The following is a 72,089-nucleotide window of genomic DNA, read 5'->3' as shown; positions in this document are numbered from 1 at the left end:
GCTCGCAAATACGTGACGGCTCATGAAAGTAAACCGTTTGTTTTGCTTAATTTTAATAAAATGATAACCTGAAGAAAGCCTGCAGTATTTTTATTGACATATAAAAAATAATCTTAACATTGACAAAGCATAACAGCCAAAGGGTACTCATTTTCATAAATGCACGCGGTGAAATAAAAAGATAATTATATGAAAACAATGTCTATAGTTATATGAAATATATTTTTTGAACAGGTTATGACATTTGTTTGTGATGTTATGTTGTATTTACTGTGCATTAGCCACTTATAATATGCTGGGACGGTCAGTTGAGCAACAAGATCGCAGCACATCTCAATTCTCAAATGATGCGTTCTCTGTCCTCGCGTCCTTCCGAGATCGTTCTTTCAAGGTCGCCTGGCAAGACCGGACTCCACAAGAACGCATGTCCGTTCTCTGCGTTCTTGGAACAGCAACAACCTCATCATAACTGCGTCTTTAACGGACGTTCTGTTGCTTAGTTACTCAACCTGTAACTGTTTAAACTACCCTGTCAATCATCTTCTCACAGTTAAAATCCTCCACATTGAATTAAATTTATTTTCCTACCGTTTCGGAGAGAAATGTAGTCGCACGTTGATCTGCCAGTCATGGGTCTTTCATGCAGAGAACTCTCCGCATCTTTGCATTATGATGCATTTAAAAGTTAATGACCAAACACATCGTTATAAAAGTTCACAATGCTGTTGCAGATTAAATATAATATGGATAACATATAATAAATATCTTTTTGTCAGGTTAGACACTGCTTATTAATCCTTCAAGCCCCTTTATCTAAACCGTCGTACCTCGCACGTCCGTCATGTTTGTAGTTTTATTCGTATTTGTAGTTCTAATCGAATCCTCGTCCACAGCGCAATGCGTTACGGTCAATATTAGCCGTTAGAAGTGTGCACGGATCTGCACTTCGAATTCTAACCGGAAAAAGTACACCATCCGGGTATCTTTGGAATACTCATTTCAACATACTACGATTTGGGACATACTAATTCTTTTTTCGAAATACTATTTAGGACGCATAGTATGCGAATTGGGACGCAGCAAAAGATTATTGCGATTTATTGGATGGGAGGCGCGGTACATGTTCTGTTCACTCCTCAACTGTAAACAAACTAGACTAATCGATTCTTGGGATTTAAGATTCGATATCGGTTCATAAAAATGAGAAAATCGAGAAATCTATATTTTTTTACCCAGCCCTAGTTGTTTACTAACTTTTAATTCGTCTTCTCATTAACGGCATCATTGTCTTCATTCAGGTCGGTTAGAGAATGCGCAAAAACAAGAGGCATAAACCAATCACAGATCATACCCAATCCTGCCTCCTCTTGTGTAATTTCCCCCCATTCATTATCAGTTTACCCCCACTAAACCCAGCACATGCTTTTTAGGAGGTCTGTTATAAGTCAATAGGCTCAGGGGATGCAAGTCAAGTCAAGTCAAATTTATTTATATAGTGCTTTTACAATTGGTAATTGTTTCAAAGCAGCTTTACATATTAGAAGCACAGAAAAAAGGGAAGTGGTTAAAAATAAGCTGTACAAACAAGCGTGGTAATATGTAACATATACAAGATGGTGCTACATTAAGCCAGTGTCGGCTGACTCCCAGGGGTGGAAAAAAACCCCCTAGGAGAAAAACCCAGCGTGCTAGCACTGGGAAAAAAGTCCTAGGAGGGAAAAAACCCCTTGGAAGATATATATAATATATGTAAATGGATATGGAGATCAAAATCTGAATTATACATTTTTATTATAGAGATTAAAAATAGATTATATATAAATATATGTAAGCGGATACGGGGATTAAAAATCTGAATTATAGATGCAGCCAGAACTGGATCTGTAGGACCATTGTCTCCTGGGCTACGTTGTAGTCAGGTCCAGACACAGGTTCTCCATCTGATCTGGATACGGCCTGGATCCAGTACCCGGCAAACCTCAGGATAAGCAGAGAGACAGATAATAGCGGAGATGCCATTCTTATTCTGATGTACAGGTATATCTAGTGTTATAGGAAATGTTCTCGGCTCCGGCCGACCTAATTATTGCAGCGTAACAATCCTTTAACGGATTTGAAAAAATGTTAATGTATTGATAATGTGTTATGTGTGTGCAAGAGCAAAGAGATGTGTTTTTAGTCTAGATTTAAACTGACAGAGTGTGTCTGCTTCCCGAACAATGCTAGGAAGATTGTTCCAGAGTTTAGGTGCTAAATAGGAAAAGAATCTGCCGCCTTCAGTTGATTTTGATATTCTGGGTATTATCAACTGGCCTGAATTCTGAGATCGCAATAAACGTGAAGGACTAATAAACGTGCAAGAGAGACACTGTAACCTTACCTGCATCAGGTGTCGCTGTTGTACAGTGTTACTTTCTAAAAACAACTTTTACACATTTTGTAATATTTGTGTTGTTTTATTTATGTAATATCGATTATTTTGAAATTTGCGCCTGCTCATCCCTGACATGGAATGGATGCACAGATGCCACATTAAAATGATGGCTCATCTTTTGCGGCCCACGTGTTCTTTAGCCCATCTTTGGCAACGCAGGCCCCCGTCATAATACGAAGAGTGTCTAGACCCTTGAAGACCGAGGACGAGGGGTCAGATGGCCAAATCGATTTCGCTTCAATGAGGTGCGCGCACACATGTCATAAGAGCGATACTCAAATTATTTTTGAAGTGCTTCACTCTCAGAGAAAGCTCTTTAGCCAGCAGCTCATTCATTCGTTCACTCGTGAGTGTGGAGAAAAAAAAAAAAGGTCTGTGACTATGCACAATCTCTTTGATTTCAGCTTGGAGGATTCTGGGAATTCACTAAGACCAGATGAATGATTTGTGATGGTTTCTCTCTCGCACGATCGAAATTGCGTTCAGATCAATTATAAAAAGAGGCCTTGAAGTGATAAGCACTTTTTTACTGCTAAGTTTGGCCCGGTTATGAAACGTACACACCATCAAACGTGTGAGCGTGTGAGTGGGACTGACCTTGGCTAGCGCACATGAAAGGGAAAATGACAGTGGCAGCTGTATGATATGCAGTGGTGCTGTCTTCTGCAGTCTCTTATTTAGGCCTAGTCCCCGAAGTCATTTGCAAGGATAATTAGAGAGGTACATGAATTGTATCTGCAGCGCTTCTCTCCCCGTCCTTAATAAAATATGAAGTTTTTAATGACAGTGTGGTGTTATGCACCATTCATTATTCATCACTTTACGTAACCTTTATGTAAGTCCTAAATTAATCGGAATTTCAATAAGTTTGAGGGCCGGAATTTGGAAGGTTTCATGGTAGATTGCAGGTTCTGAAATCGGAATGGGACGGCCCTACGGAAATCCAGTTTAGAGGATGAGCAAACATGAAAGGGAGTCCTGTCATAGATGAAAACGATGAGATGAATCATTCAGTGGTATTTGTTCATGTGCTGGATACATAATCTGTTCCATACAGATTAAAAGAGATTATAGTTGTAGTTCAGTCGCGCCGTACCTGGTTAACGGATTTCATGGCTTCGCAGAGATAGAGAGAGCGTGAATTTGCATTTCCCTGAAAACAACACAGGGAGAGCGTGTTGTTTTAAGGGAATTAACCTTTGATGTTAATGAGGCACGTTTCCAAAGCACATTTCAGCAGCCATATCTGAACTCTCCACTGCATGCTATCAGCTAGCATCAGTTGCCGCAAAGCAAACTGTTCTCTCGATCTCCCTCTCTCTTGCTCTCTCTCCACGAGGCCACTAGCCAGGTTTTGTATCCCATGAGACCAAGAGGGAAGAGTTCACTGAATTATGGATGTTTTACAGTGCCAGGAATTCTGTTGAAATCTTCTGCAAAAAAGCTTTAAATCACTGCGGTGTCAACGCAGATTACCTTGCAACCGCTGAAATGCTTAAAATGCGGCCAAAAACTCGGCAAACCCAACAAGTACAACAGGGCGATTTTGCAGACAATGCAGCAATGGAGGCAGAAAGAAAAAGAGCGTGTTCAGACTTGTCTTTATATTATGATAATGCTAATTTGTTTGTTTTTCAAGGAACTTGAGGGGGCGTTCACACTGACAGTGATTAAAATGTTGGAGGTCGCTGAGCTGTTGGTTTCGAGTTGGCGGAACCGTCTGCATTCCCATTGGTCCTGTCTCTGCTCATTTGCATAAAGTTGAGCTCGTGAGAATATATGATGTATGTTTGCTTTGTCACTGTGAATCACTGTCAGTGTGTGGCTGGTTAGTTAGCATGGCCCTGTTGACCCTTGCTGGTAGATGTCGTAACTTCATCTTTCTCCATTAATGGCCATTTAAAAGTAGCCATGATTTAGGCCAAATATAAACATATAATATTTTATTATAGATGAGTTATTAGTGCATTTTTAGACATTTTTAATTGGATGTGAAATATTTATATATTTATAACTGCTTGCAAGTCCTCAAAAAAAAAAAAAAGAAAAAAAGTTGTACCTTTTGCACACAGTGTCATTTTGAGCTCCCTGTATTCTAACTCTAAGCCTGCCTCCATGTGGTTGTTTGCTAAGGGGAGCGAACCCAACAGCTAAACTTCAACCTGAGCTTAGATGTGCTGTCTCCACAGACCTCTGTCACCCATTGTTAGACAGACTGCTACAATCTGTTCCTGCAAAAGGCCAGTTTTTATTCTTCTTATTGGGTTTGGTCTGAGCTCTCTGGGTTATTTCTCTGCATCACTCTTCCTTTCTCAACACACTGAGGTTCCAGTTAAATCCTAAGAGATGTTTTAAAGGCACATTTCACCTTCCTACAGAAACAAAGACCAGAACTCAGACCTGTATATGGGATTATTTTTGCCATCATTAATGATGCCATCCTAATTTGAGATGTTTTCATCTTTATAAAATTATACCTTTCTAAGTGGGGCTGCATCTATTAAATTTTTTTTCATGTTATGGCTGATATCTGATAAATGGTTGATATATTGTCAAAATAAATGAAAAAATAAAGAAATCAAAATGCTACAAGTAAATTTAGTCATAACAATTAAATGAAATGAAATTGAGCTGAATTATATTAAATTAAAAATTGTGCATCCATATTTCTTAGACCGATCCAAGACAGCATAGAACATTTCTTTAGTCATATCTCTGGCATCTGAAATAGTACAACATAATATGTGCAATAAAGCATTCTGCCGTCAGAGCAGAAAGGAACATACTTGTGAAAGAAACTTTTTTTCTCCTTTTTTTTTCTTCTTCACTGCTGCAATGCAGAGAAAGATCCATCAAGACTGTACTTGATATGTCTGTTTGGTATATTGTTTATGCCTATTTCATCATCATGGCCACCACCACAGTGATTGCATCATCTCTTGCACTGAAACATTTGAACCCCTAGAATCCAGTAGAATTTCCCGTAGGTATTCTGTGTGAGTTTGACTGCAGTCCTTATTTCAGTATTTATATTTTTCGATTTCATTTCAACACTCAAACAGATTAGTGAGAGAGCGAGAGCGAGCGTGTGTGAGCATCTCATAGCATTTGGCTTAATAAATGCAATTCTCTTCCAAAGTTTCAGCACAGCCGACTGTCAGAGAGAGTGTGCTATTAGGCATTGTGAAGTTCAGAGAATTCCATGAGTTGCTTCACACAATGGCTTTCGTCTAGATTAATTGAAAATGACTTCGGCTGAGTACAGCCTTTGCAGACACAATGTCTGCACGCCGCTGTAATTATTATCCGTTGATTTGGACCATGCTGTACAATTTACTCTTTCTCCTCTCTTTTTTTTTCCCTCCTATCCATTATTGTTGTTTGGTAAAGTAGAAATACAATTTCACAGCTCAGAGGCTGGGTCAGGACTGGAATTATGATTAATAATATTCCAGTGAAAATGATTCAGTTCTCTGTGCTGGTGAAAAATAATTACTCTTCTTAATTGTACAAAATATTGCCTCACGAGACATGGAATATTAGAGGAAAAACAAAAGACATGCACAAAGCTTGCATATTAAACCGAAGTTTCACCCTGCGCTTTGTAATGACCTCTCAAAGGCGTATCGGCGGTGTGCAATTATTGATAATTCAAGAGAAATTCCTGTTGAATTATTCAGAAACAGACTCACAGCTTTCATTTAACATCTCAAGCTGTCTGCTTTATGGTCCCCGTTCCCCGTTCAGATAATTGAGCCAATCCATTTGGCTTGGTATGGTGATAAAGTCCTCTGTGCTGTGAGTTCAGTTATGACACTTGAGTTATTAATTACGCATCTTAAATGTGGTCATTGACTGTAATGCAAGGCAGTTAAATTGCCACCAGAACCCAGTTGCACATTGTGTCAATTTACATGAAGTTAAAAGACTTTTGTAAATGCATTATCTTTCCAACTTCTGCCCTGTAGCTCATCCCTAGTTATTCTTCCCCTTCCACAATACACTGAGAGAGAATAATCTGATCCTTTACAGAAGGAAGCACCGTTTATTTATCACATGACCGCTGTTGCTTGGCAACCCAAAGCCTTCGGTTTATCCACCAGCACAAGTAATAAATCCATTATACAGAAAAGCAAAGTAGCCTCCAACAACAGACTTACAACTCATTCCTTCCTCCATTTCCTATCGCAACAGAGCTTCTTTGTTTATTATGTGATATTGATTTAGTTATTAACATAATGAATCCCATCTACCTTTGTATCTACAAAACTGATCTATCTATCTATCTATCTATCTATCTATCTATCTATCTATCTATCTATCTATCTATCTATCTATCTATCTATCTATCTATCTATCTATCTGTATGTATGCATGTATGTATGTATGTATGTGTATATACACAATTTTTTCATGATGCAACATTATGCTAAAATGTTTTACATTTTTTATATCAATTTGCACTCTGTATTCCAAAAATGAGAAAGCAAAAAAACAAGATTTGTGATTACTAGATTACTAGTAACAATTTACAGTAATAATATTACTAATGATTTTCTGTAATATTATTACAGTTACCATCCATAAAACAGCTCCTTACTTAGTTACTTTTGATGCCTCAACCCCTACTGATTTAAAATCCAATAATCCAATAATTACTAGATTTATTTTCATAATTTTCATGACTCACACAGGCACATGAAGTCACCAGTGCAGCAGGAAAGCTTGGAATATGGGAAAGCTTAAATTCAGCAGATGGAATTATTGCCATTACATAGATTCTCTGATGATCTGAACACCACGCATTACTTTACTCTGGCATTACATGGCTTGCTCTCCCACATCCCTCTGATCCAGATATAAATTATATTACTATAATTAAAAATCTTTTTGAAAAAAACAACAAAAAAAAACATTTTATTATGAACTTGTGTGGTTTCTTTTGATAAAATACATCATGAAATATTATCATATATAGGCAACGCATGACAATTTATGAGATTAATATAACACTTTTACATAAAAGTTACTCTCAATCACCAGTGAGTGTTTGTAATAACTTCTGACTGCGATCCAATGTAGATTTTGGTCAAATGATGAGGCAGAAATGTGTTGTTAATAACATTTTAGAAGAATTTATGGGGACTATGGAAGCCCGTTTCCGCCACTAAATAAAAAAAATAAAAACCGTAATTTTGAGTTTATATCTAAGAATTCTGACTTTATTTCTCGCAGTTCTGACTTTATAACTTGCAATTGTGAGAAAAAAAGTTGCAATTATCTCAGAATTGTTACTTTATATCACGCAATTGCGAGTTTAAATCTCAGAATAGTGACTTTGTATCACACAATTGACTTTATATCACGCAATTGTGAGTTTAAATCTCAGAATTGTTACTTTGTATCACGAAATTGCAAATTTATATCTCAGAATTGTTACTTTATATCACACAATTGCGAGTTTAAATCTCAGAATAGTGACTTTGTATCACACAATTGACTTTATATCACGCAATTGTGAGTTTAAATCTCAGAATTGTTACTTTATATCACGCAATTGCGAGTTTAAATCTCAGAATTGTGACTTTATATCACGCAATTGCGAGTTTATATCTCAGAATTGTTACTTTATATCACACAATTGCGAGTTTATATCTCAGAATTGTGACTTTATATCACGCAATTGCGAGTTTATATCTCAGAATTGTTACTTTATATCACACAATTGCGAGTTTATATCTCAGAATTGTTACTTTATATCACGCAATTGCGAGTTTATATCTCAGAATTGTGACTTTATATCACGCAATTACGAGTTTATATCTCAGAATTGTGACTTTATATCACGCAATTACGAGTTTATATCTCGGAATTGTGACTTTATATCACGCAATTGCGAGTTTAAATCTCGGAATTGTGACTTTATATCACGCAATTGCGAGTTTAAATCTCGGAATTGTTACTTTATATCACGCAATTGTGAGTTTAAATCTCAGAATTGTGACTTTATATCACGCAATTGTGAGTTTATATCTCGGAATTGTGACTTTATATCACGCAATTGCGAGTTTAAATCTCGGAATTGTTACTTTATATCACGCAATTGCGAGTTTATATCTCAGAATAGTGACTTTGTATCACACAATTGACTTTATATCACGCAATTGTGAGTTTAAATCTCAGAATTGTTACTTTGTATCACGAAATTGCAAATTTATATCTCAGAATTGTTACTTTATATCACACAATTGCGAGTTTAAATCTCAGAATAGTGACTTTGTATCACACAATTGACTTTATATCACGCAATTGTGAGTTTAAATCTCAGAATTGTTACTTTATATCACACAATTGCGAGTTTATATCTCAGAATTGTGACTTTATATCACGCAATTGCGAGTTTATATCTCAGAATTGTTACTTTATATCACACAATTGCGAGTTTATATCTCAGAATTGTTACTTTATATCACGCAATTGCGAGTTTATATCTCAGAATTGTGACTTTATATCACGCAATTACGAGTTTATATCTCAGAATTGTGACTTTATATCACGCAATTACGAGTTTATATCTCGGAATTGTGACTTTATATCACGCAATTGCGAGTTTAAATCTCGGAATTGTGACTTTATATCACGCAATTGCGAGTTTAAATCTCGGAATTGTTACTTTATATCACGCAATTGTGAGTTTAAATCTCAGAATTGTGACTTTATATCACGCAATTGTGAGTTTATATCTCGGAATTGTGACTTTATATCACGCAATTGCGAGTTTAAATCTCGGAATTGTTACTTTATATCACGCAATTGTGAGTTTAAATCTCAGAATTGTGACTTTATATCACGCAATTGTGAGTTTATATCTCGGAATTGTGACTTTATATCACGCAATTGCGAGTTTAAATCTCGGAATTGTTACTTTATATCACGCAATTGTGAGTTTATATCTCGGAATTGTGACTTTATATCACGCAATTGCGAGTTTATATCTCAGAATTGTTACTTTATATCACGCAATTGTGAGTTTATATCTCGGAATTGTGACTTTATATCACGCAATTGCGAGTTTAAATCTCGGAATTGTTACTTTATATCACGCAATTGTGAGTTTATATCTCGGAATTGTGACTTTATATCATGCAATTGCGAGTTTAAATCTCAGAATTGTGACTTTATATCACGCATTTGTGAGTTTAAATCTCAGAATAGTGACTTTGTATCACGCATTTGTGAGTTTAAATCTCAGAATTGTTACTTTATATCACGCAATTGCGAGTTTAAATCTCAGAATTGTTACTTTATATCACGCAATTGTGAGTTTATATCTCAGAATTGTTACTTTATATCACGCAATTGTGAGTTTAAATCTCAGAATTGTGACTTTATATCACGCATTTGTGAGTTTAAATCTCAGAATTGTTACTTTGTATCACGCAATTGCGAGTTTAAATCTCAGAATTGTTACTTTATATCACGCAATTGCGAGTTTAAATCTCAGAATTGTTACTTTATATCACGCAATTGTGAGTTTATATCTCAGAATTGTTACTTTATATCACGCAATTGTGAGTTTAAATCTCAGAATTGTGACTTTATATCACGCATTTGTGAGTTTAAATCTCAGAATTGTTACTTTGTATCACGCAATTGCGAGTTTAAATCTCAGAATTGTTACTTTATATCACGCATTTGTGAGTTTAAATCTCAGAATAGTGACTTTGTATCACACAATTGCGAATTTAAATCTCAGAATTGTTACTTTATATCACACAACTGCGAGTTTAAATCTCAGAATTGTGACTTTATATCACGCAATTGTGAGTTTATATCTCGGAATTGTGACTTTATATCACGCAATTGCGAGTTTAAATCTCGGAATTGTGACTTTATATCACGCAATTGTGAGTTTATATCTCGGAATTGTGACTTTATATCACGCAATTGCGAGTTTAAATCTCGGAATTGTTACTTTATATCACGCAATTGTGAGTTTATATCTCGGAATTGTGACTTTATATCACGCAATTGCGAGTTTATATCTCAGAATTGTTACTTTATATCACGCAATTGTGAGTTTATATCTCGGAATTGTGACTTTATATCACGCAATTGCGAGTTTAAATCTCGGAATTGTTACTTTATATCACGCAATTGTGAGTTTATATCTCGGAATTGTGACTTTATATCATGCAATTGCGAGTTTAAATCTCAGAATTGTGACTTTATATCACGCATTTGTGAGTTTAAATCTCAGAATAGTGACTTTGTATCACGCATTTGTGAGTTTAAATCTCAGAATTGTTACTTTATATCACGCAATTGCGAGTTTAAATCTCAGAATTGTTACTTTATATCACGCAATTGTGAGTTTATATCTCAGAATTGTTACTTTATATCACGCAATTGTGAGTTTAAATCTCAGAATTGTGACTTTATATCACGCATTTGTGAGTTTAAATCTCAGAATTGTTACTTTGTATCACGCAATTGCGAGTTTAAATCTCAGAATTGTTACTTTATATCACGCAATTGCGAGTTTAAATCTCAGAATTGTTACTTTATATCACGCAATTGTGAGTTTATATCTCAGAATTGTTACTTTATATCACGCAATTGTGAGTTTAAATCTCAGAATTGTGACTTTATATCACGCATTTGTGAGTTTAAATCTCAGAATTGTTACTTTGTATCACGCAATTGCGAGTTTAAATCTCAGAATTGTTACTTTATATCACGCATTTGTGAGTTTAAATCTCAGAATAGTGACTTTGTATCACACAATTGCGAATTTAAATCTCAGAATTGTTACTTTATATCACACAACTGCGAGTTTAAATCTCAGAATTGTTACTTTATATCACGCATTTGTGAGTTTAAATCTCAGAATAGTGACTTTGTATCACACAATTGCGAGTTTAAATCTCAGAATTATGACTTTATATCACGCATTTGTGAGTTTAAATCTCAGAATAGTGACTTTGTATAATACAATTGCGAGTTTAAATCTCAGAATAGTGACTTTATATCACGCAATTGCGAATTTATATCTCAGAAATGTGACTTTATATCACGCAATTACAAGTTTAAATCTCAGAATTGTTACTTTATATCACGCAATTGCAAAATTATACCTCAGAATTGTGACTTTATATCATGCAATTGCGAATTTATATCTCAGAATTGTTACTTTATATCATGCAATTGTGAGTTTATATCTCAGAATTGTGACTTTATATCACGCAATTGCGAATTTATATCTCAGAATTGTGACTTTATATCATGCAATTGCGAATTTATATCTCAGAATTGTTATTTTATATCACGCAATTACAAGTTTATATCTCAGAATTGGGACTTTATAACTCGCAATTGCGAATTTATATCTCAGAATTGTGACTTTATATCATGCAATTGCGAATTTATATCTCAGAATTGTTATTTTATATCACGCAATTACGAGTTTATATCTCAGAATTGGGACTTTATAACTCGCAATTGCGAATTTATATCTCAGAATTTACTTTATATCACGCAATTACAAGTTTATATCTCAGAATTGTGACTTTATATCACGCAATTACAAGTTTATATCTCAGAATTGTGACTTTATATCACGCAATTACGAGTTTATATCTCAGAATTGGGACTTTATAACTCGCAATTGTGAGAAAAATGTCAGAATTGTGAGAAAAAAAGTCAGAATTGTGAGATAAAAAGGCGCAATTACTGTTTTTATTTTTTATTTATTGGCAGAAACGGACTTCTAGAGGGGACAACTACTCTGGGGTGTGAAGGAAAAGTAATATAACTAGTAGTGTAACTAATTACTGTTGCCAGAAAGTAATAAGTAAAGTAATACTATTGCTTTTGAAAGGAGTAACAACTAACAAGTAATAAATTACATTTTTTTGAGTAATGAGCCCAACACTGGTGTTGATGTATCCCATTTTACCCATATCCCTGTTGAAAGCCTATAGATAGATAAATAGATAAAATAGATATCAATTTTGTGTTTGACAATTATTTTTGTTGTATGAAAGTACTATGTAAGATCTCTCAATGTCAATGCAGTTCATCTTATCAAATCAACAAAATGAGTTTTCTGTATAAGAACCTCATAGACACCTGTGAACCTGAGACTCTTCCAATATCTGATAAGTGAGAAACAATAGCTTTCTCTAGATACAATCTCTCTAAAGTGTCCACTTGATTTTTTAGATTGCCCTGGTGCTGTCTGCTGGACTATCTTGAGATCCTGTCACCAATGTAGGTGCACCAGTTTGAAAAGAAAAAGAAAAAAACAGAGGCTATCTAGGTGCTAATCTGTAAAAAATACCTCTGAATGTGGGGTGTATATCGAGTTATGCCACTTCAACCACAGAGACGGAGAGAGTGAGCTAGCTTTTAATGTTTTTAGACTTCCAGCACATTCTCTTTTACTCGGCTGCACACATTCAGAAATGCGATCGAATGTGACCTTTTTTCCTACACAGAAGTGGGAGTATGTTTTTGAAGAGTTCATCTCAAAGCCTTTGACTTGATTACTCAAGCTGTGTTGTTTGTGCTTGCAGGCATCATAAAAGACAGAGAAACCCACAAAATAGCAGTTTGAGAGCAGCTATTCATGTTGCAGAAACACAGGTCAATGACAGACTTAAATGCTCATTATAACCGCAGAAAAAAATAGTAATTAAAAAATGTGTTTTATTTGAAACGAAAACCATTAAATGAGCTTCCTATGACATTATTAAAGTGTTTTATATTTCTAGCTAGGGATCTTTCAAAATGTGTCTGTAAGCAAACTAAGATACTGCCCAGACGACCTTGGCACCGAGAGAGCAGACTCATCTTTGTGGGTGGTCACTGGCTGTGAATGTATTTAAGGTTGGAGGACCAGAACGTCAAGTGTGGTGCTTAGAGAACGGTGCGGGAAGCCCTTAACTGTGAGCGAGAATCCACAAAGACGCTAATTCGAAATAATGCCTCCTACCTGTGTTTCATTTATTGTTTTTCTCCTCCGTAATGATGTGGTGGGTTGACGTCTTCCCCGTGACCGTCTGCCGGCAGTGATTAAAATAATGATCAATCACAGTGCGCTGGATGGGCCCTCATCACGCTCACATTCCCACTGGGGCTCGAACACATTGATGAGAGCGGTTGATCCATTCACTAATGATTCAGAGCTGAGTTAGAGTCAAAACTCATTACAATAACAGATGATGTGCTCTTTGATGACATGGAATTGCTCCAAGGAGTAGTTATTGAAGAAGCCCTCACTGAAATTAACGGTGAGAAGCTGTGTTTGTGCAGGCATAATAGTGCAACCTTGAGATGCAAAGAAAGCAAATACAATATAAAAGCTGTGTGCATTCCTGACTCTTATTCTCCATCATGCGTTCAGCCATGAAACTTCATTGACTGTAGTTTCTTATTTGTCAAAGGAATAACCTGTCTCCAATGTTTAGGGATAGGAATAGCAAGTAATTTAACACATTTTGTTTTGATTTTGAATGATTTCTCTTAATGATTCTGATTCCTTAACATCCCTGTTACAGTTTTTTTTTTAAGTCAAGTCAAGTCACCTTTATTTATATAGTGCTTTTTACAATGCAGATTGTGTCAAAGCAGCTTTACATTGATAACTGGTACATAATTTTTGCTGCACAGCAGCTCTTCAAGAATAGTGTCAATGCAGGCAGATCAAAGCACTGTTGAATAAATGTCAAGAAAATGTCAAGTCAAATGTCAAGTGTCCCCAACTAAGCAAGCCAAAGGCGACAGCGGCAAGGAACCCAAACTCCATCAGGTGACATCAGGTGGCAAACAAGTGTTAAAATGGAGAAAAAAACAGGCTTAGTCGGGGGGCCAGTTCTCCTCTGGCGAACAGTGCTGTTACGAATCAGGTTGCTATCATAAGTCTGATAGGATCGCAACAATCAAAGTATTTATTTCAGTTCCATCCAGTTGAGGATCGTATGGACGGTTTGTTGAGGAACTGTGGCACTGGCTGTCGTGTTGATGATGTCTTCACAATGGATGATCTAGTCGACTCGATCTCTGCTGATTCTTCAGGGCTGCGTTGTGGTCGTGTCAAGGCGCAGGTCCTTGGTCTCACCTGGATATGGCCCGGATACGGTAAACCTCGGGATAAACAGAAAGACTAGTATTAGCGTAGATGCCATTCTTTTTCTGATGTAACGAGTACATCTGGTGTTATAGGAAGTGTTCCTGGTTCCGGCTGACCTAATTTATGCAGCCTAATAATCCTTTAACGGATTTGGAAATATAAATTGATAATGTGTTATGTGTATGCCAGGTTAAAGAGATGTGTTTTTAGTCTAGATTTAAACTGACAGAGTGTGTCTGCATCCCGAACAATGCTAGGAAGTGTTCCAGAGTTTGGGTGCCAAATAGGAGAAGGATTTACCGCCTTCAGTTGATTTTGATATTCTGGGTATTATCAGCTGGCCTGAATTCTGAGATCGCAATAAACGTGAAGGACTATAATGCATTAAGAGCTCGCTTAGGTACTGGGGAGCTAAACCATTTAGTGCTTTGTAAGTAATTAGCAAGATTTTAAAATCTATACGATGTTTAACAGGAAGCCAATGCAGTGACGACAGAACTGGGCTAATATGGTCATACTTCCCAGTTCTAGTAAGAACTCTAGCTGCTGCATTTTGTACGAGCTGTAGTTTATTTATCAAGCGGGAGGAACAACCACCCCGTAGAGCGTTACAGTAATCTAGCCTTGAGGTCATGAACGCATGAACTAACTGTTCTGCATTTGTCATTGAGAGCATATGTCATAGTTTAGATATATTTTTAAGATGGAAGAATGCAGTTTTGCAGATGCTAGTAACATGGCCTTCAAATGATAGATTGGTATCAAAGAGCACACCCAGGTTCCTAGCTGACGACGAAGACTTAACAGAGCAGCCATCAAGTGTTAGACAATATTCTAGGTTACTGCGTGAAGTAGTTTTCAGTCAAAAAATTAGAATCTCCATTTTTTCTGAATTTAGTAGTAGGAAATTACTGGTCATCCAGTTTTTTTATATCAGCTATGCATTCTGTTAATTTAACGAATTGGTGATTTTCATCAGGGCGTGAAGAAATATAGAGCTGAGTATCATCAGCGTAACAATGAAAACTAATGCCATGCTTCCTAATGATATCTCCCAACGGTAGCATGTACGGAGTGAAAAGCAATGGTCCTAGTACTGAGTCTTGCGGTACTCCATATTTAACTTATGATCGATATGATATCTCATCGTTTACTACTACAAACTGATAACAGTCAGATAAGTATGATTTGAACCATGCCAATGCAATTCCACTAATGCCAACATAGTATCATTTTTAATTCGCTTTGATACTATTTTCACAAGTAATGTGTTCATTTTCAAAACTCTTAGTACAAAAATGTAATCATTAATCATTTAATAGCAAACAATGCAATATACATGCTTCAAATCACCCTTGTTGATATATATATATATATATACACTATATCTATAGAATCTGTATCTATAGGTGTACCAAATGATTCATTGATTAGCCATTAAGATCAGTTGGATTAAATAATAGACAAATGTATTAAACTGAATGAAAAGAGATGCAAATGAAACGTTTGATAGTAATAGCATTATGAATTGAAAACATACCGAAATGTTTGAAAAAAGTGCACTTTTGATGATCTGTTGTGATATTAGAATTAAAATATAACAGTTGCTTGTGAAAATTGCACCAAAGAAATAAAAAATAAAAAAAATAATATATATATATATATATATATATATATATATATATATATATATATATATATATATATATATATATATATATATATATAGAATAAGAAATATTTGGAAAACAGAAATGCAATTTTGTTGCCAAATGCTGGGATCGATAATATATGTAAAACAACAAAGAACAAAAAATAAGTGGTTATATATTTTCTTCATTCCTTTATTTTTTTATTATTATAAAATATCACTGATTTATATCTTAAGCCTTAAGTACAGCATACTTTAACACAGTATCAGATTTTTTTATTTTTTTAGTATTATTCATATGCTATTATAGCATTTATTAATGTTTTAAATGAGATTTTATTTGATAATTTCATTTTTCATTTTTTTTATATTTAGATTTATTTTAATTTCAGTTTTAGTTTCAGTAATTTTAGTTTTAATACTTTAATACTTTGATAATTTTAATACTTCAACTTAAAGGCCCACTGAAGTGTCTGGACTCAATGTGTTGACGTAATTTCCACTGAAACAGGAAGACAGGGTGGGACATATTGAACAGCCCTGCCCCTTTTTTTAAAAAAATAGCCAATAGTGTTTTGTTAATATCACAGCTCAGCCAGAGCTGTTGACCTCAGTAAAGCTTTGGTTTCTTTCTAATCTCTAACAGTTTCTCCTCCTAATCTCCTCTATATCACTTTAAAATACAGCATTCTGTGCAGAATTCAAATGGGTCCAATACGTTTTGTGGTCTGCGCCGACTCGCGCATCATATGATCCGCTCTGTGCTCGTGTCTCTGGACCGGAGCAGACTGCTCGCTGCATTCTTGTCAAAGGAAAGCATATTTACACTGTCTGTATCGTTCCCTATTCTCTATACAGTGCACTATGTGCCATTCACCATATATAAACTAGTAAATGTGTGAACAAATGACTGATTTCAGATTCTAGAGAGCATTTGATTGGACAGGAGATCTGATGAGAAGCTGAAGTGCGATGTGATGTCATGAAAATCTGTGATCCATTTTATCTGAAGTGAGAGACTGTAAATTTTGAATGCTTATATCTCCTAAATGTCATTGTTTTGGAACACACCATCTTATTCATAACATAACATCTTCATACTAAAAGCTAAAAAACTTAAATTTTGATTTCAGGGGGACTTTAAACGAAAATTAGAAAGGTAGTTATAAGTTTTTCACAAAAGTTTTTTCACATAATATTTAATTTTAGATTTATTTAAATGAATGAAAATGATTTTTAATAGTTTTCACTGTTTGGACGTCGAGTCACACACAAGGGCGTAGATTTGGTTTCAACATTGGGGGGGTTGAGCGTTGGTATGCTTCCTGTTATTTATTTTATTTATTTATTTTTTTAAAATCTGTTTTATGTGTAGCGTTATTGGATAATTTATTTCTTATCTATCTATCTATCTATCTATCTATCTATCTATCTATCTATCTATCTATCTATCTATCTATCTATCTATCTATCTATCTATCTATCTATCTATCTATCTATCTATCATAACTTTATGGAATTTATGTATAACCATTCATCAAATTCTAACATAATGGAGTGATTCTAAAAAGAAATAAATTATGTTATATATTGAAATCGCCAGTAGGTGGCAGCGATTCGACGTTTTAATGAGTGAGCTACTTAAATCGTTCATTCAGCCAATTCGTTCAAAAGTCAGATTAATTAAGGAAGAAAACAAACACCGATGTGAATACTTTTGTTATTGATAAGACACTATTGAAAAATGAAGTAACAAAATAGATGGCTGTTTTAGTAATTGGTTACAGTTACACTGATAGTTATGGCTAAATTGCAATGGATTAGCTAGCTAAAATATATGTGGAGTGTACTTAGCTATTACAATGTTTTCATACCTCCTTCTCAGTACATGCTTTATTCTTTTCAACGTCCCTCTTTGAACAGAAGTTTAATATAGTCGGCTGGGCAGCGGTTCTCTTCATTTTGGTGCTACCCGCTCTCTTTCATTCAAACAGTACAGCTCCACTCGCGTTGTGTTGGTGAAAGTACGATGCGCATTGGTTGGGCGTTACCAATCGGTTCAATGGAGGGGGGGGGGGTATTTTTTTGACTAATTAAATTGACTGATTAATTTGTTATGGCAAACACAAATTTGATTAGAAACAAAATTATTGTTACAAAATAAATGAAATGTACATATTTTAGCATAGATCTACTGTGATTTTCATGTTGAAATATTGGGGGGGATGTAACTGATGGATTTGAATATTGGGGGGGTTACCTCCCCCCATCCCCCCCACAAACTACGCCCCTGGTCACACATGACTGAACTAGTTGCGATTCATGTGCTTGATTCAAAATAACCTGCTCATAGATTCTGGTCACGCTGTAGGTTTTTGATTCACTAACATAAGAGTCGTTTGCTCAAGAATTGGACTGGTCTGTGCTGTATGTCTCACGCTAAATATTAATGCATGGAACGCTATCAGAATATTTTAGTAAAATGTCCATCTGCATTAAAAGAGGTTCACGTGTGAGAACTGTTAACGGATCTGAATGTCATGAAAATTCAGTTCACTGTATTGTTTTTCTATCTTGGACTGGCCATCCATCCATCCATTTTTTTAATGGAACATAAGATTCAGCTCCAAAACATGTTCATGTTTAAAACAAGTGATGTTGTTCGATAAATTGCCAGTTCATGTACAAATCCGGCCAAAGTGGCAAAAAAACTATTAACAGATGTTAATGCATGCTAATGGTAGGCTGAAAGTATGCCTCGCCCTCGTTCATGCACTTTCTACATCAGCACTTCCTTCCATATTCACTATCACTAGCTCTCCCTTAAGTACTTTATTTATTTTTTATTTTTTGGAGGCAAAATGTGCGGAGCACTAAGCTCCTCATGGCTGCAGCATATGCAGAACGATAACAAACAAATCTGCCATAAATTCTACAAACCATTTATGAATCACTTTGGAACTTCATGTATTACATAAAACATTTCCCATAAACGTATATCAGAGCATTAAATAGATAAACCCAGAAATTTACAAACCAACTCACTGCCTCATTGCCCTGAAAATCAGCTCAACTGCACACAATCTGTCTCTCTCTCTCTCTCTCTCTCTCTCTATATATATATATACATACACACTGTAACAAATGCTTGGTTAAAAACCAACCCAAGTTGGGTTGAAAATGGACAAACTTAGCAATTGGGTTGTTTTAACCCATGTTTGGTTAAATGTTTGCCCAACGTGCTGGGCAGTTTTATTTACCCCATATTGTTTAAAAATTACTTTATGTTTAAAATGAACCCAAAATAGGTTGGAAATTAAAAATCAGACACATAATTACTAGAGGCAACAATAATAATCAAACGGTGAACATTTATTAACAAACAATTCAATAAATGTTTATTGTTTAATAACTATTCATTAAACTTATTAGTAAATGTTCATTTATTAAACATATTAATAAAATGTTCATTTCCAAAACACTTTGGGTTCATTTTAAGTGAGCAATATAGTCATTTTTAAACAATAATTGAGTTAAATAAAACACATTTAACAAAACAACCCAATTGCTGGGTTTGTCCATTTTCAACCCAACTTGGGTTGTATATATTAACAGATTGTGTTGATTTTCATATATGTGTGCATGTATACTGTATACAACCATAAGCGTACAATAAAATTGCTAGATGTTTTAGGATGGGCTAAAAAATAAGCACTTTTTGTATAGGATACTTTGTTGTCATCCACCCTGCTATCTCTTGCTGTGAAGGGGCGGAGCGCGTTTCTGTGTGTGTACAGCTGTGCAGCTTCTGTTTAGACTCGACTCCAGGGACGTCGCTTGACAGTAATCCTACTCCAGCCCTGATCTTTCAAACACACTTACAGCTACAGTGTGCGGTACGAAAACAAAGAAATGCTTTAAACTCAACATCGATTGTGACTATAAATAACGCTAACTAGCCATTTGTTAGGCACGTATAAGTGGAAGACATCACTCACCTAACCCGTTCAATCAATAGGCTCTCATTAACGTTATCCATCGTCATTATCATCTTGGTGTCAAGTGCAAGGCTTAACCTTACAGAAGCGTGAAGTTCCCCATTATGATTTCAGTTGCATTTCTGCCATTAGTAATTCATGAGCTTCTCCTTTTTGAATTGAGCTGGGAAAATGGAGGAAATAAAACCATTTCTCTGCATTTTTCATTGACACTGATATTCACTGTGTCAAAGTAATTAAGACCATTGTATTTAAAGCAAAATCTTTTTATCACTTCCTCCAGGGAATGAGAACAAACAGGAAGCATTTTTTCGTGTGTGTGTATTCAAGGCGAAACTAGAGCATTCCTCTTATCACTGCAATCTTGCAACTTCCATATTTATCTCCTTAATGTCAAAGCGTTTATGCATTTAAAATAATTAAAATATTTTAATTAAGCTCAGCATGCAATAACAGTCTTGGAGTGTTTAATTATTTTAATAGTTTCGATTCAGCTCTAATACTTCACAGCGTTCATCAATGCTGAATTATATGTTCCATTTATTACATGCCGTAATAGCTCATTTTGCAGAATCATAGCTATAAATAAAGGTCTTATGTTGTTTTTGAGGATTGTAGCGTGCTTTAAAGACTGATGCCTATGGGCTTTAAAAAGAAAATCAATTAGATTTTGTCAAATAAAGCATCTGCATGCATCCTTTCAAAGATGAAAGCCTTGTTTACCTTGGTTCATTAAATCGAAGACATTATTGCGATTTCATTCGCAGTATCATACAGGTGGTGAAGTAAATACTAGGCATAATTCGGTCACATATTTAATTATGCATAATGTAAATTCATGACATAATTATAATGAAAATTTATCCTTAAAGCTGGCAGTCGCTTAGTGGGAAGAGATTTACACCATGACTACAGCTTAGAGAAATGGGCTTTAACTATTTTATGACAATTGTATTACTTTTTGACATAATAATGTGGGCTGTGAGTCATCACAGTTAATTAATGCTTGACAATAGCCGACGCTGTATTGCACTGCAGGACGTCAGAGCACTCTCCAAAATACTCACTTTTAAATAAGCATTCATTTGAAACTGTGAGCCCAAAATGAGGTTCTGAGAGAGAGAAAGAGTGAGCCACAGCTCCAGTATTGAGCACACGGCCTGTTTTGTATGTACAGACACAGAGCTCATTACAGAAGAGGCAGAAGCCAAATCCTTCAGTGCCCGTAGGCAGGGATTTACCGAGGAGGAGATAAAAGCTGGTTCATGATCGCAATAGAAGTACATGCTTGGTCACTGCACTTAAACACTTCATTGTTTTGGCATTCAGTTGAAATAGTGCTTTGACGGGGCTGTGTGAATACAATTGTTTCTGTCAAATTACATCTTTGTTCTCATTATAGAAAGGAGTTTTGCTGTTGCTGCGAAGAAAGTAAAACACTAAGTTGGGAAGCTGTAAGTGGGAATTTTGCACGCTTCGAAACCGTCGTTGTCAACACCTTCTGTGTGGTTGGCAATTGCTTCTAAAATGTGTGACCTCTTGTTGCATGAATACAATTCATTAACACGACGCAGTGAAGGCTATAGCTTCTGCTTAAAATAGCAGCAAAAATCATTTTCTTGAGTATGTAGCTGTGCGTTCATGTGGGCAAAGCGTTTTTGCGGTACTAACAAAATCAGTCTCCGCAGCACTTCCTTTTCTACTGAAGGCATTGACATCGATTCCTAGATGCATTTGATTTGCTCCCCTTCGTTTACTTTAATTGTGCAAGCTGTTTGACATTCCCCGAAGAGTCAAGAATTGTGAGGAATGCGGCGAGAAATATATCAAGGCTAAGACTGCGTACATGACAGATATTCTTGTTTGACTGCGCTGACTTTGTAATCCCATGAAAGTATAACTACCTGGAGGCTGCACTTGTGTAGGCTGGTACGCATTTTATTTATTTTTTTTGGATGTCTGATTACAGAATTAACAATATGCTAAAAATCAAACCTCAAGGGTGAGGATGGGATATGAACAACAAATAAACAAATACTTCTATCCTCTTAATAACTTTCTGGGGTTCTGTTGTTTCCCAAATTACGTTTAATATCAAGAAGATTGAGTGTGCAGATAGTAAACTGTACTGCAGAGAGGTGTCCCCGAATATGGAGTAGTACTCATTACGTATCCCTCACCGGTCTAGCGTTTAATATTTGTAGAACATTGTAAAATGATGAAAATTAAACTGCTCGGATTCATTAGCTCTATGTGTTGCAGCAATAAGAAAGTAATTAAACCACTGCAGGCATTATGATGCTCCAGTTAAGAAAGAGGCCAAGTTCTTTGAATTTGTTTGTGCTGTAATGAAAAATGGATCAGCAGATTTTTGATAATGTTGTTTTAGATTAGCAAGAAGACAAGAGCTGTAATGTCGCTTTTAAACTCTCATATTTTACAACATTCTCAATGTTTGTTAAAATAACTTGTTGATCTCTGGAATGCTTTATTCTGATATATATCAGATATATACATTTTCAATGGAGGGACAGAAAGCTCTTGGACTAAATCTAAAATATCTTAAACTGTGTTCCGAAGATGAACGAAGGTCTTACTGGTGTGGAACGACATGAGGGTGAGTCATTAATGACATGATTTTCATTTTTGGGTGAACTAACCCTTTAGGACATAACCTACTGTTTGCTAGGATACTTGCCAAGACAGGCATGTTGACATACTTTTTGTGTGAATTTGTCCATTCAAGCGCAAGACTTAAAAGAGTGTCTAAGTGTTTTTTACAGGTGTTGATTATTCGTGTGCTATCAACACCCATAAACGACTGCTCATATTAGAGAATACAGCCCTCCTGTTGAAGAAAGTGACTGTTTTGTCCACGATTTTTTGATCATCGCTGTTTTAACGTATTGGGAAGCCAGAATGCGTATTCATTGACTGAAGCATACCCGAACTCTGTAGCCTATATCTGTTTTCCATCTTGTTTTTTAACAACGAATCATATTGTAGTGAGTGAACCGCAGTGTAAGTGCATGCCGAACTGTGGGTGGAGAACCATTGCACCCCTAATATATATATAGCCTTTCTAATTTCAATTTAAATCAATACATTTTATATAGGCTACAGAAGAATTGAGATAAGTTCGGTTTAGGGTTAAGCATATTCCCTGATCACACTGTCCTGGTTGATTTTGCAATAATAACAGGCTAACTCTTGATTTTCTCTTATTTATTCAATTTGTAAAGAACGATTCTTCATCAAAAATTTACAAAGTAATGAGAAAGGCAGCAGCACTCTTAGAGAGCAGAAAGAAAGAAAGAAATGAGGACATGAATTTGTGCTCTACGAGAACAGTGTATCATATTTCCAAGCAAAGTCTTATTGGTTTGTTTATTGAAGATGGTGGAAAAACTCATTTTATGGATAGTAATAAACCTCTCTCTTTATTGAATACACAGATCAATTATAGACTGGGGAATCAAAACTGTAATCTTTCTTTCCCTCCTGTGAGCACAGACCCACAATTCTGCTTCGGCTGATGACAAACAAAGGAACCTCTGTCTAGGAGTTTTATTTCAGAGTCCCGATATAAAAGAACACTCTTATAACAAAGGTTGAATTGAATCCTTTTTGTCTGTGTTTTTGTAAAGAAACACTTTTTTTTTTCATATTGTGTCACAACTGTTTCATGTTTTTCATCCATCTGTAGCCAGAAAGCTCTGGCATGCAGCTTTCATCTCTACTCTACTTCACTCTCATCTACATTTGTTTTGACCCCAGCGAGGACAAACGTGATTGAACATACATTGTTCAGAGAAACATAAACATCTTGTTACAATCAGACTTGGAGAGCAGGTCAAATTAAAACTGCAGTAGCAATAATAGAAGCCTGAAAAGGAAACAAGCATTATACTAGTTGGACAGAGATATATGGTAATGGCATGACAAGGTCGGCAAGGTCACCTGACATTCTGTAGCTCAAAAAAAAAAAAAAAAGGGCCACATAAAACAGTGTACGCGCAGATTCGGCAGCTTCCAGAATCAGCTTTGATTAGCTATGATGGCAAATTAGCATTGTTCAACCGTATGTGCTCTAAATCATGTAAACCCCCTGCTGACGCCTTCCCTGTGAACTCGTAAACACAGACGGCTGGCTGAATTTTCAAATCTGCCGATTTGATTAACGTCAAAAAACAATAACCATCAATTACTTTCACAGCGACTTCCTGACAGCCAGTTGCCCATGCGCTGCGATATTTGATTTCACATTAACCAACTGCTTACATGAATTGTGGCACATTTCATGGTAGCTGGCAGCTCGCTATCTCTTGGTAAATCTGTTTCTTATTAATGTAAATAAGTGGCAATCCTCTGGAGAGAATTAAAACACACTTATATAGATATTTATGCTCTTTGAACTGACTTAGCTTGTTTAAACATTTCTTCAATAAAATATGTTAATGGATAAGTATGTGTTGATTTATTTACATTTTATTCATTTAGCAGCTTTTTATCCAAAGTGACTTATGAGTGATTCATCAGTGATTAACTATTGTCATTTATTTATTTTTTAAAAGTGTCATATAATTAATTTTGAAGTATTATTTAGTGTTAACAATGAGATTGTGTTTTTTATAATCAGTTAACACTGTCATTTATTACAAGGTGGACAAAATTTGTCACCAAAATTTTGGTTTTACCAAATGACATTTTTGGTTATACCGAATGATGATATTTTTAAACACTGCTAACAGGATGATCTCTAGTTAGCAAATGGACAATAAAACATTTTATATTTAGTACAAGTTTTTAAAATATTAAAACATTTTCCATGTTTTATAGCGGTTGTACCGAATGACATGATGTTTCGGGACATGTGTATGAGAAAGAGAAAACATGAATTTAAATAGTTAAAAGAGAGTTAGTTACTTTGCTTCATGACCATGCACTGTGTCTGAATGATGTAACATCCTGTCACATGATATTGACCGCATGACTTGATCCAAAATGGTCCCTTTATATTGGTTACTCCAAATGACATCAATGAAATTCATTTTTACGGACATTCTTTCTCATAACAAAGCAATGACTTCTACAAATTATTTTAAATATCATTTTGCACTATGTTGATATATGATGTTAGAAAAACATGCAAGAATAAAAAATATATATGTTTATTACATTTTAAGGTATTTTAATCACAAATTTAATGGCTGTATTGGCCTTTGGACGGTTAAACCGAATGACCTTCAAAATCAAAATCTTTAAAATAGCTTTATATGTAACAAAATATAATTAAAACCTTTTGGATTCAATAAAAGAAATCAAGTTGAACTATCGTACATAGTTTGGATTACATACTTTCAGATTTATTTAGTTTTTTATAAATCTTTCTCTCTTGGAAAAAAACATACAAAGAGTTTGTTGTAGCTGTTTGTTACGGTGCAGTTGCACAGTGCTTAATAATGTTTCTCCATTTTGATTTATTGTTTTTGTATTGTAACGAAGTTGACCATGAGGAATGAATAAGAGGTATGAATATCGACAGTATCAACTATTCACAAGCAGGTCTTAGACTAGAAAGCCCATTAGCACCTGTCATGCGGTACTGTACAGGATTGAGGACGTCAATGAGGAAGGAAAAAAGTTAGAGAAAGGCAGCAAGAGAAAAGAAAGGAGAAAAAGAGAAAGATTAAGAGAAGGTGGGGAGGATGAGAAACCACATGAGAATCGACTCCTCTGTAAATCAATTCTCAGCCAGGTTTCACAACAGTCTGAAATCTTCTATCATCATGATGAAGTATGAAAACACAAAGGAGGAGAAAAAACAAGACTTTTGTTAAGTTTTAAACATCAATATAATGTCTGTGCTTAAACAAAATCACAGCACTGATTACACAGCAGTTCTATAGGAAAGAACTTCAGGAACTTCAGACAAAATTTTTTTTAGACAAATCAACCTGGTAGTATGTACATTTGTTTTCTCCATCAAAAGAAATTGTTCTAAATGAAGCCAAACCATCAGTCTTGCACAGCTCCAAGCACCACACGAACTGAAATAGCATACTGTCCAGCCAAGTGTTCTGAAATTACTCCATTCCAGGTTGTTTGTTCCTCATTTGCTGATTCAACTGTTCCTGTGGGAGAAAACAGACGCTCCAGTCCGCACCACTCACGTAGTCTGGTCTGAAATGTGAGGAACACAGGTGAAACAAACAGTGAAAAGTCCCAGTGCTGTTTCACTAACTTTTACCATTTTTGGAACACAGATTGTCCAATCTGAACCGATGGATAAAAGAAAGTTTGTCACGCCTCATAAAAAGTGTCATTATTTGTATTTCATGCAGTGTCATCTGCTATTCTTTGCACCTGTGAATGACTTTATGTTAAGGAAACATTCAGGGAACATATGCCATAATCTCGAAACACAACATTTTAAAGGTGTCCTCGAATGAAAAATTGAATTTACCTTGGCATAGTTACGTAACATGAGTTCATTACATGGAAATGACATACAGTGACATACTCCATACTCCATCAGACTAGGTAAGCAAGCAAGAACAATATCGAAAAATGGCAGATGGAGCAATAATAACTGACATGATCCATGATATCATGATATTTTTAGTGATATTTGTAAATTGTCTTTCTAAATGTTTTGTTAGCATGTTGCTAATGTACTGTTAAATGTGGTTAAAGTTACCATCGTTTCTTACTGTATTCACGGAGATGAGAGCCGTCGCTATTTTCATTATTAAACACTTGCAGTCTGTATAATTCATAAACACAACTTCATTCTTTATAAATCTCTCCAACAGTGTGTAATGTTAGCTTTAGCCACGGACTATCAAACTCATTCAGAATCAAATGTAAACATCCAAATAAATACTATACTCACATAATCCGACGCATGCATGCAGTATGCATGACGAACACTTTGTAAAGATCCATTTGAGGGTTATATTAGCTGTGTGAACTTTGTTTAGGCACTGTTTAAGGCAAGCACAAGCTCCGGGGGTGGAGAGCATGAGCATTTAAAGGGGCCGCAGCATGAATCGGCGCATTTCTAATTATGCCCCAAAATAGGTAGTTAAAAAAATTAATTAAAACAAATCTATGGGGTATTTTGAGCTGAAACTTCACAGACACATTCAGGGGACACCTTACACCTTTATTACATCTTTTTTTAAAAAGTTCTAGGGCACCTTTAAAGTGCCCCTATTATGCTTTTTTGAATATTAACTTGGTAATATAGCTGTTTGTGAATGCAAAAGGTCTACAAAGTTTTTAGGTTCAAAGTGGACAACAAAGTTATGGCCTCCCAAAAGAAAGAGCTGATTCTGAACTGCTTGAAACAAGCTGTCAGCAATTCCAATCTCACTTCCTGTTACATACCTATGTAACAATGTAACAAAAGCTGTATTTCCGCTGCAGGAACTTTCCCCAATTACTAGGGACTTTGGAGTGGTACTCGCTGTGTTTCGACCACAGGAAGTAGGGTCTAAATGAAGTTCCAGATAAAAATATCCCCCGCAGAAAGTTCCTGCTCACGAGGTAGTACTTTTTCAAAGTTCATCAAGTGTGTATCAAGTGCTGTTTTACTGATGCTTTGACTTGTCTTTTGTTTATCTGATATGTTGGCTGCTTTCTATAACTCTGTATACATCTTAAGGTATGACATTAAAGGATTAGTTCACCCAAAAATACAATTTCTGTCATTAATTACTCACCCTCATGTCGTTCCACACCCGTAAGACCTTCGCTCATCTTCGGAACACTAATTAAGATATTTTTGATGAAATCCAAGAGGTTTCTGAACCACACATATATAGGCAGCAACGTCATTGCAACTTTCAAGGCCCAGAAAGGTAGTAAAGACATCGTTAAAATAGTCCATGTGACAGGGAAGAGAAGAAATTGTTGAATAAAGTCGTTATTTTTGTTTGTTTTTTGCACACAAAAAGTATTCTTGTCACATTAAGATTGAACCACTGTAGTCACATGGACTATTTTAACAATGTCTTTACTACCTTTCTGGGCCTTGAAAGTGGTGTAAGTCTGTTAGAGGTCAGAAAACTCTCGGATTTCATCAAAAATATCTTAACTTCCGAAGATGAATGAAGGTCTTATGGGTGTGGAACGACATGAGGGTGAGTACTTAATGACAGAAATTTCATCTTTGGGTCAATTAACCCTTTAATATTTTTGCCTGCACCTTCCTTTTTTGTTGGTCGAGCCTCTTGCTTCTGTAATCAGTCCAGCCAGTCATAGTATGATGTTGGATAATGCATCATCTTCACTCGGAACACCCTCCAAAACAATGAAAACTCTTAAAAGTGAACACTTTTTGGACAATGTTGTGGCTTTTATTTGGAGCTCTGGGGAAAATTGAATCTATTTCATGAAGATTACTCTCCTAGAGGCTGCAGATGGCTCTCACCGGGTTACATGCTTTTGATAATTGCTACTGCAGAGAGGCCTGAGGTTACAGCAGAGTAACGGAGCATTCCGAATGAGAGCCATCAAAGTGCTTTTCATTAGCCTTCTTCAGTCTCCTTATCAATTAACTCCTTTAAATCACACATTCGCAAAGCTACCCAGACGTTCGACGAATACGGACGTGAATAACTCTATAGTGGAGCACCCTCATCAAGACAACCGCCAGACATCTCACCTTCACAGAGAGTTATTCTAGCAGGAGTAAGCCTGTATTCTCAGCCTTTTACTTTGCAGTTGTTTCTAATAGACGTGATTATGCATTATTAGTTATGCCGGCGTGTTGGATTGACTTTATCAGCTCGAAAAACAGTGAGGTGGGAGTTTTAGAATGAGACCCTGTTTTGTCCCCATCTGACAATGAGGCTGCAATTACTGATTTGCCATTTCCAGTGAGTCCCAGGCCCATTGTTTTAAAAGGTGCCCAGGCAATGATTGATGCGGATGTTTTTGTAGCTGTAATAGAAGCCCTGTCAATGACAGTGAAGACGTGATGGCCGCATTGTGTTTTGTGGGGTATCCATCTATCAGATTGTCATATGGTGGCATGCTTTGCACCGATAAGCTAATTGCCTTTTATCAAATAAAAATTCTCAGATCGATAAGACTATCTTTAAAATGGCTTAATTGCTTAAGAAATGGGTGGAGAATGTATGAATGTGACTATTAGAAAATGTTTGCAGGGATAATTTGCTCATTAAATGCATGCCTTGATCCACAGATGCACTGATACAGTTAGCACTGAAATCTGTTTTACATGCCAGCGCTTCAATTCTACATTCACGGCACGCGTGACAGAAGAACATCACGGTCTCAATAGGACTCGAGATAACCCCTAACTCGTCTAGCACATTAAAATACAGTTCTAGCATAATAATTCAGTTCTTATAGGCTCCTGATTACAACCAACATGCTACTTAAATCACATAAATCACATACAATGTGATGGCTGTAATTTTACATTTGCATAGGGGTCCCTGATATGAGGGTCATTTTTGGCATAGCATTTTTTTTTTTTTTTTTTTGTTATTTCATAGAAAAAATATAAATAGTAATATTTGAAAATTTCGGTGATGCTTTATTTTAGTGTCCTTTTTAAACATTACATGTAGTTAGTTACTATAGTAATAACAAAAAATATGCATAATTACATGCAACTAATCCTACCCAACCCTTATAGTAATGTAGTTAATTAATATTACTCAGTACTTAAATGTTTAATTACACTGTAAGAAGGAAACCTTAATATCAAGTGTAACCAAAACGTGTAGTGAAAGTGGTGAAAAACTAAAAAATATATTTAAAAACATTTTTGATGTCCACACTGACGTCTTCAAATTTTAAAGAAATTATTTTTTATCTCTTTTTATGTGATGGTTACACATTCAATTGAAACCTTTCTCTGAAATAGTATAAAAGTTTTTTTTTCGAAAACCGTGTTGTTATTGTTAACTAAAACTAATTAAAACTAGTGCTGTCAAACCGATTAATCACGATTAATCGCGATTAATCGCATCTGACATCAAAGTTTTTGTTTATATAATATATTATATAAACACAAACTTTTGTTAGATGTGATTAACCGCAATTAATCAATTTGACAGCCCTAATTAAAACTATTTACAATTATTTTTGATTAATTCAAATAAAGCTTAAGTAAAATAAAACTATTAGATATAAAATGAAAATTTAAAATGTTTAAATGAACTAAAATACAATAAACTGAAACTGAAGTAATGCAACTACTAAAATGATAAATGAAATAAATATAAATTAAAAGTGCAACGTGTAACTTTTAGGAGGATCTATTGACAGAAATGCAATATAATTTACATAACTATGTTTTCAGTTCACCTTACATAGTGAACCGTTGTGTTGTTATTAACCTTAGAATGAGCCATTTCTATCTACATACACCGCGGGTCCCCTTACATGTTAAGTCGCCATTTTGCGCTGACATGTTTCTACAGTAGCCCTAAATGGACAAACTGCGCTAAAGAGTGCGTTTATTTGTCTGGCTACTCTCTGGCTGCGTCCGAAAACTGGAAAATGCTGCCTTCTGAGGACACATTTCAATGTAGTAAGGCATCAAGGCAAGTCCGAATCCAATGTTAGCTTCACTTCCTGTCTCATGAGATACCTTCATCTGATCGATTTTTGAAGGAAGCATAGATGTATCCTTAGCTGCCTTTGATATCCCACAATCCTGTGCTTTCCATTCTGTGACAGTTGAGCTAGAAACATAAAGATGGCGTCCGAAAGTTGCGTTTGCTGCTCAGTTTGTGTATAAATGTACGATTTTGACCAGCATATTTCAATTTTTTGATATAATTTCTTACGAGAAATCATAATTAAATATTTGTTTAGTTCTCACCAAAGCTCGCGCTATTTTGCTGTAGATCATTAAACCGTTACGCTGCCTCAGAAGTCTGTCCGAAATCTGTTTCATGAGGTACCTTCATGCACAAACGCTGCCGTACAAGTCATTCTCTTATAAGACAGCGAGGCAGCAACCTACACGATGACATCTTTGTCCTGTGTTGGCCACCGTAGCTTCTCTATATTGCAATTCGCAACCTCACCACTAGATGCCGCTAAAATGTACACACTGCACATTTAAAGGTACAATTTGTGATATTTTTTTCCGCTAGAGGTCGCTAGAAGCCTATTCAAAACAAAGGCGTAGTTTGATGACGTAAAGTTTTAGAGTGGAAACTTGGGACATGTGGTCTCCATCTCAACGGACGGTGCAAAAGAATAGGGATTGGAGTCTGGAAGAACTCATGTTCGTGGATGCGATTATTAACGTTACTGTAGTATGAAGCAGAGCAGGAGCGAGTGTTGCGGGAGCTGAACGAGGAGCTGGAGCGATTGATCAACACACGCCTCACGAGCAGCGGGACTTTTATTATGACACAGTCGCCGGCGCCGCTTCCGCTTTTCCGGTCATGAGTTTACGGGAGCTTTACTTGTCGACAGAACCAGCGGCAGATGGTAAACAGTAATTATGTTCCATAAATAATTAACACAATCCACCATAAAACGTGCAAGAAGTAAATAAGGAACTGCTTGAAGCGAGCTAGTGGTTTGCTGGACGCTAGACACTACTTCCGCATTTGTCCACGGCACTGTTGTCATGTGGTTTCTACGTCAGTAAAGGCGGTAACAAAGGTAACTGCGTCATTGACAGGCGACTGCACTGCCCCGTGTCACTGTTTAGAATGGGAATTTTCTCATGATTTACAAGTAGTTGAAAATATTAGAGATATTGTTAGTAATCAGCTGGACAAAATATATAACACTAGCCTAGTGGTTTTTGGATATTTTACTGCAAAAATTTTACATATTGTACCTTTAAAGCTAAATAGAAATGTTAAAAAATAATAAAAATGTCAAAAACATAGTAAAATTACTAAAATTTAAAATGAAAACTGAAAATATAAAAATAAAAGCTAATTCAAATGATTAAATATAATAGTATATAAATTATACTAATATTGCACACTAACACAAATACAAATGTTCCCCCTTTTTTTAAATTATTGAGAGATATATATTTATTATCAGCCTAAAGAATGAACCGCTAGCAGCAATGCATTATATACACAGCTTCTCAGTGCATCTCATCTCTTTCCGACAGACAACATTTGGATAATAATGTTTAAATCTGACATAATTATTTCGTCTTAGGCACAGACCTCTAGTCACGGCTATAAGAAGATGCAGCGATGAGCTAATTTACAGAATTGTCAGAGGGCCTATCATGGCTTCTTATTAGGCTGCATTGCAAATCCTAAGCTAAATGATCTGTGTCCGGCCTTCCAAGGGAGAAAACAGCATTCTGCAGCACAACTTCCGCCAGCGCAAATGAGATGCAAGATTTGAAGAGAAATCCTCTCCCCCATACAGATATAAAAGCAAGGACGTGCACACAGCCGCCTCCCGATCCAAACATTGACTCATCAACACACGCCACCTGTGAAAACACCAAGCTATTTTCACAAGAATAAAGAGATGCACCAACTTGCACGTTTAACTGTAATGTGCCACACTTAATTCCAGCACAGTTGTGTGCGTCCTAAACCTACAATTTATCACATAAATGCCAGATAAACCTAATCACTATGCTAACATTTGCAGCTCCGATTGTGCCAAACACAGAAGCGTTAATTAATCTAATGTTCTTGCGGCAGACGCACACAGTCGCACATGCAGTCGCGCTGTGGGAGTGATTTGTAAGGCACCATGTGGGGCTCTAATCTGCGGGTTGCAGCGGGATCTTTACAGCCTGCTCACGGGCCCGAGTGGCAGAAATTAGGCCCAAATTCAATCAGTCGTCCAGGCAGTCCCGGGCTTTTCCTGCAGGCCTCGAGGCGCCTTGGGACGTGAGCTCCATCTGCACTAGGGCTAAGGAAATCTCGCGCTCATAGCGCTGGGGAGTTATGAGTATTGCAGGCCGCCATCTTCCGCACATTAGTGTCACGGCTAAACTAAATAAGGACTCGGGTTTGACTGTTTAGCTGAGGAGTAATTTAATTTGGGGAACAACGTGGTGTTGTAAATCACAAGGATGAGACGGTGCACTGCATCTGGAAAAGTGCATGTACCTCAAGGCAATACCAGAACATTGAGTTAAAAAGAAATCACACACTGAGATTATATTTCTGCAGACAGCGCTGTCGTATTTGGAAGCCGGAGCCCAAAGAAATAATGCCGAGCCAAACAGCTCCTATTTTTCGAGTAAGTTAACTATCATACGGTCATTGTTGAGGGATTTTTGCAGCGCTGAAAGCACTGTATTGCCCGATTGCATCAACTAATCCAGCAACCTATTTGCCGAGGAATATACAGAGCAAGACACTGGAGAACTTAAACGCGTCTGACTCGGCCGTCTGTGAAATTGATAAGCTACGAGAGATCGACCGAAATGTGCCGAGCCACAAACATGCATAAAACACTGTGGAACACAGAAGAGCAGAGCAGGAGCCATATGCACCGCACTCAGGTAAATTGTCTGCATATCTCAAATATAATTCATCATCCGCAGCTGCAGTCCTGGCATATTCATTTTTCTCTCTCCCTCTCTGCAAGCTGAAGGATTGTGGGCGATGCGATAGGGTGCATAGGTTGTCCCTCGAGGCCAAACTGACATGATTGGAGCATCCCATTAAAACCAGAATGAAAAGTCCTCACAATGGGAGGAACTCTTGGGAGCAAAATCGGCCCTGGAGACCGCATGAATCCCAGGGTTTTCATCGGCAGGTGAGAATGCAGTCTTGCATACTTTTGCGGCATTCGTGTTATGTCAGATTGATTTTGTAAGAGTGATATGTACAAACTGTGCAAATTAAAAGAAAAGGGTTAGGGCGACATAAAATAAAAAGCTAATCCGCAGCCGGAATTGATCCTTTTGTGCAAATGGAGTGTAGTTAAGTTGTAGGAGCTTTAGCTGCACAATCAGTGCAGGGGTTTGTGATGCAGCGCTCCATTGGGACCTAATTTACAGAGAGAGGTGCTTCGCTATACTACAGAGCAAAACCCCAACAAACAAACTACTTAGCAATTCATTTATTCCAGCACTCATGCACAGGAGACACAACTATTTTCACTTTTACCTTGCACTTCAGGAGCATCGTTTTTAATGCAAAAGGGTTTTTTCTGTCTCTCTCTCTCTGCAAGTCTTTTTAAAGAGGGAAAGAAAGTCAGCATGCAAATAATTGTTTAGGTTCTTAGCAGCACACATTCATGAGTATAGATTTGAGGTTTGGGTACAGTAGGCAATCTATAAGCTTAAATATTCTTATCAAGTTTTAAAAGCATATCTTTAGAGAAAGATACTTCTTCACTGGAGGAATTGAGTTGCTCTTGCAGTCTTGATTTTCAGTAAGGTTGATTTTAAAGACTTTATGAAAACATCCAAATGATTTATTTACAAAATATTTTATCACAATTTCAGAGAAAAGTTTAATTGAAAATGTGAATTTCGCAGTATGCATGCAATATGACCACTTTTGATTAAATGACCTTGAGCTGACATGAACTTCTCAAGTGATGATTCATGTTTTCCAGCGTGATTAAAGAACATCTTTCTTGCTTCAGTGGAAGTAAGAGAAATGTGAAAAGGAGTTCACATGCTCAGTGTCACAAATTTGCTTATTTGATCAGTGACCTAGAAAGAGTGCAAAATCTTAACTATTTCTCATTATTACACAGTGCAGTGGAGTACTTGATTCTCATTGGTCAATTCAGATATTTTGGAACATTTTTGGAATTTTGCTGTCATCCTTGGTAGCGTTGTACACAGCAAAATCCCCAGAGTTAAATCAACTCTACTCAGATTACATATGGGTCCCTCTCTATATAGTGTAGCAGAGTTAAAGTTAATGAGATAATTAAGTGATTAAGTCATGATTGAGCATTAGTGATGAACACCTGCTGTTAACAAGCAGAATCACTGAAGAGAAACACAATAACTACAAAGGACTTCCAGCCACAGCCTTAGATGAAATCAACTGAAGATAAAAAACAAAAAATCTCTCAAGCAACTCCACAAACAGCATATTATCTCATTAACTTTAACTCTGCTTCAGTGTTAGTTTAACTCTATATAGAGAGGGACCATGTGTTCTCTGAGCAGAGCTGATTTAACTCTGGGGATTTTGCAGTGTATATCTAATGTGGCTGAACGTCAGGTTTGCGACAATATGGTTTCGGGAAAAAGTCGTGACTAGCTAGTTGATTTCTTCAACGACACATCGTACTATGGTAGTGAAGCAGAGAGTTACGTCATTGTACGGGAAAAGCACCGCGGTTTGCGTGACATTTGGTCATTGTTTTGGAGCACACTAGCTTATAACAGTAACATATTCATACTAAAAGCCAAAAAATGTCAAATTTGATTTCATGGGGACTTTAAATTTATATCATAATCCCCCGCTTTCACAGACAAGGCTTAGACAAACCTGGTCCCAGACTAAAATGCATGTTTGAATTGAAAGCACCTTGGACCGACACTGACAGTCTTAAAAATATGTCAAAATAACATACACACCACCAGTAATGCATTGCTTTCTAAGTAACATTTAAAAAAAAAATATCCTAAATGAACTAAGGTCTAATCCTGACTTAATCTAAGCCCTGTTTGTGAAACCAAGCCAATGTTCCTTTGTTTTTAAATGTTCAAAACCATAAAACTTATTTACAAGTTTAAATTTGATTTTGAGCCCCAGATTTTCAACATGACATGTATCTAGTATATCAAGATGCTTTGTATGCTTTCTATTTCTTGCAGATGCTGAATGCCACGTACAGTTGAGTTCAAAGTAAAGCTGTCATTTATCACAACTCTAAGCCAAATACTGTAATATGTTTGAAGGTTTGAGAATATTATCCAATTTTACAGCCCATCGTGAAAGTTTTTTTTTTATTTCCCTCACAGATGAATCTGTCTGCCCAATTGCTGTTCCTGGTAATACACAATAAACAATATCAAAATGCATTTTTGCAGAACAAGACGGGCAAGAATTGATCACACTCTTCCATTACTGGAGCAAACAGCGGGCAAGAGGGAGAGGAGGAGAGATGAAAGAACATCAATGTGAAGAAAATGTGCAAAGCCACAGAGAAGCACTGCCCGGCATAATGACTCAGCTACCGCGCAGGGACCAACAACTTTCTAAAGCATCTCAGACATTAGGCAGAGAGACGGGTTGCTCCTCGCCCAGTACTCTGGCTGTGGGCGCTGCCTGATGCAATTAAAACGAGCCCACAGCACCCGTGCGCAGACGCAGTGAGCTGCCTGGTACAACTGAAGTATCACATCAGTGTTGTAAGGCCGACCGGGCCCTGATCTACACTTTTTCAACAGCCGGCACACCATGCATAATTAACACACATTACTAATTCAAACCTAAAGTGGTTCCCATGTAATCTTCTGCAGTTCACTTTAATTAAACACATGTATTCTTGAACAATCTGCAACTTTGTAATGCGTATGAATGAATAAAGAACTGCAGTGGACTTGTGGTCATGTGCAGCCAAGGACACATAAACTTGGGGTCATTTCAGGCAAATAATATTTTGAGATAGTGTACCCAAAATGCTTTTGGACACTTTAAAAAAATAAATAAATAAATTGCACGGATAATAAAATATAAAAGTGGCATCTCCAAACAAATGATGCTTTTCTCTGAGCTAACTTCACTTTGCTGAGCTACTGTATTTTTGTATTGACTTTTAACTAATTGGACTGAAGGTGATTTTTAGTGGATGTATGAAGTCAGTTTCTCTCAAGTTCACACAGCTGTTGATCACATTAGCCAAGAACTTATTACACTACCTACTTTTGTCTTAAGTTTCTTTAAAATGTTTTATATATAGTTTTATCTACTTTAAAATTAACTTTTTAAACAAAACAAAAATTTTAAAGCATATATGCAAGATAAAAGCCATTTACAAAACACAAATTAAGATGTTTTTTATGAAATCTGAGAGATTTCTGTCCCTCCATTGACTGTCTACGCAACTACCTTTTTACACTTCAAAAAGTTCACAGATATCGTAAAACTAATCTATATGAATTGAGCGATTTAATCCAAAATTTCTGAAGAGACTCGATCACTTTATATGATTAACAGATTAAATTTAGGCTCTCAAATTTCATCAAAAATATCTTAATTTGTGTTCCAAAGATGAACGAAGGTCTTACGGGTGTGGAGCATATGGAAGCCCGTTTCCGCCACTAAATAAAAAAATAAAAACAGTAATTGCGACTTATCTCAGAATTCTGACTTTTTTTCTCACAATTGCCAGTTATAAAGTCAGAATTGCGAGATATAAACTTCTGACATTATATATTGCGCATTTGCGAGTTTATATCTCAGAATTTTGACTTTTTTTCTCACAATTTTGACTTTTTTTCTTGCAATTCTGACTTTTTTCTCACAATTGTGAGATATAAACTCACAATTGTGTGTAACTTTTTTCTCGAAATTCTGACTTTATATCACGCAATTGTGTTATAAAGTCACAATTCAGAATTTTTTTCTCGCAATTCTGACTTTTTTCTCACAATTCTGAGATATAAACACAATTGTGAAACTTTTTTCTCGCAATTGCGAGTTTATATCTCAAAATTTTGACTTTTTTTCTCACAATTCTGACTTTTTTTCTTGCAATTCTGACTTTTTTCTCACAATTCTGAGATATAAACACAACTGTGTGAAACTTTTTTCTCGCAATTGTGAGTTTATATCTCAGAATTGTGACTATATCATGCAATTGATAGTTTATATCTTGCGATTCTGACTTTATAACTTGCAATTGTGAGAAAAGAGTCAGAATTTTTTTTAAAAAAAAGTCAGAATTCTGGGATAGAAAGTTGCAATTACTGTTTTTATTTGTTTTATTTAGTGATGGAAACAGGCTTCCATAGGAATGACATGAGGGTCAATAATTAATGACAGAATTTTCATTTTTTCCCTATTAACACGGGTTTCTGAATTCTATATATAGCCTATTTTACTGCCTTTTTTTCTATCACATATTTTAATAATTGTCATTAATTAGGTATCATTCGAAAGCTTAAAAACTTAAAATTCATCCTGTGAAAACCGTTTTGAAATCAGTTTCTTTAAATCCTAAATTAAAACTTTAAGGGCCCTATTTTAACGATCCTAGCTCATGGTCTAAAGGGCGTGTCCGAATCCACTTTTGCAAAAAAAAAAAATGGTTGGCGTGCCTGGCGCATGGTCTAAAAGGGTTGTAGCTATTCTGATGAGTAATGGGTGTGTTTTTGGCATAATGTGCAATGAACCAATCAGAGTCTCTGTATTTTTAATCTGCATTTCTGCAGAGTGTCTTCTTTAAAAAGAGAACAACCTTTATTCTGTATTCCAAATTATTCATGAATTACAAGTTTGGGTAGTGCATTTCATGTCTATGGTCAAAAAGGGGAGTGACAGTTAAGAGGTTAATTGTCCAAATATTTTTTGGGGCAACTGTGTATTCTTAATCTGCATGAGTTTAGGAATTCAAATTTTATATGATTAATCTTGGGATGTGCGTAAATAAAACATGTTTAAAAGCAAAACTTTTATCAGCTGGTGTCCATAAAGTATAGGCTGAAACTCTGCAGTGATTTGTAACCGAGCGTTTGAGATTGCCAGGAGCCAGGCTGACCTTTGACTTCTCCTGAAACACATTATTAAGATAAACCTTTTAAAGAAAAGTCGGGAGTCTGGATTTACTCAATTGTGCTTTAAACACAGTAATGGAAACAACCTCAATGGGCAAGCCTTTGCTGGAAAGTGTTATCAGACAACTGACCTACTGAAATATCAGTGTTGTGACCCACGCTGCCCCTGCTTTAAAAGCAGCTGTCTCCTCACTGTCTCTTCACAGAAGTCGGCCGGAATGGAAAAAGCCTCTTTGCGAAATTCGACAAAGGATCCTTGCTGAACTGAAATTGTGTTTTCGATGCAAATGAATTAATTTCCTTCTGTCCTCCTTTGCTGTTCCGGTTCTGCACGGGCTCATACACGTACAAGAAAACTCTGAGGCAACGTGTTGTGGGTGTTACGAAGGTAAGGTTCAGAGACAAATTGTGGAGGTGTAAGAAAGGCAACAGGAAAATTATACATCTGTTCTATTGCTGCCCAAACATGTACTTTGACACAATTACCTTGTGTGAGTGAATTTTCACCTTTCGGCTTGTGAAAGGTACAGTGTGCAGGTGGAAACAGAGCTGAGGATTGCCTCCAAAGTGTTTGGAGAAACTGACAAGCTGCTAGAGGGATACTTCACTGCCAACAAACATCTCAAGCTTAGTGATATGACTGCAGAAGCCACCTCTTTTACAGTGTTGACCTGTGTTGTTTGTCATACCTCTTCAAAAAGCTAAATAATTTTTAATTGGTCACATTATGGTGATAAAATCCCACTATTTGATCAATTTAAAAAACAAAATCCTACTAATAGGGTGCAGTCAGGAAATCAGTCAGTACTATACTGGCATCCAGTGGCTGATATGGGAAGATTGTGGGAACGCCTATAGCGATTCTCTACCCTGTTACACCAACAAATTACCCTGCTTTACATGATATGACCACTCACATGCATATTTTTCCATGCATGGGGAACAAAGCATGAATAATTCATGAACTTTCAGCTTTTTAAATATCAATTTAAATAGCAAATCCCTTGAAGTTCATGTTAAAGGGATAGTTCAACCACAAAATCATTTTTTGTCATTTACATACCATGCCATTCCATCTTAAAAAACAGAAAGGAAATGTCTCAACGTTTTGTTGTGTGTGTGTGTGTGTGTGTGTGTGTGTGTGTTTTGGACACAATGAAATTCAAGGGGGTCCAGTGTTGTTTTGGATCCCATTTTCTTTGATTGTATGTACAAAAAAAAAAGGTTTTTTTTGTGTTTGTAACAACATGAGAGTGAGCAAAGTCCCTTTCAAGGAAAGTCTGTTCACTCGGCGGCCATATTTGCAACGCCTCCGGGCAGCTATTTCAGGCATCTAAGAACAAGTCTATTTGAATGGGGGAATCCTGAAATCTCAAAAACTGCTTGGTGAATTCACAATTAAACAACATATGTCAAATCAGCAACAAAATCTGACATGAACTGTCCCATAAATGTTGTTTCTTATGCTCAAATAGCATTAAAAAGCCAATGCGCATGTGCAGTCCTAAGCGCGAGTCTCAGGTTTCTATGGGAACCGGAGCCTCTAACGGCAGCTGCAGTGACACAATGACTTTATCAATCAGTGATTGGCTCTTTTACTTAGAAGGCGGGACGTATTCCCCCATGTTGCGCATTACAGTTTCTCCCATTCATAACTAATAAGAGTGAACTGTCTTTCTATATCTGTAGTCTTTGGGGTGAGCAAATGAAAGAATTTAAAAAAAATTTTGTCATCTCATGAAAAAATTTAACTACTTCACGAAGTTCGTATGATTTTTAGAAGAAAAAAAATGTAAGCATAAAGATTCAACATAACAGTCTGTGGTGGGAATCTGTGAAACGAAAGTCAATTGTACGAAAACATCCTAAAATAGTTACCAATGAGAGTAATGCTGCGTTCCAGGCAGGTTTTTGAGCGCGCAAACCACGACTCACGACTTTGTAGCGTTCAAAGTACGAGTTCACGTGTGGGACGTCATGGGATTGACTGCCGTTCCAGTGCACTTTCACAGGTAGACGGTTGGAAAAACCCGTTCCATTCGGAAGGGCTCATCCCTATGCCCTAATCCCTACAAAGGGTTTACCCTCCAGAGTGAGAACTTCGAAGGGATGAAGGGTGTAGGGGTCAAAAAAATGTCATCTTAACGAGACAATCAAGGAGGAGTAGATTGTGCAAGTTGCGCCTTTTGTTTTATGTTAATTAATTAATTAATGTATTTTTTCATTTTTGGTTTATCTCTCCATATTGTATATTGTGTCTATGTATTTGAAACATTTGAATGGACTACTGTAAAGTATTTTTTGTTGAAGTACAACTTACCTGTGCAAAGGATACGGAAGAGGATTAGGGCCAAGCAATAATAAAAAAATAAAACCATCTCGAGATTAAAGTTGTTACATTTCGAAAAAAAAAAAAAAACTCGTTAAAGTTCGAGAAAAAAGTCGAGATAAAATGTTGAGAATAAAGTCATTAAATTACGAGAAAAGTCATTAAATTACAAGAACAAATTCGTTAAATTATGAGAAAAATGTTAAATTTTGAGAAAAAAGTCGAGATAAAATGTTGAGAATAAAGTCATTAAATTAACGAATTTATTCTCGTAATTTAAATTTGTTCTCGTAATTTAACAACTTTTTTCTCGTAATTTAATGAGTTTATTTTCGTAATTTAACGACTTCATTCTCAACATTTTATCATGACTTTTTTCTCAAAATTTAATGAGTTTGTTCTCAAAATTTAATTACTTTTTCTCATAATTTAATGACTTTATCCTCAAATTTTATTGACTTTTTTCTCTAAATTTAACTACATTTTTCTCATAATTTTACAAATTTGTTCTCGTAATTTAATGACTTTTTCTAAACATTTTATCTCGACTTTTTTCTCGAAATTTAACGAGTTTTTTTCTTGTAATTTAATGGCTTTATTCTCAACATTTTATCTCGACTTTTTTCTCGAAATTTAATGAGTTCTAAAAATTTAATGACTTTTTTCTCATAATTTAATGACTTTATTCTCAAATTTTATTGACTTTTTTTCTCTAAATTTAACTACATTTTTCTCATAATTTAACAAATTTGTTCTCGTAATTTAATGACTTTTTCCTCAACATTTTATCTCGACTTTTTTCTCGAAATTTAACAAGTTTTTTTCTTGTAATTTAATGACTTTATTCTCAACATTTTATCTCGACTTTTTTCTCGAAGTTTTTTTTTTAACAAACTTTAATATCGAGATGGTTTTATTTCTTTATTGTTGCTTGGCCCTAATCCTCTTCCGTTAAAGGATCATTGGGGTCCGAAGTGTCCATCAATTCTGAAGGGCCCTTTGACGTGGCCAGTTTTGAGCACTTCGGTTTGGAACGACTGGAAACGACCCTTCAATATGGCGGCCATGACTGTTTTCACTCCAAAGTGCCCTTCGGAGGGCAATATATCCCGTATGGAACACGTTATCCTTGCGAGTTAAAGTTGATGTAAAATAAAATCCATCATGGCATCAAAAAGATAACTTTTTTTAAAATCTTGAGTTTAGAATCGCACAATGACTACAACATGCTATTAAATGCATGCTGTGTTCTGAGACAGGAAGACGCGCTACTATACTCTGAATGTGCTTACGCTTGTGTATTCAATTACCTCACCCCAAGTTAATCCATGGTTCAACAACAATTTTAATTTCATGGAAGAGTACACAAATACCTGGGGATTGAAAGATTTCTGCATTTTAATGACCTGGGTTACAGTAGGGCTCCTGCCGCCACCGTCTGCAGACTTTTTGTGCAATGGCGCTCGTTCTGACTGGCGAAAATAAACAAACGCTCAGCAATCTATCAATCAAGCGTGTTGCTATGATAACTAATGGTGTGAGGAGGTCTCCCGTCTCCGATGAAGTGCTCTCTCTCCATTAGTAACACCAGCAGGGATTCTCTGGCTCTTCATTCGTCCTGGTCAGAGAAACAAAAAATCGAGGTATGATTTGAACAGAGATGACTGACATGAAACGTACCTCTAAAATGATCGAAAGCCTCGGTGCTTGAGCACATTTGTGATTATCCTTTGGATAGTTGCTATGAATGTTGTGATGGAAATGAAAGTTGTATAGCAGAGAAAGTAAAATTATGTTAAATGTATTCTAATTAAAGGGATAGTTCACCCAAAAATTACAATTCTGTCATCATTTACTCACCCTCACGTCGTTTCAAGCCTGTAAGTCTTTCGTTCGTCTTCGGGAACACAAATGAAGATCGTTTTGATGAAATCTGAGAGCTTTCTGTCCCGCCATAGACAGCTATGCAACTGACACTTTGACGCTTCAAAAAGTTAATAAAGAGATCATAAAACTAATCCATATGAATTGAACAGTTTAGTTTAAATTTTCTGTAGAGACTCAGTCTCTATTTATGATGAACAGATTGAATTTAGGCTTTTATTCACATACACACATTCACGTTTAAAGGTTTAGTTCACGTCAGAATAAAATTTTCCTGATAATTTACTCACCCCCATGTCATCCAAGATGTTTATGTCTTCAGTCGAAAAGAAATTAAGGTTTTTGAGGTTTTTTCTCCATACAGTACAAGGGGTTGAAGGTCCAAATTGCTGTTTCAATGCAGCTTCAAAGAGCTCTACATGATCCCAGCCGAGGAATAAGGGTCTTGTCCCTCGAAAGGACTGGTCAGTTTTTTTTTTTTATACAAATGTATATACTTTTTAGCCACAAATGCTTGTCTTGCACAAGCTCTGCAATGTGCCACGCATTATGTAATCATGTTGGAAAGGTCACACGTGACGTAGGCGGAAGTACCACGGGCGAAAAACTCCATCTCATTTTCTCCTCCAACTTAAAAACCGTCCGACATTTGACTTAGCCGTTTGACTTAGTCTTTGTACGTTTGCTTTGTAGACACTGGATCGGTACTTCAGCCTACGTCACGTGTGACCTTTCCACCGTGATTACGTATTGCGTGGCGCATCGCAGAGCTATTGCATGAGAATTTGTGGTTAAAAAGTATATTTAAATTTGTATTTTTTTTTTTTCGTTTCGCTAGAGAGCCCTTTGAAGCTGTACTGAAACTGTAATTTGGACCTTCAACCTGTTGAACCCCAGTGAAGTCCACTATATGGAGAAAAATCCTGGAATGTTTTCATCAAAAACGTTAATTTCTTTTCGACTGAAGAAAGAAAGACAAACTTCTGAAGATGAACTAAAGTCTTAAGGGTATGGAGTGACATTAGGGTGAGAACAGGATTTTTGGGTGAACTGACCCTTTAATTAACCCTGTTTTGGTGTGGGTCAGTTTAATCAATTTTTTAAACTTCTTAGTTAAATTATATTATTTCTTCTTGAATCTTTGTTCTCAATTAGGGTAGTGAATGTGCATGCAAAGTTTACACAGATGCATTTTGGAAAGACTATGAAATCTCATGACTACGAGGGTCCAGTGGACCGCCATTGGTTTCAATGCAATTTAAAATATGAATTTAAAAAACTGTATACTCCAACTTTACTCAAACGTGAAGACTCATCAAAGGAAAATTCAAAGGAAATAAAACATTTTTGGTTATTTTTTGGATCTCAGTCTGTTACAGCACTTGCATATTTTATGCTCACAATTTTTTGAGAACCAGACAACAAAAAGTACGGAAGAGGATTAGGGCCAAGCAATAATAAAAAAATAAAACCATCTCGAGATTAAAGTTGTTAAATTTCGAGAAAAAAGTCTAAATAAAATGTTGAGAATAAAGTCATTAAATTACGAGAACAAATTTGTTATAAAACCATAAAACCACGACTTTTTTCTCATAATTTAATGAGTTTATTCTCAACATTTTATTTCGACTTTTTTCTCGAAATTTAACAACTTTAATCTCGAGATGGTTTTATTTTTTATTATTGCTTGGCCCTAATCCTCTTCCGTAAAAAAGGCATAGTTTATTGACACAGAGTACAAATAGTAATTAGCAGAATTTACACTAAGTACAAATGCGTTCTATAGTTTGATTATAGTCATTTGCAAATATAGCCACTGAAAGTATTCATAACATCAAAGAAAGCTAATTTTGAACAGAAATATGGGGGTCAAACTGACCCCTAACACAAAGGGAGTTTATAATTTCATTTTTTTTGTTGTTGTTGTTTTTTACACAAATGTATTATTACATCAATGATAATATGAATATATTATCAAGACAGCAAAAGGAATAAGCTATAGTGGAATCTGCACTGATGTTATAACTCCTGTTTGTGTCCAGACAGACTTGTGTCCAAAATGTGTAAACTTGCTCCGATATTGCAAGAATAAGGAAAAAACAAAGCTGTCCCTGGTAGAGGCTCATTAAACTCAACTCAGACCATTTTAAATGCTAATTCTGCACTGGCTCGTGGGCATTCTGCATTAATGCCTGCACTTTTTTTCTGAAACCAGAAGACTGGAGAGCATCACATGAATAACAAACATTGAGTATAAATTAAATTGGAGATTTTGACTGAAATGACTTTGAGCATCTGATTTAAATTTAAAATTCCAAATGCAAAGCCCACTTTGGAAAATGAAATGGAATTTGTACTTCAGAGCCATCAACTCTCTGGGTTGTTTTTATTCTATAACAAGCACTTATTATGATGAGAGCTATTAAAGCGGGCAGTAGAGGAGACCATGCCAGCAGCGTTTGCAATGTCAAAAGCTTCTGTGAAACGTCCAGCCGACGGCCTCTCTCTTCATAAAGAGGCTTTTCAGCAGGTTCTGCCAATGGTCAGATTATGTTGTTGCTTTATCGGGCTCGCGGACAGAGCCCCGCCGAACCCCTCACTAAGAAGCGGTGCACTCAGTCTCTTATCGACAGGTGGAGGAAAATATTATGAATACAGTTGACGCACACACGCCTGCTGACATTTCCAATCAATAGGCCTTTATAATTGATCAATCTGCTGCAGCTCCAAACTTCTAAACTGTTTCAACAAATAGCTTCAAACTAAATAGTTTTCACAAGACAAATCGGTGAGCCTAAAAGGGCATCATTAGATATTAAAGCAGAAGCAGCAACTTGTCTGTGCTGGCCTTGGGCGTTCTATTTAGAGTCAGTAATAAATGGTTTGCTCACCAGTATCATCTGTCGCCCTGCCTTGGCAGTCACTTACGCTTTTCTCTCAGGGATTTTACCATGCATAAAACTACAGCAGAAAGCCTAAATTGGCTCATACGAGATGATATTTAAAGGGATAGTTCACCCAAAAATGAGAATTCTGTCCCCTCAAGTTGTTCCAAACCTGTATGAATATCCTTCTTCTGTTGAACACAAAAGAAGATATTTTGAAGAATATACCCATATTGTGTTCAACAGAAGAAGGATATTCATACAGGTTTGGAACAACTTGAGGGGACAGAATTTTCATTTTTGGGTGAACTATCCCTTTAAGGTAAATATTAGGAACAGCAAAAACAGCCAAAAAGCTGTAGAATGTCCGCACCAAATATTGGAGTTAGTAGATAAAAAATACGTTGGTGCACAAGTTTATTATTATTATTTTTATTAACTAATGTTAACAAAGATTAATGGTAACAATTTAAAATAAGTTTTATTAGTTAACTACATTAACATGAACTAATCATGAACTGCACTTATATAGCATTTATTAATCTTTGTTAATGTTCATTTGCTATGAATGTTGTGATGGAAATGAAAGTTGTATAGCAGAGAAAGTAAAATTATGTTAAATTTATTCTAATTAAAGGGATAGTTCACCCATAAATTACAATTCATTTACTCACCCTCATGTCATTCCACACCCGTAAGACCTTCGTTCATCTTCAGAACACAAATTAAGATATTTTTGATAAAATCTGATGGCTCACTGAGGCCTGCATTGACAGCAAGATAATTAACACTTTCAGATGCCCAGAAAGATAAAGACATAGAAATTGTTGAATAAAGTCGTTATTTTGTTTTTTTTGGTGCACAAAAAGTATTCTCGTCGCTTCGTAACATTGAGGTTGAACCACTATAGTCACATGAACTGTTTTAAGCTTTAGTACCTTTCTGGGCATTGAACGTGTTAATGATCTTGCAGTCAATGCAGGCCTCACTGAGCCATCGGATATCATCAAAAAATATCTTAATTTGTGTTCTGAAGATGAACGAAGGTCTTACGGGTGTGGAATGACAGGGTGAGTAATTAATGACAGAATTTTCATTTTTGGGTGAACTAACCCTTTAATGTAAATGTGAGTAATATTTCAGTTTTTAAACAAATGTAGCCTAAGTGAACATGAGACTTCTTTAAAAAACATAAAATCTTACAGACCGCATACTTTTCAATGGTATTCTATGTTTGTACATAAAATCAAATATATGCATTTAGGTTTTAAGTTTCAAAACGAATAGCATTATGAGGCTATCCTCAGCATCTCTCAACCCCTTCTGTATCTGCTCAGACATTAGAGACCATTAAATACCCACTTAAACACAGAAAGCCGAAGAGCTCTTCCATTAACTGTGCTGCTTAATGTACATTACAGAGCAGACTTCATAAAAGTCGTGTTTTTAACTTCCTTGGTGCATCTTGGGCATATATTAAGTGAATAAATTAAAAACCTCCAAAGACAGAGAATATTAAACATTTGGAAACTATTTATTGAACATTTATAATCAAATATCTGTTAAATACATCATTTAATCTTATTCTTTATGCCTGAACGGCAAAGAATAGCAATATTTACACTTTGTATATGGAATGTTGCATGACACTTTAAGGCGCAAAGTCTTTTGGCTTTCATTTGATTGGAACAACAGTGAAAGAAAAAGGTAATGAAATGGTCAAGAAGGGTGAAAATCATGATTATTCAAGCTAAGAGTAAATTAAAATGTCTTGAACTCCTCATTTCAACTTCCTTCAAATGAGGCAAACGTTTATAAATTATACTTTCAAAAGACAAAATCTTTGTATATTACACAAAACAGGCTCCACACTCCCGCACACATCACAGCTGCGTCTCCTAGGCGACGGTTTTGAAGGTCTGCAGTATCAAGTTAGTTTGGTGGATAAGCCTGTTGGCACTGATAAAGACGATTATTGCCCTGCGGACGAGAAAGAGAAACGTCAGTGCTCGGGATATCAATTGGCCCATCATTTTTCATTGAGAAATGCACTTTCATAGAAGATCTGTAAAACAGATGTCTGCTCGAAGCATAAGCACTGCACTTTGAAAAAACATCCGTCACTGTCTGCTTGCTTACTTTCCATCTCTGAAGTATGTTTTCAGTGTATCACTGAAGCTTTTGGAGTACTTCACAAACTCCTTCTTTTGGTGTTCAAGTGTCTGGGAAAAAGAAGAAAAATATATCTCCATATTAGACTTCAATTTTAGTAAAAATAAATAATAATAATAATAATAAAGCATGTTAATATGACCATTAAAAGAATTTTCCAGCAAGTTGAGATCAATTGACAGCATTTGTGGCATAATATTTATTATGCAAAAAAGTGACATCCCTCATTATCTTTATAAAGAAAAGAGGTTACAGTGAGGCATTTACAACAGATGTAAAAGGAGGCAATTTTTGGATGGTTTAAAAGCAGAAATGTGAAGCTTATAATTATATAAAACATCTTACATGATTTTTTTTTTTCAGTTAAAACTTGTGTATTTGAGATCGTTCATTTACAACAACATTTCATTTTTAGTCATTTAAAGCCTTTAGCTATTAGGTTGCCATGGCAACAAAGTTCTAAATTGACAACTTTACACAAATGTTTTCTCCAAGCGTGTTGCACAAGTCCTGAAAAGTGAAGCCAAAGCATTTTGATCGCTCCCAGGTGGTTGGTCCCTGTACAGGCCATAAACCCCGCCCTCTCCATGTAATTTAATGGGATGCAAGACAAACTAAACAATTAAAAGGGTTTTCCTCACCCCGTGTCATCCAAGATGTCCATGTCCTTCTTTCTTCAGTCGAAAAGAAATTAAGGTTTTTGTCCTACGCCTTTCCCTATTCTACTTACGGAAAAAATGGAACAGGCACTGCGTTCGTTACGTAAGTTGAATAGGGAAGGTGTAGGACATTCAGCGTAAGCTTTTTGAAGAATACGAAAGTGCGTTTTTGGCGGAAGCACATGGAAGGCGATCATTTGTTTATATAAAGCATATACATGTACATTTTTTTTGAAAATGACCAATCGTTTCGCTAGATAAGACTCTTATTCCTCGTCTGGTATCATTTAAAGCTCTTTGAAGCTGCACTGAAACTGTCATTTTGATCTTCAACCATTTGGAGGCCATTGAAGTCCACTATAAGGAGAATAATCCTGGAATGTTTTCATCAAAAACCTTCATTTCTTTCGACTGAACAAAGAAGGACATGAACATCTTGGATGACATGGGGGTGAGTAAATAATCAGGAACATTTTATTTGAAAGTGGACTAATCCTTTAAAAATTATACTTCAGATTTTTTTTTTTTTCCAAAGATGGTTTCCGTCATTTTTTTTGTAGTTATCACGCTGATGTAAGTTCAAGTGTTCATTCTTTTAAATAAGTTTGGTTATATTTAGCTATTTGATGCTATAAAAATGGGCTGTGACATCATGATTGACAGCTGTGATTCAGGATTTTCAGGAGAAGATTGGAGCTTTAACTTTAATTTCTACATTTACATAACTGTTTATTTCACAGCGACATAATGAGCTGTTCTGCAGTAAACCGTACTAAACAATTCTGCGGGAGTGTGGGCAAGGATTTGATAGCGTGCGGCTCCACTTCATGCCCACTACTGTGCAGAATCGGGTCCCGAAGGGGTTAATAGACACAGACAAATTGTTGTCATTTAGGAATAAGATAGTGTGGGTGTTTGAATTGAGATCACAATCTTTTAAAGATTAATCATGCAGCACTACCTTGCATCTAGTGGAGAGGAAGTTCAGGTCAGTGTTCTAGTGCTTAATGACATGAATTCACATACTGTTAACGTCATGTGAAATAATGAGTATTAACCTTTACAAACTGTCCACATTCACTTCCACTTTTTTGCTATGTCCGTTAAACATTTAACAAGTACGATCACAGTGGAACGTGCAGATCTGTGTGTGTTCGTACTTGTTAAAACAAAAAATGTATGCCATTGAATCATTCAAAAAGGCTGATTCATCTAGTAATTAAATAAGATGTCTTTGAGTGAGTCAATTCAAATTAAGCATTTTTAAATAGACTGCAGCAATTAACATTTTGTCAGAACCTCTAGTAAATGACATTCTTTTGTTTAGTTGATTCAGATTTGTGGGAGAATTGTAATCTCTATTTAAACAAAAATTGTGATTCTCAATTTATCCAGAACTGCACAGCTCTAGAATAATCATTAAGAGCTGTGAGTTGAGCTTAACTTGTATTAAACCCAAAATATTCTTTTAAAAACCATCCCAACTTGCTTGTGCTTGTGAGTTTCTGTGAAATAAGAAATACCTACCCTGCGATTCTGATACTGATATTTCTTAAACACATTGTTGACTGTGTCCAGCAGCTCCTTAATAGCACTGGCGATGTCTCTGTGGAAATCAGCAAGAGGTCAGGAGTGATGAATACATTTATGAACAGCGAAGCACTGACTCAGCAGTCAGGAAGTGGAGAATGGCAAGATAATAGAGGTGAGGCCCATTAAAATGTCTACAAATCTTTCACGTTTGAACATCTCCTGAGGTCTATGTATCCATGTTATTGTCAGCTATGTGAGATTGCTTAGTCGATTAATTGCTGGCTGATTGCTTGATTAAAACTAAAGCAGCAGACTTTATGCTAGGCTATTGGGGGAGGGGGTTGATCTATAGGCTCCAAACGATTTCGACTACAGTTATTGCGTGATCATTACTCTAGTTTGTAGTAAGTAAGTTAAACAAAAGTAGTCATTTAGCAGATGCTTTTATACTAAGTGACTCACAGTATACTTATTACTGGGACAATCCCCCTGGAGTGACTGGAGGTTAAGTGTCATGCTGATTTCTGGGCCAGGGGCCGATTTCACCAGCTGTGCGCAAGTTACAACTTAGCCAAGTTTTGACATAAAGAGGCACCAAGTTACAACTTACGCACTACTAAATACTTTTGCGATAAAACATTTCACACAAAGCATTTCAACAACTTCTGCTCACATATTTGAAGGCTGCTATTGAATCATTGATGGTAAACATCATATTATGCAGCTATGCATAAAGGCAGTGACACACCAAGCCTACGTCAAAGAACTAGCGGCAACGAAAGCTGATGTCTTGCGTGATTTCTGTTCCTCCATTGTCAGCTATGCAACTACCGTTTCAAAAAGTACATAAAGAGATCATAAAAATAATCCTTATGAAATGAGCGGTTTAGTCCACATTTCCTGAAGAAACTCAATCACTTTATATGATGAACAGATTCAATTTAGGCTTTTATTCACAAATAAATATTGATCAGCAAACAAACAGAAGCTCAACCGCAATTCCTTGACGCGTGAGAACAAACCTCATTGGTTGTTGTGGAAGCCGAAACGTGCTGCGTAACACGAGAATGAACCTCATTGGTTCTTGAAGAAGCTTAAATGTGCTGTGTAACACGAGAATGAACCTCATTGGTTCTTGAAGCTCAAACGTGCTGCGTAACACGAGAATGAACCTCACTGGTTCTTGAAGAAGCTCAAACGTGCTGCGTAACACGAGAATGAACCTCACTGGTTCTTGAAGAAGCTCAAACGTGCTGCGTAACACGAGAATGAACCTCACTGGTTCTTGCAGAAGCCGAAACGTGCTGCATAACACAAGAATGAACCTCATTGGTTCTTGCAGAAGCCGAAACGTGCTGCGTAACACGAGAATGAACCTCATTGGTTCTTGCTGAAGCTCAAACGTGCTGCGTAACACAAGAATGAACCTCATTGGTTCTTGCTGAAGCTCAAACGTGCTGCGTAACATGAGAATGAACCTCATTGGTTCTTGCTGAAGCTCAAACGTGCTGCGTAACACAAGAATGAACCTCATTGGTTCTTGCTGAAGCTCAAACGTGCTGCGTAACATGAGAATGAACCTCATTGGTTCTTGCAGAAGCCGAAACGTGCTGCGTAACACGAGAATGAACCTCATTGGTTCTTGCTGAAGCTCAAACGTGCTGCGGAACACGAGAATGAACCTCATTGGTTCTTGCAGAAGCCGAAACGTGCTGCGTAACACGAGAATGAACCTCATTGGTTCTTGCGGAAGCCGAAACGTGCTGCGTAACACAAGAATGAACCTCATTGGTTCTTGCTGAAGCTCAAACGTGCTGCGGAACACGAGAATGAACCTCATTGGTTCTTGCAGAAGCCGAAACGTGCTGCGTAACACAAGAATGAACCTCATTGGTTCTTGCTGAAGCTCAAACGTGCTGCGTAACACGAGAATGAACCTCATTGGTTCTTGCTGAAGCTCAAACGTGCTGCGTAACACGAGAATGAACCTCATTGGTTCTTGCTGAAGCTCAAACGTGCTGCGTAACACGAGAATGAACCTCATTGGTTCCTGAAGCTCAAACGTGCTGCGTAACACGAGAATGAACCTCATTGGTTCTTGAAGCTCAAACGTGCTGCGTAACACGAGAATGAACCTCACTGGTTCTTGCTGAAGCTCAAATGTGCTGCGTAACACGAGAATGAACCTCATTGGTTCTTGAAGCTCAAACGTGCTGCGTAACACGAGAATGAACCTCATTGGTTCTCACACATCAAGCAAACATGCTTGAGCTTCTGTGTACCACAACTGATGTGTGAGTTGATGAATGAATAGTGTGAAATAGTGAATAAAAAGTGAATAAAGTAAATAAAAGCCTAAATTAAACCTGTCAATCATATAAAGTGATCGAGTCTCTTCAGTAAATTTGGATTAAACCGCTCTTAAATCTCTTTATGAACTTTTCAAGCATCAAAGTGTCAGTATAGACTAAAAAAGCCATAACCGAAGTAAATTGCATGCTGTTCTTGAACCATTTGAAGTATATGCGTGGTTTTGTTCTCTTTTGACAGGTATGTGTACCACGGGCGGTAAATTGGAACGCTAACAGGTTAAGACAAGGGACAGGATCCTCACTTTATGGTCTGTAGGAAGCGCACTTTGTCGTTGATCTCGTCTGGGATTTTACTCAGGATATGTTTGAGGGCTCTTGCTTTCTCGTTCAGGTCCTGGAATTCCTGTTCTGGTCTTTCAATCATGTACTCTGTGAAATATGAGTCAGACATAAACCTTCTTAGGTTCAGATACTAAAACGGGTGCACATGATCACAAATATTACTTTGATATTTAGTGGAAAAACAAAAAGACTCTATTGGCCAATCATTACTTGTATTATTTTGAGTGTTATTGCAAGAAAGATCCAGAAATAGGAAAAATGCTTTCTTACCCTCCACATCATCTGCAGCCATGCGCAGTAGTGACTCGATGAAGTTGAGCTCAACGTTCTTCTTCTCCAGTATCTTCAAGATGATATCCTGAGTGAGCCCTGGATTCTCCTTCTCTGCCTTTAGAAGTTGGCGTTGATTAAAGAGAGATTAAACTCACATCGGTAAACCTCACATTATGTTAATAAGTGTGAAATTAATCTTTTTTTAAAAACAAATACATCATCACAAGGCTCAGATGAGGAGAGATAACATGTCAGAGAATAAATACTGTACTATCAGCATGTGCCAGTTGATAAATTGACACTTTCAGGAAGTCTTACTTTGATAAATGCTGCCCGCAATGTCTGTGCTGCTGACAGGTTTATCCTCTCCAACTGTCATATTATGAACAAAGTCAAAATCAGACCAGCATAAGAGACTTTACATTAATAAATCTTATCAATCCCAAGTGTGTGTTGCTCAAATTCATCACTGTGCAGTTAACCGCCCGTAAAGTTTTTTTTTTTTTTTCCCTGTTATATCAAATAAATCAATTAAAAAAAAAATCCAGAACCAAAACATATATACACATGAACAGCACATCAATTTTATGGCAAATAAACACAGCATATTGCCTTACACTAAAGTGTAAATGTGAATACCTCATTGAAGACTGGATACATGACTGCATATAATGTCATAGAGACTATTGAATTTGTCTCAGCTTCATTCTTCATCTCTTCCATTGTCATCCTCAATGGAGGCCCACCACAGGTAAAAATGGGCAGATGAGCCACAAAACTCACTCAGTCCTCTCAAGCGCACTACAATGATCAGAAGGAACATACTGAATTAACCTGTTAACTGTCACCCCCTCTTTTATTATAGACATGAAAATGCACTATCCAAACTAATGGTTGGCAATTTGGCAGATTATTGTAGAAGTGAAATAATGTATGTAAGTGAAACAGAAAAGTTATAGAAGTTTAAGTTTATGAAAATGTAAAAATATAATATTTTATGTTTTACTCTAAAGGAAATCAAAGCCAAAAATCTGAACAAGTTGTGTTCCAAATTTGAGGTTGATATCTATAAAATGAGCTTTCAGTAAGATTTTGTTTGGGCGCAATACCACACTTTTTCACTAGATGACAACCAAGCTTCATTACTGACCATATAAAGGTGCCTCCATTTCTGTAGTTTGAGTGATCTAAATCATATAGTATCGTTATTTTAACAATTTATGAAGTTGACATCCAATATAGAAGTAGTATGGGAAGTTTGGCAGAATTTGATATGAATTCAGCCTCTAATAAACATAAAAACTACATGTTTGTGGGTTATAGAGGGTTATAATGTTGTTGTTTTTTTCTATTAAAAACATTTTCAGAGCTTTTTTTAGGTTTAGTATAGAATATTACTGTTTTAAATATGTAATGGCTGTGGGCCCACCGGTGGGCCAGTGACAATTGACAGGTTAATGGCATAGTAAAAACATCTGATAAATTTAGCAAATGCTTATACGTAAGAACCACATAAGAACACTTTGAAGGAGTCTAACGTTAGTCACCTTGTTTTTGGTCACGATAGTTAAACTATGGTTAATAAATGACTTATCCATTGTAATGGACGGGTTAGCAGGTTATGTAGCAAATGTTTTCTAGGCTCTTGACTGTTAAACTCAATCCCTCGTGTTCATTTCGATTCAGGTTGTTTTTAAACCATCAAAGCCAAATCAAACAGACCTCGTCCTTCAGTTAATCAAGCTTTGCTTATTTCTCAAGTGGATTTTAGAATTAGTAGCCTAGCTTTCATAGCAAGAGAGTAGCCTGCTGGCTATCAAAGTTAGCAGACAGATCTGCTCATCTCGACGTCTGTAGACTTGTAATATGATCACAAGTGTCAGCAGAAATACCTGCTCTCGTCTTCGTCTGCACGTCCCACTGCGGAGAGGTAAGCACTAAATACTTCCTTGATGCTCAGCTAGCAAAATGTAGCTGTGTTTGTTTTTAACTTCGGAAGTCGGAAGTTTTCTGGGTGGTGAGCTGAGAGAAAGTGACGACTTCCGTTTTCTGACCAAGCAGAATGCACGATCTATGGGCGTTTCTCATATATTGTTATGCTTATAATGTAAATATTTTTATTTTAAAACAATAAACATACAAGAAGTTATCTGCATAAACATACAGAAAACATATATATTAGTATGGGCAGAAGAGGAGTAAAAAAAAAGGTGAACATGACCAAAACCACATTAATCATAATTAAAAATAAATAAATCCACATTTGGCTTTGAGAATATATATTAAAAATGTCAAAATATTTCTATTTGCTGTTTATCTAAATTAATAAGTACATTTTCTGTTCAGAAAATGAACAGAGAAGCATAAAAATCCCATAGTTTTATATTTTAATAATATAATACAATAACAGAGCTCATATATGTGACCCTGGACCACAAAAGCAATAAGCAAAAAGCAAAAACCACAATAAGCGTCAATTTTTGAGATTTATACATCATATGAATAAGTTTCCATTGATGTATGGTTTGTTACAGTGGCCATACGCACGTATACGCCGAGTTAAACACTTTAAAACGCCAAACATGATCTAGACTGATGAACAAAAGACTGATGAAAAGAAGGAAAAACATCATCTTACGCCAACATTTATTAGAAGGATTTTTAAGCTCTTCATGACCCACCCTTACAAGAGTTTATCACATTTTATTGTGGTAAATTTGGCTAACTTGTAGAATTTATAATCTATTAAGGTAATATATGTTCACTAGATTTATATTACAACCGTGAGATGTTGTAGCTATTGTTTCTATAGGCTATATGTGTAGGTTGATATTTTTCATAAATGCTATGATAATGGAAAAGGATATAGTTTGACTTCTGGCACACTGAAGTAGAAAATTCTGTCAAACTGATAAGCTTACATGTGCTTAAATAATTTAAAACATCATATAAACCATGATGCAATTTCTGACGGTTATTATATCACAGTTTCATATTTGTATCATCATTAAAATGATGTTTTACAACATAAACATGCGAGTTCTGAGGAAAATTATATGAACTAAAGTATAAATTCATTCTATGAATGTATCTCTGAAGGGAACTGACTGACTTGATAAAAGTTTTGATGGCATTTTCTTTTCATATTCCCTCCATGTAACGCACAGTGTTTATAAGCAGCGCTGCTTTGTTTACAGAGGTTACCGGGGTCACAGCTCTATTTCTGCTCTTCCATAAGCGCCACCTACTGACAGAGAGTGGATTTAAATTTTCAATCAGCCTAACTGCGGTTTTTGTTTGTTTGTGAAAGTCATGACCACATTTTTATGCGCTGTTGTACATTTTTACCTAATGTTTAAACCAAAATTACACCCTTGAATAACTGGCTTTTGGTACGGAAGAGGATTAGGGCCAAGCAATAATAAAAAAAAAAAATCCATCTCAAGATTAAAGTTGTTAAATTTCGAGAAAAAAATCGTTAAATTTCGAGAAAAAAGTCAAAATAAAATGTTGAGAATAAACTCGGTATATTATGAGAAAAAACTTGTTAAATTTCGAGAAAAAAGTCGAGATAAAATGTTGAGAATAAAGTCATTAAATTACAAGAAAAAAGTCATTAAATTACGAGAACAAATTCGTTAAATTATGAGAAAAATGTTGTTAAATTTCAAGAAAAAAGTCGAGATAAAATGTTGAGAATAAAGTCATTAAATTATGAGAATAAAGTCATTAAATTACGAGAAAAAAGTCGTTAAATTATTAATTGAACGAATTTGTTCTCATAATTTAACAAGTTTTTTTGTAATTTAACGAGTTTATTCTCAACATTTTATCTCGACTTTTTTCTCGGTTTTATTTTTTTATTATTGCTTGGCCCTAATCCTCTTCCGTATTTTGTCACTAATATCAAAGCGAATTGTAAAAAAATTATTATCTGGAAATACTTATTTCATATTAAGTTATTTTTTAACACCCACTTGAATAAAATGAAACATTAATTTCAGATGTATCACTTTTCATAGTGAATATAATTCCAAAGCAGCATGTTTAAATAATAGTCATACTGTAATGCAGTCGAAACTAATCTGAAAAAAGTCAATAAATTGTAGAATGCACTGTATTGATTTGTTTTTAATGAAACAAATGTTACTAGTGAACAACAACATCAAACACATTTAGTGTTGTGATTGTACACCACTTATTATTTTAGGACTACACCACTGGTTTGTTAGGATAGGACAGTATTTGGCCGAGATACAACTATTTGAAAATCTGGAATCTGAGGGTGCAAAAAAAATCGAAATATTGAGAAAATCGCCTTCATCAATCGTCCAAATGAAGTCCTTAGCAATGCATATCCACTCACAAAAGTTTTTTGATATATTTATGGTAGGAAATTTCCAAAATATCTTCATGGAACATAATCTTTACTTTATATCCTAATGATTTTTGGCATAAAAGAAAAATCTGTAATTTTGACCTATACAATGTATTGTTGGCTATTGCTACAAATATACGCGTGCGACTTATGACTGGTTTTGTGGTCCTGGGTCACATATAGCTTGAATATGTAATATTCTTATGCTTGACAGAGAAAGTCCAGATGTACATGAAGTTCTCAGATGAAAGTAATATACAAGATAAAAAGTAAAAAATAGCATTAAAAACACTTAGTTTGTATTTTCTTTTCTTCCTCTACTTATTTGTTGTATCTCTTTTATTACATTACTACTATTAATAAGAGGATTATTTTATATTTAAAGAATGTAAATTCACCCATATTTAACATTTTAATTAAAAAAATTCAAGTACTGAACAGAGTGAATATTTAAAATTAAATAAATAATAATTTCCTTTAAGAAACCACTGAAATATTCTGACATATGGAATGCATGTTTACCAAGTTTTCATTCAGCAGGGTGCCAGTTCATATCATTTAATAAGATGAAGATACAATGCTTTGATTAAATATAAATGCTAAACAAATCCTTGTACTTAGAAGTACAAGGCACTTTCATAAGTAGTCACTTCTAAAAAAAAAAAAAGTGATCACAGTTGTTGCACTTCAGTTTTCTGCCAGTCAAGAAGAGACGTGTAAAGCCACTCAGTAGACACTAGAAGCAGTCATATTCACATTTGATAAAATCAGTTTTTGATTGCTTTCCCATCTTCTTCATCCTCTTTTTATCAATGTTTCTTGGAAGCTCTCCTGATTGGTATCGGTTTCTGCTTCTGGTTCATCATTCACTTTGTTGTGGAAACAATAATTCATTATTTTACGATATTTAAAATCTTATGTTCTCGAAATGCACTATTTCACCTGCCTAACATTATAGTGCATTTACATTCTGAACACATTGTTCTGCATTTTCAAGTACAAAGTTACAATTCTTTTCTACATGCTTCTCGCTCATTTTATTTGATTGACAGGAACAGACTTCTTAAGCATTTGGCTGACCCGTGCTCCATTACGTTCACTGTAGGGATCTTTCTCTTCACTCTCTTCCTCCTCTGCTCTCTTCTGTCTGTCATGCACTGAGTCATCAACAGTCTAATGGATGATGCAGTGGGGGATGATGGGAACAAGTCATTTTTCATGTACCATTTTGTACCACTTCCTCAGCACACCAGTCCATCAATGCCTGTATTCCCTCACCTCATCCACTACATCGTCTTCATATTGCTCATCCGGCTGGTCCTCTTGCTGCTCTGGATTGCCTGCCACCTATTGATATAGTGCATCAGTAATCTGATTATCATTTCATACCAGTGGGTTTAGTTCTTTTGCTGGCAACAGTTTGAGATATTAAAATTAATTTCAATTACAATTTTGTCTAAATGAAAAATAAAACATTAAAACAAAAATCAATTATTTCAAATGCTACAACATTACAACATTAACAGTATGAAAATGAATGGTAATCTTAAGATTTGCTTAAGTTATTAAATGATTAGTATTTTTAAAGGTTTACTTTAAAGGGGTGGTTGATTATGATTTCAATCTTTTAACTTTAGTTAGTGTGTAATGTTGCTGTTTGAGCATAACCAACATCTGCAAAGTTACAACGCTCAAAGTTCAATGCAAAGGGAGATATTTTCTTTTACAGAAATCGCTTTTTAAGGACTACAACGAAAGGCTGGTAGGGACTACAATGAGCATCTTCCTGGGTTAGTGACATCACAAACCCTAAAATTTACATAAACCCCGCCCCCAAGAAAATGCAACAAAGGGGGTGAGGCCATGTTGGGCTGCTTTAGAGAAGATGAAGAGTTGTTGTAGTAGAGTGTTGTTGTCATGCCGTCATTTTACGCCGGACTGCTTCACAAACGAGGGTCAATTCAACGCTGGACAATGCTGACAATCCTCATTTTGGCTGCGTGAGATTCTCCAGCTTTGTTGTTGTTGAGCAGCCGAAGTATGAGCTGTTAAAGCTCCGCCCTCTTCTGGAAAGCAGGCCGGGAGCGGCAGCTCATTTGCATTTAAAGGGACACACACAAAAACGGTGTGTTTTTGCTCACACCCAAATAGGGGCAAAATTGACAAGCTATAATAAATGATCTGTGGGGTTGTGGCGACCAGGGCGGGCGAGAGCCGTGAGGGAACGGCGCGAGGCCGGTGGCGCGAGTGTTAATGAGCTTCACCTGGGAGGCGCACCGGCCTTGAGTCCCTCACGGAGGAGCTCCGGGAGCATAAAAGGAGGAGCGACTACCGTGAAGGACGAGAGAGGACCAGGCCTGGACTTTATTTTATGTTTTATTATGTTTGTGTGGCCGGCAGACGTCCACGAGGGTCTGTCGGCATTACTTTCGTTTTGTTATTTGTTTATTTTTGAATTAAAGTTACGTTGAATGTTCGCCGGTTCCCGCCTCCTTCTTCCCATTTATGAACCTCGTTACAGGGGTATTTTGAGCTGAAACTTCACAGACACATTCTGGGGACACCAGAGACTTATATTACATTGTGTGAAAAGGGGCATAATTGGTCTTCTTTAAGTGTGCGTTAGATGACGGTAAAGTTAATTCAAACTTTCATTCAAAAGTTTGGGGTCGGTAAGAAGTCCTTATGCTCACCAAGGCTGCATTTATTTGCTTAAAATACAGCTATAAAAACAGTAATGCAGTGAAATATTATTACAATTTCAAATAACTCAATTTCAAATGAATTTTCAGCATCATTACTCCAGTCTTCAGTGTCACATGATCCTTCAGAAATCATTCTGATATGCTGATTTGGTACTCAACATGTCTATTATTATCATCAATGTTGAAACCAGTTGTGTTGTTTAATATTTTTGTGGAAAACATGATATATGTTTTACAGGATTTTAATAAATAGAAAGTTCAAAATTTTCTTTTGTAACAAAGTTTAAAAATAAAAATATTTCTTAAATTTCTTCTTCTTCAAAAAAAGAAGAAATAAATAAATAAAGAAAGAAAAGAAAAATCTTATTGACCCCAAAAGACTTTAATCCATGAATAATTGAAGAGGAGCTTGTCTGTACCCTTCTTGTTAACTCACCACAAGCTGCTCATCTTCTTCAGGCCTGATCTTGTTCGCATTGGTCTTGTACTCTGTTTCTTCTTTCGCCTCTTTAAATTCATCTTCGTTCTGATTTTTGGCCTCATTCTCAATGTTCAGTTTTTTTTCTCCTAGTTCCTGCTCAAACGAGTCATTTTAAAAGAGAATAAGTCATTAATACAAATCTTAAACTTCAAATGATGTAATTTCCTGTAATAAAAGTTTAACAAAATTGTAATTTGCACTTCAAAGTCAAATAATTGAGCTTTTCAAGAAATCATACAGAGAAAGTACAGCCATAGTGTTTACGCCACACTGCCTTGATGTTACTGAATAATTCATTTATGACTCTGCATGCAATTTGTCTACATTCATGCAGTGTGTAAGTGGTCCAAATCAGTTTTTTTTCTCTCTGCACTTGACACAGATCTAATTTCTGAACAGCATCAACACATTGATCTTTTCAAATCGGATTTGGGCCACTTTAATGTCTGATAATGCAATTCTTACTGCAAAGACTCTCAGTCTTGAGGAAAATTTGCAAATGCAGATCAAAAACAGACACTGAGATATTACTGTATATATATATATAATAACAACACACAAACACAGTGTATTATCAGACACACCTTGTCATGCTTTTGAGTGTCCTCTACATCTTTTGCATCTTCTCGTCCAGCCAAAACATGATGTGATTGCACAGCATTTCCTGTATTTCAACAGAAAAATCAAATATAGCAATGTATAATAAGTAAATGTATATTTTCATGGGCTATTAATTTTTTTTTTTTTTTTTAACTTGGCAGCACTTTAGATTTTTGTGCTAGAACCCTTAGCTTCATAAGGCACAACAGAATCAGAAAAGGCCAATACCTGCCACAAAAATATCCTTCCTTACCAGCAATAACTGTATCCAAAGCCTCAAAGTGTACTTCAGTTCTGTGAAGTGGCTCCGTCTGTGTCTGTCTCTCCGGGCTTTGGCTTAGTGTGTTCTTGCGAGGGTTAATGCCCAGCTCTTCTGGGTTTGATAAGGAATGTTCCAGCACTGCCTTTTCCCCCTTATCCTCTCCTCCTCTATCCTTTGATGTGCTTCTCTCCTCTTTCTTGCCGTTTCCCTCAGCAAAAATATCAATTTTCCGAGGCTGCTTCATTGCCACTTTGGTCGCATTGTTATTTTCAATCTCCAACACACCTTGAGGGGATAACCCTTTTCCATTTTCCTCATATCCTTCCACCTGTAAAGGAGAAACATCCGTATGACCAAAGTGTGGTGTGGCCTGATGATAAGACACTTGCATTAGCCACAGTCACACATTTAAATTATTAAGTTACATGAGTCATCTCATCCTGAAGTTGACAAACTAGCCCAAACGGCCTTTGAATAAATACTTCAGCTGCAGTAGGAAGTGAGAATAATTTCAAAAAATGGATTAAGACTTAATCCATTTGTGACCTGAGAGTGTAACAGCACACATTCATGTCAACAGTAGACTACTCCACAGGCTTTCTTACAAATAAAAGGAAAGCCAAGTAATGAATGAACAAGTCTTTTAATGTTGTATGTTACATTTCCATCTGTACCTGAATGGGTTTATTATCCAGCTCCTCATTTAGGCATTCTGTCTCCAGTATATAGCTGTGCAAATTGAACAATTTTAGCTGCTCGGCCTGCACCGGATGCTTTATTGCGATTCTCCTTTAATCGCCTCAGCTCTTTCACCTGAAGCTTCATTCAAATATTGCATTAGGATGGAATTAAAAATTTCTGATGTGATATTCTGTGATGCATGGATTGGGTAATGAAAGTTAAATAGTATGAGGCCTGACGCCTGAAAGATGCTAACTCAGCAGCACAGAGATAATTCAAAAAGTAAATTAAATAAACTACCGAGGAGCAAATGTACTGAATATATAATGCAGGATACCTGCATGTTATAATTTCTAACCTTCATAAATAATTTTATTAAAAGATATTTCCCAGTTTCATTTGAGAATTAATTTTTTTTTTCTTATTACATGATGCTACTGAGGAGATAATACCTGCAATGTAAGGTGAGGAAGAGTAATTTAAGTAGTTTAAATGTTAGAATGCGTCACATTATATTCAGTCAGATTAAAATATTAATGGCAGGCAAACATGCATCACTCACACAGGGTCAACTGTCAGGGAGAAAACACGTCTGTAGTATTTACAGCTTGAACCAGTGGCCTGAGGCATAGAAAAAGATGAGCCATAATATGAGACTTCAGACAGCTAGACAGGAGCTTCGAAAAAATCCATTTCACATCTGCATGCATATTTCATCCGCTGCCTTTCTCGGGTGAGATGGCATAAAATGTGATGAGAACACGATTAGTAGGTTCAAAAGTTTGGGCTCAGAATCCTGAAAAAAAAATGTATCACTATTTCTACAAAAATCTTAAGCAGCACAACTGCTTCAATAAATAATATGAAGAAATATTTCTTGAGCAGCAAATCGGCATATTAGAATGATATCTGAAGGATCATGTGACACTGAAGACTAGAGTAATGATGCTGAAAATTCAGCTTTCAAAAGGTGCCAGCGAAATTTTTTTTAAGTCTAAGGTGTCTCCTGAATGTGTCTGTGAGGTTGCAGCTCAAAATACCCCATCGATTTTTAAAAACTAATTTTTTTAACTGCCTATTTTGAGGCATAATTAGAAATGCGCCGATTCAGGCTGCGACCCCTTTAATTGCTCACGCTCTTCGCCCCCTCCCGAGCTCTCGACTCTATCACTGCATAAACAAAGTTCACACAGCTAATATAACCCTCAAAATGGATCTTTACAAAGTGTTCGTCATGCAGCATGTCTAATCGCGTAAGTACAGTGTTTATTTGGATGTTTACATTTGATTCTGAATGAATTTGAGGCTGTGCTCTGTGGCTAACGGCTAATGCTACACTTTTGGAGAGATTTATAAAGAATGAAGTTGTGTTTATGAATTATACAGACTGCAAGTGTTTAAAAATGAAAATAGTGACGGCTCTTGTCTCCGTGAATACAGTAAGAAACGATGGTAACTTTAACCACATTTAACAGTACATTAGCAACATGTTAACGAAACATTTAGAAAGACAATTTACAAATATCACTAAAAATATGTTATCATGGATCATGTCAGTTATTATTGCTCTATCTGCCATTTTTCGCTGTTGTTCTTGCTTGCTTATCTAGTCTAATGATTCAGCTGTGCACAGATCCAGACGTTAATACTGGCTGCCCTTGTGTAATGCCTCGATCTTGGGCTGGCATATGCAAATATTGGGGGCGTACACCCCAACTGTTACGTAACAGTCAGTGTTATGTTGAGATTCGCCTGTTCTTCGGAGGTCTTTTAAACAAATGAGATTTATATAAGAAGGAGGAAACAATGGAGTTTGAGACACTGTATGTCATTTCCATGTACTTAACTCTTGTTATTTAACTATGCCGAGGTAAATAAAATTTTCAATTCGATGGCACCTTTAAATTACTTTTTAAAATATATTAAAATCGAAAACTTATTTTAAATTGTAATAATATTTCACAATATTACTGTTTTTACTGTATTTTTGATCAAATAATTGTAGCCTTAGTGAGCTTAAGAAACTTCTTACAAAAACATAAATAAATCTCACCAATCATTACAGACTAAAAATCTTTACCAAACCTTTGAACAGCATTTGAACAGCAGTGTATGTTCTCTTGTTAGTCAGTTAGCAGTTAGTCTAGCTTTATTACAGACAGCAAATATAAGTTCTGTCATGAAACTCTAGATGGCGCAGGCTAATCCTTAAAGTAGGTCCTTAAAGTATTAATTCACTTTCAAATGAAAATTAGCCCAAGCTTTACTCACCCTCAAGCCATCCTCATTCTGATGAACATAATCTGAGAAATTTTAATAAATATCCTGACGCATCCGAGCTTTATAATGGCAGTGAGCGGGCTCAACGAGTATGAAGCTCAAGAAAGTGCTTCCATCCATTATAAACGTGCACGGCTCTTGGGGGTTAAAGGTACAATATGTAAATTTTTTGCAGTAAAATATCCAAAAACCACTAGGCTAGTGTTATATATTTTGTCCAGCTAATTACAAACAATATCTCTAATGTTTTCAACTACTTGTAAATCATGAGAAAATTCCCATTCTAAACAGTGACACGGGGCAGTGCAGTCGCCTGTCAATGACGTCAGTTACCATTTGTTACCGCCTTTACTGACGTAGAAACCACATGACAACAGTGTCGTGGACAAATGCGGAAGTAGTGTCTAGCGTCCAGCAAACCACTAGCTTGCTTCAAGCAGTTCCTTATTTACTTCTTGCATGTTTTATGGTGGATTGTGTTACTTATTTATGGAACATAATTACTGTTTACCATCTGCCGCTGGTTCTGTCGACAAGGACAGCTCCCGTAAACTCATGACCGGAAAAGCGGAAGCGGCGCCGGCGACTGTGTCATAATAAAAGTCCCACTGCTCATGAGGCGTGTGTTGATCAATCGCTCCAGCTCCTCGTTCAGCTCCCGCAACACTCGGTCCTGCTCTGCTTCATACTACAGGAACGTTAATAATCGCATCCACGAATATGAGTTCTTCCAGATTCCAATCCCTATTCTTTTGCACCGTCCGTTGAGATGGAGACCACATGTCCCAAGTTTCCGCTCTAAAACTTGGCGTCATCAAACTACGCCTTTGTTTTGAATAGGCTTCTAGCGACCTCTAGCGGAGAAAAATATCACAAATTGTACCTTTAATAAAGGCCTTGTGAAGCGAAGCGATGCGTTTATGTAAAAAAATATCCATATTTAAAAAAGTTATGAAGTAAAATATCTAGCTTCCACCATTCAATGTATTCAAAGTAAGTGTAAAACTCTTGCAGTTCACAAAGCTTACGCTATGTCCTACTCCTTCCCTGTTCAACTTACGGAAAAAGCTTAACTGACGCGACACCAGAAGCTAGATATTTTACTTCATAACTTGTTTAAATATGGATTTTTTTGTTTTTACACAAATGCATCACTTTGCTTCAGAAGGCCTTTATTATCACTTTTATGATGGATGGATGTGGATGGATGCATTTTCTTCAGCTCATACTCATTGGTCCAGTTCACTGCCATTATAAAGCTTGGATGCGTCAGGATATTTATTCACATTTCTCAGATTATGTTCATCAGAAAGAATAAAGTCATATTCACCTAGGATGGCTTGAGGGTGAGTAAAGCTTGGGCTAATATTCATTTCAAAGTGAACTAACCCTTTAACTCAATCTGCTTGCAATCACATCATTCTCTATAAGGTACAGCTTATTGGTTCCTGCTGTATCAATAGCCAATGAGCTATTGATGCTCAACCTTCTGCTGCTCATTTTCTGTAGCAGTTGCAGCGCACTATCAGGAAAACCTCCACCTTCCCCAGCTCCACCTGTATAGATCTGCTATGGATAATTCATGTATGTTATAAGGTACAGCAGCAGCATGTCTTACTTGCTAACAACAGCATGTTGTGTGTGTATTGGCAGTAGCAAGTCCCATACTTACCAGCAGCAGCAGAGTCGAAACCAACATATCAACATGGTCACATCCATTTCCATGCCAAACACTCCAAGAGTTGTCATGACAGAACTCACAATTATTGCTTTCTTACATTAATAGCAAACAGTATGCATTAAGTGTTAAGAATTAGTATTAGGAAAGCCATTATTTTGGATGCACATATAAAATACAATTGTTCTTTTATTAGTTTAAAATGTTGCAGCATGCAACAGAATGTAATGTACCTCAAGCACATACACCAATATATCTAGATTCTGGCAAAGTTATATCAGTAGTCATGATTGCGTGTTACCTGAGCTGCAACAAGTGCATTTTTATGGTCTTCTAATGTGAGTGAGAGATGATCTTTTGAAGCTTGCAGGTTCTTGTGCTGTTCCTAAAATGGTGAATGGTGTAATTTCAGTATGTCAGTCTTGAAAAGCAGAAGTAGTACACACAGAAATAGAGATGTTCGGTCTTGATGTCAATTTGTAAGTCAACCCGTAAGCTAATTTGCCATGGGTTCCCTCTGGAATTTCTTAAACTGTACAGCAATGTTAATTGAAATACTACATGCAAATTCAAGCTCCCTTTAAACCCTAATCACATAATGTATCCCAGAATCCTTTGTAGTTTCTCTGACCTGCACATCAAGTAACTGTGTGTAGATGTCCTGATGAGCTTTCCGCAGCTGTCTGTTCTCCTCTCGAAGGTTATACACATTCTCTACAAGGAGGAAAACAGGTGATGAAAGACTCATTTTATATGGATGGAAATGGATTTGGTGTGAACCCTAAATCCGATGACTCTGAATACATATACAAGACTAAGTGTAGCACACAGGCTTACCTTTCAGTCTGGATATTTCAACCTCTTTCTCTCTCTGCAGGTTGTCTATTTCCAGCCTGTGCTCATCCAGCACACGTTCATGATCCTGCCCTTGATTCTGGTGCTTCTCTTGAAGTTCATAGTATTGCATCTTTAAGTCTTCATGCTGGGACTGATTTGGTTGTATGCAAAAGAAGTCGATGTCCAAGGAAGCATTATTACGTTTAGCAACATCCACAATCGATATATCATTTTTGTAACAGAAATTACAGAAATACTTTTCAAGAACTTCCATTATAAATGTCATCTGACCTTCAGTATTTGGTGCTCTGTCTGAAGAGCTTTCAGTCGATAGCCTGAATCTTGCTGTTAGGTCGAACAAAACTGTAAGTTATTATGCATAAATGGCAATTTCAGCTCTATCGTGTTTACACGTCATTACTAATCAAAACACCATCCATTTTAAATCACCTTTTCTTTGTTGAGGGCCTTCTGTGATTCCCGCTTAAACACAAGGAAATCTATGATGTATTGACAATCAATAGAGGCTTTTAAAAACAAACATGAAGCACAACCTGGACTCATTATCATTCATTATCTGTAATCATCATAATCAAATCGCATCCAGATTAAGTAGGTTGTGTATATCATTGAATCAAATATTGTGCAAATGAACAGGACATTACCCTCTTCAGCCTTCTTATGCTCAAGTCTCTCTTTCTGGAGAGATTTCTCTAGTTTAGAATGATGCTCGTATACCACTGAAAAGAGATAGAAAAACATAATGTTTTTATTAACATTACTGGCACCTTATTTTTTTTGTATTGTGATATTAGATGTTCCAGATAAGTTATTTTACCCCAAAATCATTATGGTAATGCAAAAATCTCATTCTCGATAGTGAAACATGAAAAATGATGAATGATAATGGAGATATAATTAATTTTGAAGTTTTATTAAGTGTTAACTAGGGATGCTCATTTCGGTTAAATTTCTCGACCGACAACCGACGCTCGTTATCCGATTATTAACCGTTAACTGATGAGATTATAATATTGTATAGCCTATATGATGGTAATATGACATATATATGACATTAAATAAAAAATACAATTATCGAGTGTCTGTGTCTTCCACGGGTTTATTTTAACATGCAAACAGCAGCATAGAACAGATAAACAACAGAACCTGGATTCACATTATCAAATTGTCACGCACCTGCAGCGTTTCTGACAACAGAAAAAAATTATTTCAATAAAAGGCATAAAATAAATAGGCCTACACTAAATATTTTTCACTTAAATGTTTAACAAATTAAGATGACAAAACAAAAACACATCGATTCCATTGAAGCTTTGAGCAACCGGTATTTTAGACATTTTTTCCGTCAAATAAAAATAGCAGGCCTACCTCAAGGATTGTTATTGTTATGACCACGGACGGTGCACGTGTGCACACCGAACGCGTCTTTCCGAGCTCATGGGCAAATGAGTTTCTTTGAAAGGCTCGCGCACGATACTGAGCGGAATGCGGGAAATGAAGTATACCATGGCCCTAAATTGTAATGGACTGGAGCTCACGGTTCACATCGAGAGAAATGGGAACGCGGGGGTCACCGCGATGCGACCGCAAAAGGCACTTTCACTTTCGTGATCAAAGTGCATGCCACTGATAAGCTTTGTAAATGCAGTATTACAGTATACACATACCAATTAAACGCGCAGGTCTCCTCTCGTGCGTCCTCCCCACTGTGTCGCCGGTCGAGGCAATAATTTTCGTTTCGCTTTTAGATATCTCTTTTATAGATGCCATCAATGCTTTCAACTTTCTAGATGTAATTACCGAACTCAAAACAGTCCATAAACTACAAATCCTCACGAAAATGGACGGTTTTGCTTGATTGACAAACGCTAACGTTCGGCCACGATTTATATACCATCGACCGGTCCTAAAACGTTAGCATGCTGTGATCGATTGCTTGGAGATCGCGTGTTTCTCTGTTCGAGAGCGCATTTCCTCTTCTTCATATCTGCGACAAAACAGTTTATTATTTATGAACGAAAGCTCACAGAAACGTGAAAATGGTCTCATTTGAAAGAAAATATCCTAAGCTAAAAGATGATATATTGTGACTGATTGAAGCAGCCCTTATCAAAAGTGCGGGGGTCGATTTCTTTCCTGTCCCCGTGCCAACGGCGCGCCTGACCCTTTCTATCGAAATGGTCAGTACTTCTTTTCGCTCTCTTCATTTTGCTTGTTGCTTAGCGAAATATGTCTGGCACGTGTGAAACGCCCCGCGAGTTAACAAATAAGCATATATGTATATATAGCATATTTTTCTTTAACCATGCAGCAAACAGCAAAAAAAAAAAAAAAACATTTAACTGATAGTATTAATCGTTTAAAATTCTTACTTTCGGTTAACGGTTAAACGGTCAATGTGAGCATCCCTAGTGTTAACAATGAGATTATGTGTTTTTAAATAATCAGTTAACACTGCTTTTGTCATTTTTTACAAGATGGACAAAATTTGACACCAAAAAAGTCATTCGGTTTAACCAAAATTTCGGTTTTACCGAATGACACTTTTGGTTATACCGAATGACTATATTTTCAAACAATGCTAACAGACTGATATCTAGCTAGCAAAGGATCAAACATAGTACAAGTTTTTAAAATATTACCACATTTTCCATGTTTTATAGCGGTTGAACCGAATAACCTGATGTTTCGGGACATGCGTATGAGCAAGTGAAAACATGAATTTCTCAAATTAAGTTACTTTGCTTCATGACCATGTGGTCCTTTGCAGGTGTCTGAATGATGTCACATCCTGTCACATGATATTGACCGCATGACTTGATCCAAAATGGTCCCTTTATATCGGTTACTCCGAATGACATCAATGAAATTCATTTTTCCAGACATTCTTTCTCATAACAAAGCAACGACTTCTACACATAAATTTAATGGTATTTTGCACTATGTTGATGTATGATGATATAAAATCATGCCATAATAAAAAATATATACATTTATTACATTTTAAAATACTTTAATCACAAATGAAGTGGCTGTATTGGCCTTTGGACGGTGAAACCAAATGACCTTTTGACACTTCAAAACCTTTAAAATACTTTTATATGTAGCAAAATATAATTAAAACCTTTTGGATTTGATAAAAGAGATCTAGTTGTACAACCTTACATACTTTGAATGTCATATCTTTGCTTTTTATTATTATTAAAGGTCCTTGGACAAAAAAAAAAATCACGTCACTGACCCATAAATGATTTTAGTTTTAATTATGCACATTTATTGTACTGCCTTTAATTAATTAAAATTAATTCATTTTATTTTTAAAAATCACATTAATGTATTACAGTAGTAACTGAGTAGTATGAGAACTATCCTACTATATAATTATTATTTAAAATTAGTTAATTTATTAATTATGAGAGAGACAACACCAGGCACATTACAGTGATAATAACACAGTAGAGGGGTAAAGTGACTTTAACTGTCCTGAAAATAAAATAAATCTAAATATATTTCACATTACTGTTTTCTTTTGGGCTGAAATGAAATTTCTTAAAAGGTTTCCTGACATTCACCAAGATATAATGCACACTGTAATCTGGCACAGAGAAGTGAAAATCCTCAGTCTAGTGTTATCCAATGTTTGTCAAAGGACCCCATTCAAAAACTTAAGAGACAAAAAACATCAAATGAAAGCAAATAAGTATGTATTCTCAAGGAATGTTGTTCACAAGAAAATCTGATGCGTGTCATTAGCCTATTATTCTTGGATAAGAGGAATTAACGAACAGGCCAAAACATTTTGAATAGAAATCTCTGCAGGCATGCATCAGATATCTCAAAAACAATCAGGTAAGCCCTAATCAAACATCTAATACAAAGCGCCTTCACTGTAGGATCTTTTCATTAATTTTGTACCTTGCAGCTGCGCAGAAAGTGACTCTTGATGCTGCTGGTACTTCAAAGCCGTCGCCTCAGTCTTTTTCAGCTCTTTATGCATCTCATATGAGATCATGAAGGCGCACAACGTCCCGCAGACGAAGCTGAGAAGTAGGAAAGACTGAAATATTCTTCTCTGTCGTCTCGAACAAATGCCTTTCCCCATCTTTTCCTCCTCTTCTTGAGTAGACGGTAAAGACTATGTGCCATCCGATTCTTCAGTAACGTAAATGTTTAGGAAAGCCACAATGATCCGTCTGTTTATTTTTTTCTCCTAGAGATGCTGTCCCTTTAATGGACGCACCAGTTGCTTTCTGGTATAGGCCTACTTTTCAAGTTCACTCTAATTATAGGCTACTTATCCCTTACGGAAAAAGTAAGTCCGACTAATGGCTATGAACTGGCTTTTTCAAAACTTTCATACGTGTCATTTAGAAAGGACTATCATTACAGTCAGTTTGTTCTTGCCAACTCCTCCCTTTTGAGTGCAGCGCCACCCAGAGTCCAGTCCGCACACACACACACAATCTTTACACAGAAATGAAAGGGTTAGTTCAACCCAAAAATGAAAATAATGTCATTTAGTACTCACCCTCATGTCGTTCTACACCCTTCGTTCATCTTCGGAAGACAAAGTAAGATATTTTTGATGAAATTCGATGGCTCAGTGAGGCCTCTATTGAGAGCAAAGCCATTTAACCTCTCAAAAAGGTAGGCTACTAAAAACATATTTGAAACAGTTAATGTGAGTTCATCTTAATATTATTATTTTCAACAATATCTATATGTGCCGATTTCAAAACACTGCTTCATGAAGCTTCTGAGCTTTATGAATCTTTTGTTTCAAATCAGTGATTCGGATCTCCTCTCAAACAGCTAAACTGCTGAAATCACGTGACTTTTTGGCGCTCCGATTCACTGATTCGATTCATCAATC

General features: G+C 36.2%; 2 protein-coding genes across 3 annotated transcripts; both read right to left on the bottom strand.

The window, feature by feature from the left end:
• Window positions 1–47,446: 47,446 nt before the first annotated feature.
• pdcd10b (programmed cell death 10b) lies at window positions 47,447–55,318 on the bottom strand. 2 transcript variants are annotated; one of them, XM_067363591.1, is made up of 8 exons: window positions 55,186–55,318; window positions 53,933–54,094; window positions 53,612–53,665; window positions 53,291–53,408; window positions 52,981–53,107; window positions 50,361–50,439; window positions 48,142–48,224; window positions 47,456–47,982 (listed from the first exon to the last, which is right to left on the bottom strand). In XM_067363591.1, the coding sequence occupies exons 2-8, from the start codon at window positions 54,020–54,022 to the stop codon at window positions 47,901–47,903; spliced, it is 633 nt and encodes a 210-aa protein (XP_067219692.1). In that variant the 5' UTR covers window positions 54,023–54,094; window positions 55,186–55,318; the 3' UTR covers window positions 47,456–47,900. The 2 variants fall into 2 exon arrangements, with proteins under 2 accessions (XP_067219693.1, XP_067219692.1); XM_067363592.1 differs by lacking the exon at window positions 55,186–55,318 and having other exon boundaries at window positions 47,447–47,982; window positions 53,933–54,074.
• Window positions 55,319–58,703: 3,385 nt separating this feature from the next.
• Window positions 58,704–71,318, bottom strand: golim4b (golgi integral membrane protein 4b). The gene is made up of 12 exons (XM_067364082.1): window positions 71,132–71,318; window positions 67,861–67,935; window positions 67,646–67,695; window positions 67,487–67,540; window positions 67,196–67,346; window positions 66,990–67,072; window positions 66,660–66,743; window positions 61,711–62,047; window positions 61,442–61,521; window positions 60,813–60,953; window positions 58,950–59,018; window positions 58,704–58,844 (listed from the first exon to the last, which is right to left on the bottom strand). Exons 1-12 carry the CDS (start codon window positions 71,316–71,318, stop codon window positions 58,704–58,706), a joined length of 1,452 nt encoding a protein of 483 aa, XP_067220183.1.
• Between the last annotated feature and the right edge of the window lie 771 nt (window positions 71,319–72,089).

Source organism: Chanodichthys erythropterus, chromosome 16 (genome assembly GCF_024489055.1).
Source record: "Chanodichthys erythropterus isolate Z2021 chromosome 16, ASM2448905v1, whole genome shotgun sequence".
In the NCBI taxonomy this organism is placed as follows: Eukaryota; Metazoa; Chordata; class Actinopteri; order Cypriniformes; family Xenocyprididae; genus Chanodichthys; species Chanodichthys erythropterus.
The sequence above is the reverse complement of the archived record's forward strand: the minus strand, read 5'-3'. Positions and strand labels throughout refer to the sequence as shown.

What these genes read in the sequence shown, in the direction of transcription:
- pdcd10b (XM_067363591.1), bottom strand. Translation starts at nt 54,022, where the DNA reads ATGACAATGGAAGAGATGAAGAATGAAGCTGAGACAAATTCAATAGTC. An exon ending in GGCTGCAGATGATGTGGAGG is followed by an intron (nt 53,108 to 53,290) that starts GTAAGAAAGCAT and finishes CATATTTCACAG; the next exon opens with AGTACATGATTGAAAGACCA. An exon ending in CGCTTCCTACAGACCATAAA is followed by an intron (nt 50,440 to 52,980) that starts GTGAGGATCCTG and finishes TGATTTCCACAG; the next exon opens with AGACATCGCCAGTGCTATTA.
- golim4b (XM_067364082.1), bottom strand. Translation starts at nt 71,318, where the DNA reads ATGGGGAAAGGCATTTGTTCGAGACGACAGAGAAGAATATTTCAGTCT. An exon ending in AGGCCCTCAACAAAGAAAAG is followed by an intron (nt 67,541 to 67,645) that starts GTGATTTAAAAT and finishes TCGACCTAACAG; the next exon opens with CAAGATTCAGGCTATCGACT. An exon ending in TTTGGATACAGTTATTGCTG is followed by an intron (nt 61,522 to 61,710) that starts GTAAGGAAGGAT and finishes GTTGAAATACAG; the next exon opens with GAAATGCTGTGCAATCACAT.